The sequence below is a fragment of the Haliotis rubra genome, unplaced genomic scaffold (assembly GCF_003918875.1).
Source record: "Haliotis rubra isolate DU_JTF1 unplaced genomic scaffold, ASM391887v1 Scf1336, whole genome shotgun sequence".
Classification (NCBI taxonomy): domain Eukaryota; kingdom Metazoa; phylum Mollusca; class Gastropoda; order Lepetellida; family Haliotidae; genus Haliotis; species Haliotis rubra.
This window is the reverse complement of record NW_025765266.1, coordinates 163,600-215,056: the sequence shown is the minus strand read 5'-3', so window position 1 is coordinate 215,056 and position 51,457 is coordinate 163,600. Positions and strand designations below refer to the sequence as shown.

The window sequence follows — 51,457 nt, the reverse complement described above, 5'->3', positions numbered from 1 at the left end:
ATGATCTCTTGCATCATCTAGGGTTGTTTACCCCGTTAAGTATCTTCCAGAACTCTATCTAAATATAGTGCACATCTAAACATAGTGCACGCCTAAATATAGTGCACACCACTGTTCCCTTCTTGTATGCCATGTATTACATTTCAACATTGTATCACATGAATGATGACTTCCACATAAGATAACAGAAAGTAATAGGCCCCTTCTTGGTTGGGACAATATGTGTAATACAAGACACCTTAACAGAAAAGTCTAATTCCATTGAAGGAAACAAAGGCACCAATGGAATACAATTTACTGTGTTGCCAAGGCATTTGCTATACGTCAAAGATGGTTCGAATAATAAATGTAACAGAAAGTCCCACGCCCGGCTATATTACTTTAACTGGACTTTTCTGGTACTTTTGCAGTGAAGCCAAAGTTGTCCTGCATGAAGAGCCTGGACATGGTTGCAAGAGTGACTCTTTGGCCTCTGAAGAGGTGGCTTCCCACTGAACCTTCATTCCCTGCAACTGAGGCCAGACCGCAACCCCTGCCATACAGCTGGGGAGTCGATACTCCAACACTGAAAGGAGTCAAGCTCATCCTCAAGACAAACCAAAGAATAGCAGTGATGCATGGTAGAACCTTTCTTACCCAGCACGACAAACCATTTGAACGGTGACTCAAGGAGCCCTGCAGCTTTCCTCAAATGTCGGGAATAACCCTTTTACATTCCATGAAAATGATGGTTTCATGGCCTGCATCTGGGCCCTGGCTCCAGCCACTCCTCGGCTGGTTTCCAGTCTCCCTGTAATCTTCAGCCGTACTGAAACGCTAGCCTAAGGCAGGCGGGAAGTAACCCCAGAAATGCAACATTTGAGAACCTTTTCCCAATGCGGACAAAAGCAAAGGAAACCCGATAAACCGTACAAATGTCTTCGCTATTTCACCTTGATCACAAGTAAGATGTACTTGTTGTGCCCACTGTAAATCAATATTGTAGAATTTTTGAGATATCTCTACAATGAAAATCCAAAGAATCAATAATGACGTATCTGTTCAAAAAGTATTTTACGACACTTTTTTCAAAATACTAGTAAGCCATGTCAAGTAGCATGCTGGTGAACTTTGTTGTGAAGGCATTAGCCATATACCGAAGCTCTGAGGCCCGTCCCTCGGTATATGGTCTCTGATTGGAAGTCACTGAAGTGAAATATTTTGTCCTCATTTCACACTGTTTACACAAAGTTGGGAATGGAGAGGTTAATTTTTTCAGCTAACCCAACTCATTTTAGACCGTGTGATCAGCAGTAGTACTGAGTAACATATATATTTCTTCAACTAGAACAGTTTTAGAGAATAACACGGTCAATAAACACGGGCGGAAGAACGCCGTTCACATTTTCTTGTTACATGCAACACTACAAAAGCCCGGCCAAAACTGGATACGGTCAAAGGGAGGCAACCATGTTCGTAGAAGAGTTACCCCCCTTGCATTAACTCCACACAGTGTCTCGATTGAAACTTCACACATCATCGACCATCCAAGGGAGCTAACTGTGTATATAAAATCGACAGTTATGTCCCTTGGCCAAAGGGAGGTCACTCTTTGATGAAAAGAGGAATCACAGTCCCTTTGACAATCGACCCCCTTAAATCCATTTTTCAGCTGGAACTAAAGACAATCCCAGGGTAGTTACCATTTCAGTTTCAGCTAGTTTATGATAACATACTCAATGTACAGATGTAAATCTTGTTCTTCTTTCATCCGAATCTTTTTCTTCTGAATATGAACTTGGCATAATACAAAAAACAAAACCACACCCCAAAAACCACTGCGAAAGACCGTGAGTCAAAGGGAGGTAATCGTCTCGTACAAGAGTTAACTCCCCTGCCTGAACTCCATACAGCGCCGCTCATAAAACTTCACACACTGCGCTCAATCGAAGGGAGCTAACCGCGTATAACAAAATTTAAGTTATCTCCCTTGGCAATGAGAAAGGGGGGTAAGTCTGTTTAGCAAACGATATATAGTTACTTCCCTTTGACCATCATCGCGCTGCATTATAAGTTTTATTAGTGAAGAATGCAGATATTGGCATAAACAGGGTGGGGTGGAAACCGAAGGTGTATGTTGGTCATGAAATTATACAAAATGTTTCCTCAGCCTATATTTTGCAACCCATTTTGTCAACTGCAAAACTGTGAATTGAGTGCTCGCAAGTAGTCTGGCGTGACTTTATGGTCAAAGGGAGGTAATCGTTTTCTCCCTGAGTTAACTCCCCTGCTTGAACTCCACACAGTGTCTTGCTTAAAACTTCACACACTGCCGCCATAGCAAGGGAGCTAACTGAGTATATCAAATAAGGAGGTATGTCCCTTACCAAGAAGGGAGGTAAGTCTGTTTGTCAAAGGGAAACCAGGATTTATAATTACTTCCCTTTGACCGTCTACGGCATGGCTGTACGAATCCAGTCAGTTCTCTCCTTGTAGGTAACAGCTAGAACACTCTTGGTGGACTCGAATCAGAATGAATGCGCGGGTCCGCGGCTCATGAAACTACGTTTGTGTTCCTTAATTGGGATATATATTGCTTACAGCGAAACATGGAGATGTGTGGATAAAGTTTTTGTCAGAGTTGTCTCCCTTTTACCGAATAGATGTTTCAACACCACCGTTTGATGAGGGGATGGTTGGTATGGAACAGTACCCAGCGGTTGGAGTTACGAGAAATCTATCCTACAATGCAGTACAACTGGAGTCAAACACCCGTCCTGAACCAGGTTAGTTACGTCAAAAGTACCAAAAACGACCCCAAATTAGGTAGAACCTAAATCTCGCAATTTTGTAAAACTACCAAATCATCATTCACAGTATTATTTCGTGTATGCTTTCAAATCTAAAAATGTTGGATTATTCTAAGATTGAATAAGAAAACTGTTGTACCATCAATTCCCCAATGGTCGTTCTATATGTTCCCTGTATACAGATTCGCTTGGAGAAAACACCAATAAGATCATTTAAAAAGGTAGGGGAACTTTTCTTTATGTTAAAATAGTTTTGATAACCAGTGTTTAGCAGGGTGGTAGTTTCCACACTGATAACCCGTATATCCTCAGTGCTAGGGCAGTGTTTTATAAAGAAAATAGTGATACTTGTTTCTGCTTGGTGTAAGATGAAGATGTAACTAGCTAACAGTGCATAATAAACTAAAATAATTTAGCTGATAGTATAGCCCCAGCAAGAGTTTGACAGGCAGAATTTATTGGGAAAAGTATGTAAAATCTTTGCCATTAATTTAATTTTTTTTTAGCACATGATATTTATATACTGAGATTTGGCCACACTAATGTTGTTTTGTTTCAATGCTAGCCATGTAGATAGGGGTATTCGTGGCTGTCTTCTTAAGTTTACATCTGTCAGTCCAGAGCCTATAATAACTAATTATGCAATTGCAAAACAGGGTTCCTGTCGAGCCTCAAATAAACCAAAAGCGTATTGATATCATATGTATATTGACATGGTATTATTACATTATTAAATAATAATCCATGCATTGTCAAAATGGAATTCATACTTGTTTTTCTCAAATCAAACTATAACCATTTGGGGTAACTCAACATATGGGGCAAGGGGATCCCAACAGGTTTTCAACTTTCCATTTGTCACTCTGTGTTGAAGACATGAATGCATACCTTTTCTTGTGTTCAAATCGCCATAGACCATGGGTAACTAGTCAGTGTTCAGAAAGGCTTAGACATTGTATCAATCTTTATTTCTGCAGACCTACAGATGGTTGTCAGGTTCTTCCCTAGGAATCCCATGGAACACATAACTGTTGCTGGAAGGACTAACAGTGTGGTAAAGTCAACACAGTTTAATGCTTCACATTTGGGTAGTACTACCATCTGCCATGGTCTTCTACCATCTGCTATACAGGGCTGAGATTATTCAGAAATCCATAACTACCAAAAGGCACCAGTACACCACCAGACCTATCTATGTGCCAAATTTGGTGAGGAAATATTGAACAGTTTTAAAGTTCTGCTCGAAAAAGAGCACTACTTCCAAAACCAAATAGAAGTCAAACTTGAGTCATGGAAATGCATGGAAAAAAATATTTTATTCAGAAATCTTAAACTATCAAAAGGCACCACCAGTACACACTAGACCTATATGTGAGACGTTTGGTGAAGTGATAGTGTCGGTTTTAAGTTCTGCCCTGGAAAGGAGCACCAACACCATTGCAGTGGGAAGTCAAATTTGTTGCCATGGAAGCATAAAAAAGATATTTTATTCAGAATTCCAAAACCACCAAAAGGCACCAGTACACCAGCAGACCTATCTATATGCCAAGTTTGGTGAAGAAATAGTAAACAATTTGTAAGTTCTGCTCTGGAAAAGAGCACCAACACCAATTTCAGTTGAGGTCAAACTTCTTGCCATGGAAATGGAAAAAAATTTTTATTCAGAAATTCCCAAGCTATCAAAAGGCACCACCAGACCATCAGATGTGTGAGAAGTTTGAGTGAAAAAATAGTGTATGATTTTTAAAGTTCTGCTCCAGGAAAGGAGCACCAACATGCATTGCAGACAAACTTGTTGCCATGCACAGGCGAAAACATATTTTATTTAATACCCAAAACTACCAAAGGTACCAGTACACCACCAGATGAATCCAATGAAGTTTGATGAAATAGTAAAGCTTTTTTAAGTTCTCGTTTAATGTGTATGGTACTGGACGGATGCCAGAATCTTAATGTCAGTGAACTGTGTCTGAGGGGATAACACACTGATAATGTCCTCTTGAAGTGATTTCCTTTGCAGCGTGTTTGTGACAGGATGAAATGTTTGTACATATTTAGAGTTTTTATTCTTTAGTTTTAACTAAATTAAATATTCACTTTGGTGTATCTTAAACAGCATATACTTCCTCTTCAGCTTTTCTAAACCCTCTCTCAGCTACTGCATGCTTTCTGCCTAAGCCACAATCACCTAGAGGACTTTCTAGCCTACTCAAGCTTATTGTCCCAATCGTGAAACCTTTTCTACTGTCAGCTGGTTCACAAAAGCACAAAAGCACTTGTGGATATTGGATAGTGCATATTTGGATTTTGACATTTATTTTGGAGCTCATGGGATCATTTCTGAAGGTTAGTCTCTTTCAATACTTTTGTAGTATGTAAATTCATGTGGTGTGTATAGATATTGTGTGTTTCACGCTTTGATAATTTGGCTGCTTTGTCATATTGTAAATATTGAGTAATTTATGATAACTAATTGTGCTGCAGAATGTTAATGCATTATCAGTGTATCGGTAATTATTTATGAAAGGTAAATAGTGTGTAAACGTATGTGTAAAATTTATGAATGTATGAATGTATAATGTGTGAAAGTATGAATGAAGCAAGGTTTTACCATTATATATATATTAAATGTTTCTCATTACTCAACAATAATTAGCCTGCACAGTGTGTATATATGTTTATTTTTATTCATGCAGATGTTTATTTATTCATGCAGGGGCTTTTAAAAGTTCAAAGCCCAACCAAGAAGCGACACAAATGTGGCTGCTTTTATTTTTCTACTTTCTACATATTATCTGTCAACCTTAAGCAAATTGACAGATATGTTCCAGCCTCATGATCACCATTTTTGTGACTTTTTATCTTGATACCCCTAAAAAAATGCAAAATAAGCAAAAGAAAGTCCACTAGAATCAAAGTTAGATATAGTAAAGTGCATAAATATGCAATTTGAAACTACAGTCGCTTGTTAAAGCGACTCACCCTTCATGTTTACTGAAAGAGCTTGTTTTGGAGACAATTACCCTCTTTCAGATGATGTAATCATAAGGATATCACTTATTCCAATGTTTTCACTTATTCATACATGATGCCAAGGGTTCAAACTAAATACTGAATGGTCACACAAGTGTCAGCTCTCAATATATTTTATACAGTGCCAGCTTGAACATTTGGACACAATGTTTTTGAAAGATCAAAATGGGGTTATCCTTATAAAAACAGCCCCGTCGAAATATAAATCAAGCAATCCAAACCTTTGAAGGTTAATTACTATACTAAACACATTTTATGTATTATCTGAGAACATACCATTATGCAAGAGGTACCAAATGACAGATCGTTCTTCATTTTCTGCAATTTTTAAAGAGTGAGTGAGTTAATATTTAACGTCACATCGGCAATATCTCAGCCATATCGTGATGATAAATTTTTAGAGAAATATTATACCCCAAGTCCCCAATGTGAATAATATCTCGTTAACAACATTACCCACATATTTTAAATTTTGTATATGGCTTTGCTGATGATTCCTTCAAAATAAAATGGAAGCTTTTCAAACATTGAGCATCGAGAATATATTTAGGCTGAATACATTTTGAACACCCCTCATAGCTGTATTATTGATCGTGCAGCTGTCAGTGTACCCAGGTCCACACACTTGGTGGGTTGTAGACATGGTAAGAAATGTATCATGCTGTTTGTTTCCCAATATGATATGATATGCATATGCATATGTATGTATGAGATAAAGTATATATGGAATATGCCATCATTATAATGTTGAGGAAATGTATACGAAATAGATTAGCAATTATAATATTTTGTAAATAATTAAAGATGATATTAAAGATTGATTTATCTATCAGCATAAATTTATGTTTTGTCTGAAGAATGTTTGAATTGTTTCAGGGTTTTAAATGAATTATCAGGAAATACAGGGCCATAATGCAAACATCACTGTGTCTGTTCACGTATTGAAACAGTTCTATTTTCATGTTACTTATTAGGAATTGCAGTAATAGTATGACTTAGATAGGTATCCATGATCAGTTCTTAGAAACTAAAGGGATTACTATGTGTCAGAACCCATATCATCCCTGGTGTGGTCTGGCAGACAATGACAGTGTGATAATGGCCTCCCAGATTGTAACACAGATTTCATTATGGCGTGATGATGTAAAGTGGGTAGTATTCTTACAATTATGAAGAATGGCAACTGTTGTTTTGATGTAAGTGAAAAGTGACAAACATACTTCATGAATGACCTTCACGGTGATCTTGATCATAAATGTATCTTGCTGACAACCTTCTAAATTTATGCCCTTTATTTCTGGTGTCCCTTGCTGTGATATTGCTGGAACCAGAGACCATTGCTAAAAGCAGCATAAAACCCAACTCACTCACTCACTATGCCCTTCATGAAGGAAGGCACATATTAGTTTCTTTAAAATACAGCAAATCCTTTTCAAATTTCATCTGCTATTATAATCTTGACACCACATTTCTTCAAAGGTAAGGGGGGAAAACCTTTAGAATCAATGTAGTCTTGAAATGTACTCAATTTCTAAATGGTTCATTGTCTATAGAAACTATGAGGATAACATCAGAACATGTTTGTGTGTACAGGCTTCATTAACATGGCCACCTATTAAAATTGTTGTATAATGGAAGAATTGATTGAAACATTCTCATGGTCAACATCACAGGGGGATTGATGACAATGCCAGCCAAGTTACACCATGTCACAAACTGTATCATCAGCTTGACATGAAATATGGAGGCCTAGTCTGCATACACAATTTTGAGTTCCATATACATAAAACTGTACAGGTAATCTGTTTCAAAGGAATTTAGGAGAATGTTGTGTGAAGGTTATACATGAGAAATGTTTAATTATTGTTTTCTTTATGATCATGGCCAATTGGATGTGGTGCCATCTTTGCCAATCTGGTTCCATTGATGCTAAACATCTTCTTTTGTGAAGATTTCATGTTGTGACAGACTAATTGTGGATGATGCCATTTCCTAAATATATGTACCCAAGTACACACACATCTCAGTAGTCATAGAAGAACAAGAACAAACAAGTTGTAGGCTTTATTTAAGCATGTCAAGCAATCCTCACCTAAAGAACACAATCAAAATGTTATTTAAGCATGTCAATCATTATTTTTGTTCATAGGAGGACAAAGTCTTGAATACGATGATTAAAGAAAAACAATTTAACCAACACCTACAAAAGCAGATAAGCAAACAAAATATTAAGCAATAAACAAATTTTTAACCTACACATGACCAAATGAAGAAACTTCCAACAACCTTAATTATTGCATTAACTGGTACCATATAATAAAATCTTTGTTAAATGAAGCTTTTTTACTCAGAAACTTCAGTTCGGCACAAAAAATTTAGGCATGAATTGAGGAAATGAAATGAGGAAAATTCCTATGCTGCTTAACAGTCATACCATGAATAGAAAAGAGGTGTACAAGTACAAGCAAATGTAATTCTAAGCTATTATTACATTTATTCAATAATCATATTCCAAATATGATTCTTTTCACATTAAATCATCTGTTGAGGAGAAAGGGTTAAACTGAGATGTCAAACTCATCTGCAAAATCAAATAAACTGATTAAAATAAAACTGAAATATTACATGAACACAAATAAGATTCATCACAAAAATTCACAGGTCAAATGAAACCTGATCTTTTAAAACTAGAAATTGATGTTATATATATATATACTTCACCTATTTACAAACTTCCTGTTCCTTTACATTTCAACAGGTGCAGAACAGTTCATGAATAAGTCATGTTAACTACTGTAGTAGTTTGTGTTGTGTACCCTGCTATGTGATGAAGATCTTGATTTTTTTAGTTTGCACAGTATCTGACCAATCCAGGATGCAAGAATGCATTTGTGATATGACTTATGTCACGATCATCTATGTACATATCATTGGGCCCGTTTTGGGCTGTTAAAGTGCTATCACACTGAATTAAAAATACTTTTTACAAAATCTTATATACATATCATACATGACATAAACAACTAAAAGACTACTCTCAAATGTTTCATTGGTTCATGTTTCTACTTACCAAACATAAACAACAATACATCCATATACTGTTTATTCACCATAATGATGAATAAGCTATGCAGAACAAAACATTTTGAATGCATAACAATAAATGAAGACAGAGGGCAGATGTTAACATCTGCCATACAAAATAAAATATTCAAACTGTCAGCTACGAAACAACATACATGTAACTGTGAATCAAACAAAAGCATTATTTAAAAAAATGGCATGAATGACAATTTGTGTGTGAGAGAACTGAACACATACAATTAATGTTATCCGTTACCCTGAACTGTTCTTTATCAGGACAGATCACATCATTAATCATTTTGTGTATGTGCAGCCAACTATCCAAAATTATTGGCAATAATACATGAAACAAGAATGATTGGCACATAAATGATAATTTTACAATAACTATTGAAAATTCTCTATTCTGATTGGTCAGTCATAGTTTCTTATCTCTCAGTCAGTGTTAGAATTTGAATTAATGCTATATACAAGAAAACATACATGGAAATAGCTTGGATTCGAAAGTCAATTTAGTGACTTCAGTCTCCAGGTAACATATAACATTGAAAATGCAAGATATGTTGTAACGACATGTACTATCAAGAATGGACACAAGATATAAGAAACTCAAACTTACTGCATATGTATACTGCCTTTAAATCTGATATTGTTCCGGAATTGTATTTGATCGCACTCTCTTCGTTACATCTGCGCAGAGTCTTAACAAAATTCAGATGCGGCTCCACCAATTTAAAAATAGTTTCGTACAGAAGATCTAAAGACAATGACATTGTTGCTATGTGCGATTATTGTAAAAATGTACCAGAAGATGAGTATCATGTGTTAATGAAATGTCCTTTATATGCAGCGGTAAGAACTCACTACATACCAAGTATCTATATTATGAACCCAAATAAACAAAAATTTGTACATCTTCTAAATACTAAGAACCATAATATAATACTCCGTCTAGCAATTTTTGTAAACAAAATCATGTCCATGCGCTCTGTAAAAATTTAATCTCAGTTGTCATTTTGGACTATTGGCCTCATGGCCACATCTATGATATAAACCTGTCTGTCTGTCTGTGATATGTATCTCCAATCACATCACATGAATAACCCTTTATCCTCAACGTGACACAAGAAATTGCATTAAGATTGTAACTGTGTAACTGATAAATATTGTACTATGTACTAAACTGAACAATCAATGAATGATATGAATGAATGTTGTCTCAAATGATCAAGTATCATCCATTTCTATGTTGAAGATATATTTCAAAGCCAATCAAATCATTCTTTAAAATTTAACACTCATGATTTTCAAGCCAACCACCAGCTTTGTTGCAAAGACACTGTTCAGGTAAATGTTCTGCTAAAATGAATATTAAACAAACAGTTAATTTGCAAACATCCATCAACAATCCATGTAGAAATTGAAAACTGCATACAAAGGCAAAATATTGCAAATCAGATTGTTGCTGATCAAATCCTGATTACTGGTGCAGGTACAACATCAAACATCAATAACAACTAATTCTATGTATGATCCTTACAACAAGCATAATAACATTATCTGTATTAAAAATCCCTGCATGCTCATATAGAGAAATGTGCTGCAACATTTATCACTATGTAGCGGAAACACATCGTTACATAGGATTGATAGGGCATATCTCTGTTCACTATGTGATTATCTGTACACCTTATTTATACCAGATAATTAGATCAAGTAAAGAATAAGAAATGTACGATCTGATACCAAAGTGTGTAAAACATGTTATAAATTAATACTGGTTAATCTTGGCAAGGCAAAATGCTATAGCAAATAGGTGTTTTTACATCAAAGAATATATAAGATCTATAAGTCTGTTAACATAAAAATATGCATTCCAAAATATATGTTATTATGCAATGTGTAATAGAAAGCAGTTTATTAAATACAAACAACTAGGACATATGTCCTTTCCATCAGCGAACTCAAAATCATTTGAATTTATCATAAACATATTAACAATAACAACTAACTCAAGAAAATATATGTCAGAATGATTAAATTGATACATAACATCATACATAAACTTCTTTCATCAAATAATATTTTTTTATTAATGTCTTCAAAACAATTTGGTTTTAACCCACAACACAATGAAAATAATAAAAATAATTCACAGCTACTTCTCTATATAAAGAAATGAAAGAAAATATACATCTGAGCAGTTATAAAATCAGCAAATTCAATAATGAAGATCTCAAACTTATCAAAGTATTTCAAGTCCATAATATCAAGTGTACACTTGACTAAACAACGCCTTCATATACACAATTTCAACACAAGCATTTTGACAATGACAGATGCTGAGGCACTGTTGAAAGTCTAACAAAGTTGGTTGACCTTCCAGAAGATTGACAAATTCATAAATATTTACACCATATAAGTACATGTTTGACAATCCACTATTGACGTATGTTGAGGCACTATTGAAACTCCTTCCTGCGTTTTTCAAGTTCCCGGAGGACTGACAGCCAGGTGTCGGGGATGTGCTTCCCCAGGATGACTGCTGGGAAGGAGAAGATATCTTCATCGGTCAGTGTTTCATCAGGTTCCTTACTGTACAGTGGAGCATCTCTGTCCCCTTGCAGGATGTCTCGCAGGCTGTGGAATGTGAAGTTACATAAATCAAAATAAAATGTTTGTTGCAAATATTTATCACACCTTAGAGGTATTGGATACAGTTCAGAGTAACTATGACGAAGTTAAAATGAATAGATCATAGTTCTTCAAAGGAATATCTTTTTCCATCTTTAGTATTTGGTCAATTCCAATTTGAATCTCTATCCCCACGCAAGATGTTTTGTAGGCTGAGGACACTATATCGTACAAGAGTGATTGAAAGAACATGTGAGAGATCTATTTGTGATGAACAATGAATAATTCATGATAAATTAATTTATTATGGTATGGCATGTAATTTCTGTTTAGTCAATGCAGTTACCTTATTATACATGTTTATATCCACACCTTAATAATCTGTGCAAAGAGATGTCTGGATGTGCCATATGTGGGATATATCCCAACCTTACAATGACATGTATATAACATATCATTATCATTTAATTTCCATCACAATTTCACATTTTACACTGAATGGAATCAGTGTTGGTAGAGATTCCAGGGTGATTATTCCTTGGCATTGGAGCTTTGAATTTCAAAGCTTTTCTATCTAATTATATACTCTATATATTTATATATTTCAATAAAATAATTTGTACTGAACAAACAATGGTCAATATTGATATCCTTTTCAAATTCAACTACATGAAGAAGCCAGTTAAACTGGTTCAGTTTCCATTGAAGGGAAACTTTCATGTGCCTCACAATTATCAACCATATGCTCATTAAAAGCAAAACGTCACCAGCCTAAGATACTCAGACAGCACATAATCAGTCACAACATTCTGAAAAGACATCCAACCAACATACATTCATACAAGACATCATCCATCTTACATTCAAACAAGACATATCATTAACATTAAACACATTATCTGAAGGAACATGATCGGTCCTAGGCGCCACAATTTGCTATGCAGAATTCTGCCCTCTGAGTATGCCAGAAATGTGTAACTTTGAGTTGGAATCTTGGTCCATCTTGATTATTTTTGTCGGCACCCTATCTGTGCTCAATGGTTTCACTAAAGAGCTAAACATCTGAGGTTCAGGCTTTTCTCCTGCTGACATGCTGGGATACAACTGGATTATTGCTCTAAGTCGTATTGGAAAGAAACATTCACTCTCATTCATAAGAAGGCATCATCATGTTAACACATGAAGAAGGGCAATCAAGATAAACTTATCAAGCTAACACAATATGATGGAAGACACAAAAGACTAACACACATTAAGACAACACAACAGCCTAACATACATTCAGAAGACACATCAGCCTAACATACATTAAGAAGAAGACATATTTGGGATAATACATTCTGAAGAGAACACATTTGGCAGACACACATTAAGAAGAAGACACACCAGGTCAATCTTTATTCAGAAGAAGACAAACCAGGATAATAAACTTTCAGAAGAAGACACACCAGGCTAGCACAAATTCAGGACATGAAACATATTTAACACCGCTCACCTAATGCTCTTCAGGTCTATGGCATCCTGATCATTTGGGTCAACTGGTTGAGCTACTCTCAGCAGAAAGCAGTCAAATATTTGCTGCAGAAGGTACTCCAGCTTTTCTAGGTTCTTGTTCTGACAAAACTGTTTAAGTTCAGCTCTGGCACCATCAGGGAGACCTTCTTTCAGTTCATTGTCAAAATCATCAAAGGCATCCTAAATGAGATATACATGACTATGAAAAAGCAGGCCCCAGTTCAAAGAAATAGTATTTCTGAACATACTGAAATCTCTGACAATTGTAATAAACAGAAATAGCCTAGTTTCAGCAATCATTCCCAGGTGACTTCAAAAAGAATTCTAATTTACACTTTATTTATTTAAGAAAAACACAAAGGCTAGTCTGGGAGAAGTTTGCAAAGGTGACTATTTGTATAAAAAAATAAGATGGTTTCTAACCTGTCCATGTTGAGCTAAGATAACTGATTTCTCAAAACTTAGCAGCAGCCACAATGACTGTATATGCTTGAATCTGCAAAACTGTCTTGCCTGAAATAAATGAGAAAATATTGACAAAGTGTGACTGACAGGGGCGAACCTTTTTATCTTCGAATGTTCATTCCAATGTTTTCTGAAGGTCAACAGAAAATATTTCTCCCACATGATGGATAACAATCTGATATTTGGTCCCTGCTCATAAAGAGCAGTCCCATATCTAAATCTTTATTAAGTTTATTCTAAAATATGAGAGCAATGAGTTACATAGAAGCATGTCTGCTTGTGAACTAGCAGTCTTGACTATCATCATATGTTGCAGACATGGGGCCACCTTTTGAATATTTATATATATGTAAGGTTAACTTAAAGTGATAAATAACTTCAATCACAAACCTTCTGGCTAGTTATTGTCTGTTTCATTTTGAGCACATCTGTCATGAAAGTCTGCAGTGACTTGTCTGGTTCTCCTCCCAAAGACTTGAGGAAGCTGGTGGTGATGTCCAAGTTGTTGATAGAGTCACAGACATCTGGCAGTCTGGACTTAAGTTCAGACACAATTTGGAGCTTCACTGCTGGTGAGAGAGATTCCTGAAACAAGGTTGATGCATGTCCAGCTCATTAATGGAATAATCTGGCCCATGTCCAGAAAAGGTCAAGATTGTGTAGATCGTGCGCATTGGACTTTTATTAACAGGTTTATAAAACTGACATACAAAAATAAAACAATAGTTATCACTTTAAATAATTTTCAGAATACTTTCTCTATCACACCATTGCCATAAACCCTGTGTTTCTGACAGCAATCACTAAATCCAAATTTGAAAATTTTAACTATAAATTGTATATTTATATACTTATCCTATTTCACGGTATGCACTTCTCTCTCTTGATTCGACACTGAGAGGAACGATGTCAACTTTTTCTCCCTAGGCCTCTCTTGTCCATCCTCCCAATCACTCCATGCTACCCTCATTATAAGACAGCTTCCTAGTTGTCATGCAAAGCATGCAGCATCCTCCACTAGCTACCCACGTGACCACCTCTGAATAATTATTCTCATTTTTGGAGCCACTGGATAATCTACAAAGCGGGGCGGTAGTGCATGAGATAGGATAAGTATATATAAATTAAATTTATAGTTAAATTTTTACAATGTTTAAACTTATCCTATATCACGGTATGCGCAGTAAGAGTTCCGCCCGAGAAACCCCCGCTTGACATGTTTGCTATTTATGATCATTATTTCTAGGGGTTAGGATTTAGGATAAGGGTTAAGATTTAGCATTATGTCAGGGATAGGGTCAGGGTCTGGGTAGGCTTTCCAGAAAATACATCTTTTCTTAGGTATAGAGTTATTTAAAAAAACAGGGGTTGCGGGCAAAAATCTTTCCGTATGCACTTATCCCACTGTCGGATGGTGGAATGCAGATACCCTATGTCTTCACAGTGTGAACAGTAGAACTGTGTAGACTGGTAACAACCGTAGATAGCTGATGCACAAGGGAGGCCCATTACGACTCGCGCAACTCCTATGCTTGTGATGAGTTCCCCAGAACTCCTTGGCTTACAAAGCATGTCGTCTCCCAAAGGAGATGGGTGCTCCCAAGCGATGTGGTGTTCGGCCGCAACCTCCGAAGAACAGAAGGACGCAGCTCAGCGAGAAAGATGTCACTTTGCCATGATTTTCAAGGTACCCCCATAAATTAAAGTCATAGACAATAATCGGGACAGCCCCTGTTTCGAGAAGACCCCACACACACACCGACCAGGGGTGAGTGAAAGAGAAGCACAACTTGGAAAACTCAGTTTTAACGTTCAGTTCCAGTCAACATCAAATTGACCCTCACTCCTTTACATAAGCTTGGTCAAAGGATGAGCCTGGCAAGTTCGGAGCCGGAACGCAACGAAATCCACTGGAATTCGGAAATGACACTTCACTGACGTAATTGCTTCAAAAAGTAGAGGTCAGGAAATGTGAAATGTCTAACCCTTCCACATCGTGATACCTAATCGTGCTCAAGATTCATCCAACCACCGAGGCGGCGGTATCTCCATGCCTTAGTGTAAAACTAAGTGAAGTAGTTCTAACCTATAAGCAAGCAAAACATAAGGCAGACAATCAGTTCAGACTTATATTCAGGAAAATACTGGGAAGCAGCAACTGCATGGTACCATCCCCTATCTGCGTTGTTGGGCCGAGGACAGCTGTTGTGCGAGAACAAGGGGTCCAAACTGGTACACACCTTGGACGTCCTTAACTGAGAGGTCTCGAAGGTTGTGGAGGAAAAGACCGAGTCAGATCGCCAAAAGCACCCTTCCATAATGGCATGGTGAGAACAGTTACTATGCAGAGCAATAGCCATCTGATTCTTCGCTACAAAATCCCAGCGGAGACTGAGGAAAACTTTGCCATGCTTCTTCCATTTGAACTGGACTCTGTTAACATCCAAAGCGTGGAGTTCAGGAATCTGAGCAGCTGCAGCCAAAGCCACAAGGAAGAAAGTTTTGAAGGAAATCTTCTCAAAATCCTTCTGATCTAGGGGTTCATAGAACATCGAGGCCAAATGACCTAGCACCACAGATAAATCCCATGCAGGAGGTCTAAATTTCGTAGACTGATCAGCCAACTTGAAGGACCGGGAGCAAATACTGAAGCTCAGGAACCGTAGAGATCTTAGAGCCTGTGGTGGTAGCCAAGACCGAGTTGATCACAGCAAGGTAAGTGGCCAAAGTGGTACCCTTAAGCTTCCTAGACGACCGCAAATGCTGAAGAAATTCAGTGACGATTTGAGGTGACGAAGAAATTGGAGATGTCGGACTGGATCAGCAGAGAAGAATGCTGAAGTTCCGTCGCCCAATGCCGAATGGCGAGAAGAACCGCCAAGAACTCTAGCTCATTGATGTGCAAGTCCCGTTCTATGGATGACCACAGCCAGGCCTTCTGATGATGAAGAAAGTGAGTCCCCAAACCTTTGAGCGATGCAACGGCAAACAAGTGGTGCGTTAGAAGGAACGGCATCAAACAAACTCCGGCGCAAACGTTCTGTTCTACAAGCCACCACTGAAGAAGAGGACGTAAGGATTCGGGAAGACATCTCAACTCCTTGGGATTCTCTGATACGAGATACAGACGCAAGAAGCGATGCAACAGGCATAGTTGCAATTATCCCCGCCGTGTCAATGCCTGTGCCGATGTCAAGAGGCCCAAAAGTTGCTAATGGAACTAGATGTTGTATTTTCACCCATCTGTCTTGGGGGATGAAAATCAGGCCCTGATGCGTGTCGAAAGTTGCCCTGATGAACTGATGTGTCTGGGTCGGTGATAGTTCCAACTTTGCAACGTTTAACAGCCAACCCAGCTGCTTGAGAAGCTTCATGCTGAACTCCAACTGATGTAAAAGAATGACTGCCTGAATGCAGTCCTCTATGTAACTTTCGAACACGACCCCGTGGAGAGGTAAAAAACCTGGTGATCGGCTTGGTGATCCTGGTATATAGCGATGGGGCCGGAGAAGAATGGGCACATGGAGATATGCATCCTGTAGGTCTAGGCTGACAAGAAAATCTCCTTTCTTCAGGATGGTGCGAAGGAGGAAGGTCGATACCATCCTGAAGTGAGGTGGATGCTGGAGATAGTGGGCATTGAAAATTTTCATTAGTCCTAGTTTTGTTGAGTTTTTCTTGGGAACCAGAACGATGGGGGAATAGAACCCGGAGTGTTGGGCTTCCAGACCGAGAGACTGGATTACACACTTTTCTATGAGAGAGTACCTATCTTGAAACTGGATCTGGTCCGCTGGGTAACTGTGATGTACCGGATGCACTGTCAGAGGAGGGTGTCTGATGACTGGAAGCCTTTGGAGAGTAGGTTGGTCACAAAAGGATCGTCTGGGATGGTCCAATTGGGAGCGAACCTCCCTAACCTCCGCGCCTGAGAGTCTGTAATGATCTGAAATTGGTCCAGTATAAGGGATATACAGCCCCTAATGTAAGCATCTTGGTTGGAGAATGAGTGCTCTACTGATGCTGCAACTGCATCCACCATCTTGAGATGATGCAGTTGATCGAGGGTAAGGCGTGACGAACAGCTGTGTCCATGTGAAACAGTTCTCTGTCCTCAACTAAAAAGGCTGAACAAGTCCTTTACCCGCAATGTGTTTAGACATCTTCATCCCACGAAGAGGCAGTAGACAACGACTGGAACCCATGGGAATGAGCCACCCGCTAAAGAGTCTAGACAAAGGCAGATCGTCCCTAATCCTCTTAAGGCTTTTAAAGGCATGATCCAAGTATGTAGCTAAATGAGCAACCTGCGGTCGTGGTGGAAGTGTAATAAACGCCATGTCCTGTTGTCTCAAGGAGAAGGAATGCGCTAAGTCCTCTGGGTTCCGTGACAAAGGGAGATGGAGTTTCTCCACTATCCATGCTAAGACTTGAGGTTCGGGATCAACAAAATCCAGACTTCCCTCTGAGGAAGCAATATCCAAAGCGTGCCAGAGACAGAGGATCCGCTGGAAGACCAGGACTGGCCGCAACAGATGTCTGGAGGGGACGAACCGGGTGAAGACGCATACAAATGGAAGGCTGCAGGAGGGACGTGTATCATAACGGGAACTATGATCCCTGGATCTAGAACGATAGGCAGCACTCGATCATGTAGGAGATCTAGGTTGCCGGGTTGAGTCGCAGAACTAGAAGTCCCATGATCATGAGAAGAAGCGAAGCCCGATGAAGAGTCTTTGAGGGGAGAACGGATCTAAATGAAGTAGCGAAAGCGATGCGTTTAGTACGAATCGCTGACGATTCGAGTGGCGCCTCGGTGGTGAACTAGACCTAACAGGTCTTTCCGGTGAACAAATCCCAAGAATAATTGAAGATTGGTCCAAACAACTTCGGTCAAGCTGTGTCCGTGCTGAGGTCATGTGACTGTAAGAGCCAACAAAGTTCGGGAAGTACTCAGAGACATATGATCGGAGAAGGGCGTTCTGGCTGAATACTGATTCGAGGAATGCCGTTTTTCGTGAAAGTCAATTCAACACATGATGTTTCAGTGAATCCTGATGCAAAGTATGCTGTTTTTTGACTGAACATTATTTTGACAAAGTCCATTTTGGTGAGACCTGTTTGGAAGACGCGACCGTTCTGGGTGAATGTTGAAGACTAGACTGCCATTTCCGGCCGAAGGCCGGTTTGGAGAGCTGATTCATAGAGTGCCGGTCTGATGAAAACTGGTTCGACGAACTTGCAGGCTTTGGTGAAGTGGATGATCGAGGTATCGGGACACAGGAGACAACACTTCTATTCACCGAATGGGAAGTAGTTGGTGACACAACGACTTCCAACCGTTTTGGCGAGCTAGACCAATTCACTTCTGGACGAATGACGAGATCTTGAACGGCCACGGCTTAATGTGATCTTGACAGTCAGGTGTAGAAACCAGCTGATTCTTGTCCGTCGAAACTGATAACCCAGGTTCCCTTGATAACTGATCCGGGAGCTTGAGACACGGGAGCGTGAGTCGAAAGGTCCGCTGTAGTGAAGTATCCTGGAGGGTGGTAGCATCGCTTCGACAACCACAACACGGGATGTGGTCAAGACGAGGGACTCGGGCTGGGATGTTGAGAGCCAAGGAGTTTCCAAAGTCCTCCTCGATAAATAAGAGTAGGACGCTTTAAACTTGATTTTTTGTTGGGACTGGGTCCATCTTAACGATGCTGCATAACATGCTCTATCAGCAACACGCCGAAAGTTTACCAGCCCTGGTGTAGTCCTCGAAAGGGCCCTCAAAGGTAAGATTCTTGCATTCTTGCAATGAGTTTCCCATTTGCATTGTCCCCCACAATCGACACATAAAGAATGTGGATCACCCAAGCGACAAGAAGAAGAATGATGATTCAGAGGTGGTTTACTTTAGTGGAGCATGCGTCATGCTTCGCATGACAACTAGGAAGCTGTCTTATAATGAGGGTAGCATGGAGTGCTTGGGCAGATGGACAAGAGAGGCCTAGGGAGAAAAAGTTTACATCGTTCCACTCAGTGTCGAATCAAGAGAGAGAAGTGCATACCGTGAGATAGGATAAGTTTTAAAAATTTTCAGATTCTCACTGTCAGCTATACTTAAGTAGTTGCAGCAGCACTATCACCTTACAGCACTTTTTGGCATCTGATGGTTAGGTGTCCAAACCACTTCTGACAACATGAATTGATACATTGATGACATATCTGGAAAGGATATGGGATATCCAAGCTCCCTGGCACTGACTTGTCAGATGTATGATGTTCTTCATCATAATCTTGATATGATTCCATATGGCAGTAGGGAATCTCCGAATGGTAATCAAGTAGAAAGGGTGTGTCGAAACACACAACATAATCCTCATGGGTAGAATATGAGTTGCCATCGAATGGTGTCCAAGATTCATTGAGAATGTTTGCATGAGGAAGTTGCGATGAAAAGTGGTTCCACAGATAGGATTGTATAGTAGTTGCCTGGGAACCCTAATGGTAAATGTTCTATGCAGTGTTTTCGTGACTGAATGGAAGGTATTGTAATGAACAGATAATTGTGTTGGGAACATATGCTGGCCTTGAGGGGCTTTAACTGCTGGTGAATGGTCTGTATGGTCCATACAGGAGCCAGTAAGTAGCCAAGCAGACACTAACATAAAGTGTCCACGCATTTGACATTTATTACAGGGAAGCAGACAATGCCATAGGAATAACATCAGACACCAGTCACCAGCAAATACGTAATGTGTCCCGAATACAGTCCCTAATAGAGCCAATAAGTTATGCAGACTAACTATTAACTATGTAAACAGAAACAATCTAGAAACAATGTGACTACATAATCAAGGAGTAGGGGGGAACAACTATGTTGGGTGGTGTTCAGTTTAGCACCCACAGCAAAGAAGTGAGGTTTCCCTGTCTTTGCACAGAGAAGATTATGTTAATACTAAGTTGATCTGGAAGAAATCAATATTTCAATACTAACATTCAATTTTGTGGCAAAGTGTTTGTAAATCAACATGTAAACACTAAACAAATTTTATTACATTCCTGAATGTTGTTCATATATAAATATCAGGATGAACTTCATGGACTTCACCCAAACTAAAGTAAATTTTAGTTGCTGTTGCTGAAACTATGCATGGAATAATAATACTGGCATGTGAAAAATGAGAAAATTAATAACAATCATCTTATAAATGAAATAAAGTAATAATAAACAAAATATGAAATTCTAGTACTTAATATTGTTTTAAATAAGCACTTTTCAAAATCCACACTGAAAGTCCTTTCAAGGTTTGTGAGAACCATGCTACATTGATATCACATTTAGCACAGATATGGCCTTGGTTAGAATATCACATATCTGTCAACTCTCATGCATATGACGTGAGTCGCACACATTTCCAACTAATCTCATGGTCTCACGCCATGCTCCCATTTTCTCATGCGGGTAGTTATATTCAAACATTTTGAAAAATATTACTGTGAAAATGGTACTGAGATACTAGTACTCAGAGATATCCTAGTTGTGCCTAATTTTTGAAAAAAGTAGTTTTCCAGATACTGAACTAAAAGAAAAAATAGGTGTTGGAAAAGTAATATTTTGATAAGCTAAGGACAGCATTCATGACACAAAAATCTATGGCTGATCAAAACTAAATAAAAAAGTAAGTACCTGATCTATTCTGTCTCGCAGTATCTTGAAGACAACAGAATTGGTTGTGTCAGCTCTGTACACCATTGTGTCAATCTGAAATTCATATATTTTATATGTGAAACTTCAAAAATGTTCACATCACTTTTAATAAAATGATTTCAATGCAATTTTTCACATTTTGTAATCTAAATTTGTAACCATAACTCACTGGTATGACATGCGACTTCTGCTCCACTCTGGACTTGGCCTGTAGTATGACCTCTTTGAGCTGATACTCAAATCCTTCAAAGTCATACTCAATGGTGGTACCTTTCCCCAGCTCAAAGGAGTAGTTACAGTTGGCCAGGACAAGGGGCAGCAGGTCACGGTCAGGGTGGTAGCTGACCAGATGGTTGCTGTGAAGTTTCCTCATGCTGACCTCAGGCAGGCGCTCATACCTGCAACATACAGGGTCATGCTTAGCCATTACAAGTATGGTCATTCCTTGCCATAACATGAGTCATGGGGTCCATGGATCACTCCCTGCATTATATATAACATGGAATGAAGGCCAAGTAATATAGCATTTTTCTTGTGCATGGCATAAAGAGCTAGGATTAGGGGAATACAGGGATGAGACAAACGCTGTGCAGTTTCATTGCAAAATATATATACAACTAGCTAACAATGTCTATAATTCAAAGAATACTACCTCTATTATATCATAGCCACTGCTATTCTTTTACATACTGCCATTATAACTGTTCTGCCATTGACTGTTGTACTGTGTAGTATCATTACTTTGTACTAAATAATTTGTATTAAGGCTTATTATTCAGTTACTTGTATAACATTTCTTTGTTTCATGTCACATAACAAAGAATAGATGGAAAAAAATTCAGGTTGTAATATGTACTCATAGGAAAGAAGTGATGATTCCCATTGTGTACAAAGGTTATTGCACTGCACACAGATCACTTTACAACTAGATGTTGGCCAAATTACTAGTACATAAATTGTGACTTCGAAGTCACTAAGGTATGGTATTCAAACAAATTATAATGGTTTTATAACTCTATTTCAGTGTTTCTTGGAAACTCACTTTTGTTTTGTCTTGTTACAGTAACTCTCCATGAATTCATTATGCTTCCTGAAGAGGAACTCTAGCATCATGTAGGAGCAGATGCCAGGCCCCTGAGTGGACGGCAGAAGGACGGCCAGGGGAGAGTTCTCATCAATCCTCATGTTCTTGTAGGCATCAGGCAGGTGTATCAGACCATCATGGACTGTCCAACATCCTGAAATTAAGGCACACCTGTATCATATTTAGTGTGTCGCTTGAAATATTTTACATAAATATATAACCTAAAAAGTAGTTCAGATGAATGCTTATTTAAAGAAGTGTTGTCAACAGATCTGCATAAATTGTATTATCTGTCATCGTGTTCACATGTAAGACATTTACACATCTACATCTTTTGATAGTGTCATAGAAGGAAATCTTACCGTAACTGTGAAGTCCTTCCTTGACACATTCCCAGGCTGCTATGAAATCTGAGAGAGTTTCCAACACATCAATAGAGTTGTTTCCTGGAAGACAAAGTGAATAAGTTGATTTGACACTCACCTACTGTGTGATCCTTAATGAGGTCTCAATGCATGGTTATCATTTCTCTTGTTTATAAGGATAATAATGATATGAATACCGTCTCCTGCAGCATCAGCAATAGTCATATTTTTTGCCTCCACTCTATCAAGGCGCCGCCTGTATTTTGCCATAAGGAACTGTTGCAGCCGTAGAATATTTGGGATGCGATGTAGTGCTTGTAGGAACGGATGCTGAAACACAGAATATGTACAAAAGATTTTGGATTGGGAGGCCAGTGTGAGATACGTTAAATATTCAAGTCATATTAACAGGGATTTACAGGAAGCAAATTCCTGCGTCCCATACGCATAAAAATTGACAATGAATACAACAGAATTTATTAGCGCATCCACAGGGATGCAGAAAATGTCCAAATACTTTTGTAAAAATTCCAATCAAGTAACAATTAGTTTGCTACTAGCTGAGTTTGCAATTTCATTACTGTAACAATTAAACTGTTGATCATGAAACACAATACAATAACAGTATTAGTAATAATAGATACAGTGTCTGTGAGCCCCATTTTGTTGTCCAGGACCCGTGAAAATTACAAGCATGAGTCCCAGGGACCCTCAAATACAGGACTCAAGGTAAATCCCTGTATTACAGTATGGCAGCATAACGTAGGAGGAAAGATTAAAGTGTAGCAGATCATATAGATTCATAGACAATATTTTCGAACAAACTATGTGCACTGGTATGTTAATTACAGACCAAGGACCATAACTTGTGTAAATCTAAGATTCCAGCCATCCATTAGAAGGATATCTGAACACAATGCAGGTCTCATTTCTGCTATCAATTTCTTTTTCACTCTTAGTAACATACCTGTTGTCTGAAAAGGCCAAGAACTTCCATCTTGGATTTCTTGCCCTTGATGTTCTCTACTTTCAGATGAAACTCTCTCAGGAAATGCTCCAGTGTGATACGTGACCGGTACCTCCAGACAGCTGGGAACTCGTGGAGACATTCAACTTCCTGGGTGTGGATGTGTCTACCTCATACAGAATAGACATCAACTTGTCCTGACCTATGAAAGATATACAAATAGGTTAAAAAAACAACAATAATAATTCCATCAATAATTCATCAGGTATTAAATACTTCTACCTATTGCTCATATACCTATTGCTATTACATAATTAACCTCTATTTCATACAAAGAAAAGTTAGTGTAAATACAACATATTCAAATGTTTCAGCATATCATGCTTGATTCTAGCACATAGCCCAGAAGGACATATGTATCCTTGATTTCTCTGTAAACGTTTTGGAAGTGAAAAGCCTTTTTCTGGAAGTGTGGACATTCAGTGTTTCAGAAAACATTCCAAGGCTTTCACAAAGAGCAAGTGTCACTCTGTTCAAAGAGACTGACAAAAACATGATTGGAGCTAAAGGTCTTAATGGATTGTTTTCGAAGCACAAAGTCTTATCACATCTGGGGAACCTTATATCAAGCATATCTTCTTTACTGCCATTGAATATTTACTTCCTTGCTCATACTACTTTTGTCACAGATGAAAGTCATGCCACAAAAAAAATATGAAAATTGATAAAAATAATCCGGACATATTAGAACTACTTCAAGGTGAACTATTTCTGATGCATGTGAACAGGATTTTATACGCAATGACAAAACAAAAAAAGTATCTGAAACTATTATTTTATCCATTTTGTATTCTTACATGATTTTAACCTTAATCAGGGTTATGCATGTAGCATTTTGGTGTTTTATCAAATACATCAATGCAACAATTGACATGTAACTGTTGGGGTTTCTTGCACACTAGCTATTACCCCCAACCAGTATGCTGACATTTAGCACTCACACCTGTGATGACTTTTATGACTTATAAATTAAAAGTCAAAATATGTCAGTCATGACACATACATCCATTTGACTGTCAACTAAGGTTTGCTTCAAGGCATCAGTAGTAGCAATATTAAAGTGGTTGCAGTGAATCATGTAAAGGTATGTGGTAAGCGAAACCTGTGGAACTGGGTAAACAGAAGTTTTAAGGATTGTCAGACACAATATTGATATCAATATTATTGAATGAAATACTATACACTATATACAGTGAGACCTCGGATATCCGGACACATTCGTTTTTACGTAAATTGTCCGGATAATTGAATATCCGGATATCTGGATTTTTGGTTTTCATACACCTCAAGGAAAATCCAAAATATTTATGATCATCAGCGTTTATTATACATGTATAGACATTCAAAAACAGCATCACAACATAACTGGCTTGAATATCGACACACTGCACTTTTATTGCTTTGACTGAATAGACAACATCGTATCACTTCGCGTGAACAAACAACAGAAGACGACTTTGTCAGTAGAGACGTCAAATTTGCAATTAAACATCACTAGACAAGATTATTTACCTTTAAGTTATAAGTTGTTTTTGCTGGGCTTTGTATTATTTGCAGGGATTAAGATTACTGTGCGTATTTGTCTCGTACACAAAGCCGGAAATAGCAATCAGCTGTGCACACGTTTCCCGGCGAACAAGTTCAAACATGCACAATAATATAACGGGACGAATTCTGACGCAGTCATCAGTAAAATATAATACAGAATACCGGTAGATCAAAGCTTCGTGCGGATAGGTGAGTCAATTTTGTGTTGATTTAGCCGGTTTGTTTGTAAAATGTACCGTCCGGAAACGGAAACTGAATATCCGTTATAGACAGTCACTTTTATAACGTAAGAGAATGTTTTTTTCTAAAAATTGACCGGAAGGCGAGGTTTCCGGATATCTGGGGTCCGGGTATCCGAGGTCTCACTGTAATGTACTATAATAAATATTACAGTTTATAAATATAAGACCAGATAGGTAATGTACACTTTCCATTACCAGATAGTGTAACAACAGGATTAATTTGTATAATTCAATACAGATTTATTGATATTCTATTTCCAATGACTATTCATGGCAAGAAATAGGCAAGTTGGTGGTCTGGCTTATGTACCAGACATACTATTAATTTTTACATAAATTTCAAGGATCAAATGGAGATCTGGTCTTGAACATGAGACAGTCATATTTGGTACAAAAATGATTTTGTGCAATCCATCATTTTACCACAAACAGACTGATGGATTCCATAAAACTGATAGACATAATTCATTGAACATGAGACAGTACCTATTCTCTTGTCCTTCATGATTCTCTCATTGCATGTATTCAGGCAGTTGTCAAGATCCTGTGAAGAAAATGAATACAAACATTTAGATTTAATTTTCTTGCAGCTGTGTGTCACCAACAACCCATGTTACATAAATGAGGTTTGTGAGAGCACAACTGGGTAATGCGACTTGAACTGTAACACCTGGTACCTGTAACACTGGGCCAATGAAAGATTTTGCAAACTGTTCCTCCCAGGTTTCTCTGATCTGCTTGTTGTCCAGTGCTTGTGGCTCCATTCGTCTGTATGCTTCTGTGATTCAAACAGACAGATATTTTTATTGAAACCTGTTGATATTTGTTAAACATATACTTTTGGATATTGAACTATAACTGAATAAAATACTAACACAGTGGAAAGAATTGTCAAAGATGAAAATATGGAATGTTAATAAGCATAAATTACAAACTTTGGAAGACATAACATAAGTATAAGACTGCTGCATAACGGTAGTGGTCTTGCTGAAAGCTTACCTGATTGAGAAATCTGATGGCAGATGAAGTGTAGGAGGAGGAAGACATCATCTACACTTTTTCCTGTGGCCATGTGGATGATCTGAAGGTCCTTCTGGAGGTGTTCCAAGAAAAACTGTCTGACATCCTGCTGTAGAGGGGGATAGACTAGAGCTGCTGTGGCCTGCAATAGATCAAGGTAAATGCATCTGTCAGTGGCAGACTTTCATAAATTCAACACACTTTTAGTATTTCTACTTGTAACATGTTACATATGTGACACATTTTAATATGAAGGTGAAACTTACAAATGAAATATATGCAACAGGCAATAACATGTTTGGAACAAATTTGGTGTCCAAATGCTTGAAATATATTGAAATCGCTGGTGTACATGGTAATCAACCAACAACTTGCCTGTTGGTTGGTCTCTACTCCCAGAAGTAATGCAGCATGAGTGAAGAAACGCAGTACAGCACAGGCAGCTCCTCCCAGTCTGCGTTCACCTGCATAGGCATTGGTTCTGTCTGCTGCTCTTCCCAAGAACATGACCAGGACGGGTCTGGTCACTATAATAAAGAAATAACTACTGGCAACCAACTAACTTGCATGTATCCTCATGGCAAGATTTCCAGGTTTACTATGAGCAGACATGGATACAAATCATTCACAAAGATTTCTCACTACCCCATAATGTTCATGTCAGTCTTCACAAACCCACACAACATCAGAGCCATATTTGTGACCATAAATACTTACCCAGTAACCTGTGTATTTCCAGCTGCTGCTTGGTGAGATAATCCACCAATCTTGGTTTTACAGATGTTGCAGGTTGCTTCAGTATAAGGTCTACCACACTGCAAAATGTCATAAGATAACACAGTAATAAACAGGATTTATAACACATAGATCTTTAAGAAATAGCAATATTGATCATGATGTCTTTTTTCTAAAACTCTGTGTACATACAGTCATGCATATGACCTTTCAGTCCAAAGTATGAGGTTTTTAAGAAGGTCCTTAGATATGTGGAACACTAAACTTGAAGGCTTCAACTGTCATTTAAAGTTGGGTTATTAGCATTAGTCTCTCAAACAAAATTTAAATCCAGGATCTTTTAGTCTCAGGACATAATTTAGCAGTCTAAATATCACAGATTTTCCAGGACTATGACTTTTCATAACCGAGACAAAAAAATATAATCTGCAATGACTTTGAAAACCTTCAATAACAAGTATAACTTATTTTGTACATAATGCAAGGATTTTCAAGCTACATGTATTTTGCTGCTACTCAAGGCTCTCCAAGTCTGATGCTTAAACTCAAGGCCTTTCATGAGGGAGCTTGATATCAATGATATTTTAAGCCAGTATTAACCATGTCTCATATGTATAAATATCTGATGAAATTTAGAACTTTAACAAATCTGCAAACATACCTGCAACTTTAAAGCGATCTTCACATGGCAAACTAAAGTTTGACAGCACATGTTGAAATTTTAAAAGTTCTCAAACTCGCGTTTTCACACGGCAAACACAAACTTTCGTGTCATTTGAGCATCACGTCCCTATCGGTGCGGTCACGTGTCAATTTCATTGATTACGATTGGTTGTTTCAGAACAACACAGGTTTGACAACACTTCAGACGTCAAACTTGAGTTTGACAACACCACCGAAAGTTTGATGGAAAATTTGGTGAGAATAGAGACCGATCCTATTTCTTTACAACAGTTTGGCAACTCTGAAATTGGTCATGGTGGCGAGTTGTTGGAATGTTCACACTCTCAAACTCGAGTTTGCCGTGTGAAGGCCGCTTTAAACATGAATAGTCGGATAATCTTACATTTACATGTGATCAATGTTTGGAATTATGGCATGTAACATTAATGTTTAATTGATCCTGCAGTTACATGAGTTATGATAATTCTCTAATTATCCTTGACCATATGTATTTGTAAATGGTGCCTACCTCTCCAATAGCATATGGGTGTCCATTTTGACATTCTGGAAAGAAATCAAAACAAAGAGGCTACATTACAAACTTTTCCATACTAAACTTGGACAATTTGGGACTTATTGTGTAACATTCTAACATACTACCTCTATTACCTCATTGCCATAATTACTGTAATATGGCTAACATCACACCATCCAAACCACTTCTTCGGTAAACTGTACTTTGTGAAAAGCCTTTGTGCTAGACAGTAAACATCACTTCTTTCCAATCACTACATCCACTTAATGCAGACAGAGTGCCATAAGTGGTGACATAATAGAGCTAGTATTCTTTGAATTATACTTAACTATTGTTCGCTAATTCCTTTGAATACAAAATGTCTGTTACATCAGTCAGAATACTCCAGAGTGTTTGGTGGGGTCTAACATTTAGTAATCTGGGACAGCTTGTTTGTGTATGAAATTCTCCCTTCTCTAGTAATATCTCAATAGTCCAGTGGTCATCTGCCAAAGGAATTCCCGCCAAATCAACAATCTCCATGTCTGCATATGGTGGTATAAGTGCAACTTGTATCCTGTTCAAACAACCTTGAGTGTCAAATTGTTAGTTTGGAGTTGTCCCTATTAAATTTTGGGGCTGCTCTGAAGTTGAAATCTGGTACATGATGATAATATTAATAATGCCAGAAGACAAAGCCAAATGGACAACCCTGTCCCTTTCATTACCTAGTCCTTCTGCCATGCATGCTTTCTAGAGGACTAGGTAGATGCCTTCTCTAAAGATTCCGTGTTCAAAGATCAAAGATAATGATGTATCACTTCTAATGATGCTTAGAATGATGAAGTACATGACTAAAGACATAGATGTAATCTGTAAATCATGATGTTGTAGTGCAGCAGTTTGCTTGATAGAGAATACATCAAGTACACATATGTGGGTCCCAGACTGTTATGGTAGTTCTGTGGCCCTGGAGGGGTAGATATGGATTCCATGCTCTAAAATGTGTTACCAGATCTTACATCTGTATATCCAGATCAGAATAAACATATTTTCTATTTGCCTTTTGAAAGTTAGAAATAAATTTAGTGTTTTAAACAAATAAAACATATGAGAGTGTAGATTGATAAAAATCAGGTGTTGCAGCTCGCACACCCATGAAAGAAGTGACATTTCCCACACAAATGCTTCTGCACAAAGTACAGGTACCTACCTCGGATAGCTGACAGGATAAAGTGGTCATCTGATGAAAATGTTTTGGATTTTTTTCATGTGATTTTAGCAGGGTATAAATAGCTATGATATCATACTGGAAGGATAGTTAAAGAGATTATTGTATTTTGATAAAGAAATAGGAGATTGGATGTAATGCAACAGTATATAATTTAACATTATGTATGGTAATATAAATGTAACCTTTGTTTACAAATTAACCTTTGCATAAGATGAAAGCAAATGATTTTAACTTCTGTTACAGAAAGTTATAACGTGTAATAAACAGTTCTTCTCCAACAACTAACAAACAAGGATGAATCAAAGTATACTTACGGTAGAACACAATGGTTCCTTCTCTTGTCAGACTTTGTCTGATGGCATCTATGTCATCCTGTGGCATTGTGGGAAGGAACATGTTCTGTGGGAAAGTGAACAATCACTGCTACACAGGTCTTTATGATAATGAGCAATACATCAATGGTGTTAACCGTTCTATGGCATACCAATAAATATATGGAAATAAATCAAACTGTACTACAAGTAGGGGAAATATATATGGAATAAATATCAGTATTTCCTTTATACCAATCACTAAGTCAACTTGACAAAGTAAAAGGGCTTCACTCTTACCATCATTTTGTGTGGTGCCAGAATGAGGTCTGTGAGAGGTTTGATGAAGTTTGTCACCTTGTTGAAGTGAGTTAGAGTGACATATGCATGGACTAGAAGACACATCACACTCTGGTCTCTCATGTTGTGACCTCGTCGAACAGTCAAACAGGATCCTGGACCACCAAGCTGATTTCTCAGCAACCTCATGGCTATGTCCTATCACCATACAAAATAAATAAATAATCTCATTAGTGTTTATCATTATTTCATATTTCAAATTTGACATTAATTGTTTATAAACTTTAGAGGTATACCATCATATATATTAAAGGATAAACCACAAGTGATGTCAATTTATCAATGATGAGAAAATAACTTTTATATCAAACTTTTTATAATGACACTTCATGGCTTACCTTTTGAGTAACCTTTTCTTTTGTTGTTTCAATAAATGTTGCAATGCCTTCCACAGATTGTTCCTGCAACATTAATGATTAATATTGATATGGCAGAAAACACCTACAGCTTGTTCAGCTTGGCCTGATCAAGTGAATACTAGTGCATTGCATGACCCGTGTCACAACTGGTTGGGTCTATTATTGTGAAGGGTGCACCTTTGTCAGTTGATTGTCAACATTTCTGAACAGCCAAGACAAGGTTGCCGTTTGACATCTCAAGCGTCAAGAAATGCGTCAGCAATGTCCTAACTTTCTTTAAAAAGAAGCTACAGATGGTTTAATGTTTCCGAGGAGCACCTTTAGAATACAGCACCACAACTTCTCGTTAAGACAATCTCTGCGTAGAGTCACATGTCATTAAGACAAGCAACCAGTTTGGAAGAACCTGTGGGGCCTTGAACCAGCGTCCTTAGGATTGTTAGCTCGACAGCTAACCAACTGAGCCTACGTCCACACTGTTGCACAATGTGCAAATTTATCGAGGAGTCATTCCTGTGATGTCGCTGGAAATGAATGGAAGAGTCAAATGGAGTCACGGACAATTACGAAGGTTGCAGGTAGGCGTGATGTCTTGTTATTTTAATCTATGGACAATTGGCGAATGGACCCGATGCCATTTGGCACACTTTCGTCCCATTCCATAATTTACAAGATAAGCGTGTGGTATGAAATGAGCAGATATGCCTCCATCTGAAAAGGGTTTGTTGGCGTTAAGCGTCAGTCATCAATATCCCCCATAATGGCAAAATACTCTTCATGATTATGTCTCACGAGTTATGATATATGTCAAATATTTAGGTGTGTATATAGAAAAGTGGAAGGAGAGTATTGAAAGGTTCTTAAAGTTCTGTTCCAGAAAGGAGCACTATCACCAATTTCAGTCTATGTCAAACTTGTTGCAATGGAAAGCGCCAACAATATTTTATTCAGAATTCCAAAACTACCAAAAGGCACCAGTACATCACCAGATGTACGTACATATAAGTTTGGTGAAGAAACGATGAGCGGTTTTAGAGTTCTGCTCGAGGAAAAGAGCACTACCACTAATTTCAGTTTAGTCAAACTTATTTGCCATGGAAATGCCAAAATATTTTATTCAGAAATCCAAAACTACCAAAGGCATCAGTAGACAACCAGCTCTAAGTGCTGAGTTTGGTGAAAAATATTAAAGCGGTTTTAGAGTTAGGTTCGGAAAAGACAAATGTGCAAGGATGCTGCGCCTTGCATACGGACAGAGTCCATTTTAATACCCCAGCAAAACATGTAGCGGGGGATAAAAATACATGTGAACTAGTCTTGTGAAAAATTATTGCACTTTTTATTAGAGCTGCTTCAGAAACAAACACTACCATCATTTCTAGTCTAAATATGTTGAGATGGAAACTTGTGAAATAGCTTTTTTTGGTGTAAAATCCCAAACTCCTACGACAGACATATGTCCACACAGAGTCCATTTTAAATGCCCAGCACTTGTCATGGGGATAGGGGTGTAACAATGGTTGACATGAGTCTCATCATGGCAAAAGTGAATTAAGTTGAGTAAAATAACATGTTATATTACAGAAACTGAAAATACTACACAAAACTTATGCCTAATTTTGTCCTCAGAAAGATGTTAGAAATGTTCACATTAATATTTTAAGTCAGTTGGCAGTGATACAGTTCAGAGGAAAACATCACCAGCCTGTGTTATATCCTACCTGTGTTTGAGGGTTGATGTTCCTCATGAGTCACCTCCTGTGTATGGCCAGGAGGAACAACATCTCGTTGTCCTGTAATGTCAGTCATACATTGCTAATTATATCAGAGGTACAGATAAGCTGCGTATCTGCGTAAAGTGCATAAATATTTATGTGAAAACTCAATTAAATTACTAAGTCTATTGTGTACAAATGCGGCTTGAATATTTGTAAATACTCCATAAATGTTATCTTACATGCGTACACAAATGTCAAATCTTTGCTTAGCGTACCGGTGGATTAGATAGAATAACTGAGGTATATTGAGAGATTCAATTTCAGGACATGAACTTTTAGCAACTTGCAGTCTTTCTTATCGTTTCTCATATTACAGATCAAATTTAAATAACAAACACTAATATTTAAACTTTATTATGTTTTTAAAATTAATGGAAAATGGCAAAATACCCAATCGAGGTGAGTACAATTTATTTGGTTACTCAAAGGAAAATTTGGATACCCAATTGCGAAGAAGAAAAGGAATTACATAACTCAATGACCCAAAAGTTATCTGTAGCTCTGTATATGCATCTATCCTGAAGTAATCATGTGTACTTATCTTTCTTGGAGGAGAGAGACATCATTGCAAAAGCCAAAACACAGGTCAAATGTAATTTTATTCTAAATACACAATAGCAATGCATATAAAGTAAAGATCTATGCAGCACTATTGTGGCAAATAAGTAAGTCATAAGTTGGCTTTTGTGCATACACATCCAAAGCCAGTCACCACTAAAACTTTCAATGCTCCAGAACATCTAAAATTAGTCTAAACATTTCAAATTTGAGTAGAATTAACCAAATTAATGATAAGCAAAAGTATATTTCTATGGTGTTGTTATCTTTCACTTGGAGGTTGGAAACAGTTAATAAGCTTATTAAAAGATATGGTTTGAGGTCGACCTTGAATACAAAATGAGATCAATTTTTAGTTCAGCCATGTTCCAAAGGAAATCAGTGAGAAAAAGGCAACATTTAGGACAGAGTTATACTCAGGAAATATATACAGTACAGATAGACATTATGATTGCAAACACAATTACCTTGACCAGTTGTTTCAGGTGCTTGATGTCTTCACCCAGAAGAGTCCTGGCCAAAGTTTCTCTTATCTTTTGGTATTCAAGACAGACAACATACCGATCAGGACACTCCTTTACCTGCAATTATGAAATACTGCATTCAAACATTGAAATCAAAACCTTTAATCATTGACTTTGTACTAAGTTAAATTGCTTTTTTCTTACTTGTACATAGATATTCATTAAAATCTCCAAAACTTAACCAAACCTGAAGAGGGTTTTCAATTCTTCGAAGGAGTCGTCCTTGGGGTACATATTATGCATTTTCCAGGCTGAAAATGTCCTGTGACAGTTGTATCAATGTTTTGAATAAAAATATTGTACAATAAATAAAACTTTTAAAATTATTATCGGCCCCCACCTCGTGGAGTTACCTCCCGTTAGCATGCGCACCAACTGGGTAAGCACACCAGGCCCGTATCATCATTCCTTCTGCTGAATAAATCCAGTGAACAGAATTGCGGGAGGCGGGGAGGGAGGCCCTACCCAGGACGACTCTCTTGAAGAATTGAAAACCTCTTCAGGTTTGGTTAATTCTTCTTCATAGAGATCGTCCTTGGGGTACATAATATGCATAAACACAGACTCCCAGAGACCCGGAGGCCAGGGAGGAGGGAATTCTGTCCAAGCACATACAAATAGCTATCGATTAATTAAATAATGTAACAGGCGCCATAATCACTCACCTGTCAAATGTCCCAGTTTAGCTTCCGCGAGAGGCATTATGGGAGGGGAACTGACAGGGAGAAATTGCACTCAAAGGCGACCTTCCGCAGGTTAGCATAAGAATCGCACATTAGTGGTGTGAAATGTAAACAAAACCCCACCCACCTTGTGTCGATTAGAGAGCACCATAGGGGGAATGTAAAACGCTCACTACCGACCTATATACTCCGTGAGAGGATCGAAATGAGGTTAAGCGCCCAGCAGCCGGATATGCCAATAAAAACACAGTACTGAACAGCAGCGTCAACAAAACCAATGAACCAAGACTCACTTTCGGTCAGGGTGGCAGGACACTGTCCACTGGAGAGAACAGAACGGCCAAAGCTGCGCACGATTATGGGAATGTGTATCGAGCTGATAGTGCCCGAATCGCTCGCGTGCTAGGCGGCTCCAAATAAGCGGCAGAGCAGATCTCTTCAATGTTGAGTGCGATGCAAAAGCTTTTGATGCGGCTACTGCCTGACCGAGTGAGCCTTCAACCCCTCAGGGGAGGCTTGCCCTTAGCCTGATCACGCCAGCACAAATAGTGAAACTAGCCAGCGGAGACAAAGTCTGCTTGCTCGCCCGGCACACCAGCCTTCCGCCCCGTAACAACAAAACAGCTGGGTACCCGTGCGGATTCCTGTGTTTGTTTGATATAGACCTTGAGAGTCTTACGGACATCCACTGGGTGAGTGCTTTCGTTGCGAGGTCCCGATGTGGAAGGCTGGGTAGAGTGGGAAGTTCGATAGGAGCTGTCACATGGAAAGCGTGATCGACCCTCGAGGCGGTAAAAAGTATCCGGGAGGCCGAATACTGACCACGATCAGTGTGAAACACAGTCAGCGTCGGGTCGGACTGACATAGCATGTAAATCGCCCGACCCTCGCCCAGATGTTACACGCCACCAGAAATACAGCCTTCCAAGTTAACAACTGAATGGAAATAGCCAATAGGTGTGAGAAAGTGGGACGGACAGCCAATCGAGCACAATTGACAAATCCAAAGGTGGGCTGGTTAAGCCTGACAGCAGGTCGAACCCGATCCGCGCCAGCTAAAAGAGCTGTCACGAGAGGTGCTGCCCCAGAAGGCACCATCGACAGGGGTGTGAAAAGTGGAAATAGCGGTGGAGTAGCCACGAGATGGTCGAAGCATGCCAGGCCTTCTTCCAAAGCGGGCTTGCAAAACTCCAATACTCAGACTAAATCCGCCAGAAAAGGATCTGCAATCCCCTATCTGAACACCGGGCGCGCATAAGCGGGACCACCTATCCTCATACTGAACATTTGTCGAATCCCGCCTCGAAGCCAGAATTGTGTCTGCAACTGCTGCGGGAATTCCGTGCTTCAAGGCTAGACCTGACAGAGAGCCAAGCCACCCACTGGAATCTTTGGATTGGGGTGGGGCTCCATTCTGAGTGAGAATGTCCAGTTGCAAAGGTAATAGAACAGGAGGCTGAGCCAGAAACCTGAGAATTACGAAACCAGCTCTGTGACGGCCAAAGCGGTGCCAGTAGCACAAGCAGCCGAGCTGGCTGGGTGGACAGCTAGCTAATGAAAGGACCACGGGGAATGAGTGGTAACGGCGGAGGCGCCCAGAGCACTTTGTCCGTCCAATCCAGCAGGAAGGCGTCGGCAGCCAAGCGCCCTCGGGTCGGTGATGCCGAGCAAAACACGGTGTCTGATTAAGTCCCCGGGGGCGCAAACAGATCCACCTGGAGCGACCATTACAACAGGGGAGATAACTCCGAATATCTGCCCGGTCGAAGCATCCACTCGTGCGGGGCCAGGATCCAGCGAGAGAGGCGTCTGCTCGCCACGTTCTCCAGCCCGGGGAGATAAACAGGGAGTACCTGACAATCGCTGGTCGCACCAGAGGAGAAAGTCCCATGTCTCCCGGAGGAGGCCTTTCGGGACACCCGTATGCCTTGCTTCAGGATGTGACGACATGGCCGCCTGGTTGTCCAACTGAAGATGAACCACCTGGCCCTGGACATGCTCTCGGGCTTCGAAAACAAACCGCGCAGCTCTCAGTTCCAACACGTTGATGTGAAGGTGGGCCCGGCTTTGGACCAGAGTCCGGACACCGACAGACTGCCCAGAACACCCCAGCCCGTGAGGGGCGCGAGATCGGTCTGAACTGTAAGAGCTGGCGTCGGGGATTTCCAAGGGGACTCCCCCTGGTGAGATTTCCCCGACATTGGTCCACCACTGAAGGTGAGGTGACAACCACCGGGAACTGTGAGACTCGGCTCAGGTCCTACAAGTGAGCCCACAGACTTCGCCAAAGCTTGCTGTATAGAGGCATCCTTTACAGCGCCCGCCACACTACAGAGATCGCCGCCCGCCATATGGCCCAGTAGACAGAGCCAAGTCTGTGCTGGTGCCTGGGGCTGGGAGAGGAGCGAAGACACCATCACCCGTACTCTGGTGACCCGGTCGGGCGACAAGGAAACAAGAGCCTTGTGTGTTTTGAACCTAAGCCCGAGAAAAACCAAGTCCTGGGTGGGTACCAGGTCGGATTTCTTGAGGTTGATGATCCACCCCAGTGAGAACTAGAATGTCTATCACTGTGTGAGTAGAATCTAGGCTCGCTGGCTGTGAGCAACCAGTCGCCGAGGTAAGGGTAACAACCCCTTCCTTGCGGCCGGCGAGGTAGGTAGCGGGACTAACATGAGCTTGGTGAACACCCTGGGGGCAGTGGATATGCGAAGGGGAGCACCATGAATTGGTAACTCATCCCGCCGTGAAGAGAACCGAAGGTACTGCTTGAACGATGGATGTATAGGCACATGTAGATCGCATCCTTTAGGTCGATTGGCGTGGAGCCAATCGCCGAGGCTGAACAGAGGAGATCACCGGCGCAGTGTCCTCCATCTTGAAGGATGGAACCTCTAGCATGCGATTCAACCCCTTGAGGTTGAGAATGGACGGCACGGTACCAGCGTCTTTCTTCGAACGAGGAAGCACACGTGGAGTAAAATCCTGCCTGTTCCTCGCCCGGTGGAATGCGCTCGATGGCGGACTTGTCCAGCAAAGCCTGGACTTAATCAAAGCAGGTATGTCCGCCAGAGGCGGCGTATGCGGTGAAGTCGGGCGGACCTCCTTCCCACAGTGGTAAATGGCCGACACTGGCGGTGGACAGCACCAAGTGTTGTTTGTAGCCTTCTCCCCTCCGGCAGGAATAGAGAGGCGGCCTCCAACTGGGGCGTGCTGGGTAAGAAGCGTGAGTGGTCCCAGGTAGCGGAGCTCACTGGGAGGGACACTGCGGTTTGGTCTACAGCCTGATGGGTTAACGGGAGGTCGGGCAGACCTCCCAGCCACCGGGAGCTGGGAGCCAGTTGAAGAGGACTGCTCTTTGCCCTACCGCCCTGGCGGAACAATTCCTCCGCCCTACCCCTGCCCTAGCGGCTGAAGCCAGCCAGCAGACTCGGGGTGTAGGCTGCACCCGGCGGAGGAAGTCCCGGGAGCCCGGGAGCTTCGAGGCGAGAAGCCGGCGGGTGCTCCAACAAGGCCTGCCAGAGTCCTTGAAGGAGGTAGCTGCAGCGGCAGCCTCCCCGTATGACCTGCTGGGCCCCAGGAAACAGCGTCGCTCCCAGGCGGTAGGGAAGGACCAGCAAGGTCTGCTGTGTAGCTGCTGAGTACTGAGGCGTCGACAGCCACAGCTTGCATCCCCATGACTGCGCACATCATCACCGTCGAGCCGACGAGGCAAAGGAGTGTAGCCGCCCAGTGTGCCTGGACTTGGATAATTGAAGGAGCAGAGCGACATGGCGAAAGGCGTCTCCAGCGTGCCCTCCGCCTCCAGGGCCGACCTCTGTATCGAGAAGAGGTAGGCCTCATGGACCACTACCGCACCCACTGCATAGCATTCCGGCAGACCTCCTCGTGAGGTCCGCACGCATGCCGCAGGGGGAGCCAGCGAGAGCAAAAGGTGGTGTCAAATGCCCTTGCCTGGCAGCCAGAGCTGCTCTGGAGGAAAGCGAGCCTCCCCACAGCGACCCGAAGTGAAAACACATTCGCCGACCATTGGTACCCCAGCTGGTACCTCCGGACAAGCTCCGGCAAGTCAGAAGCGGAGGCGAGACCCAGACAGGAGGGATCGACCACGCCCTGCACCAAGGGCCAGGGGAGGGACACACGGTTTGGTCTACAGCCTGATGGAGTTAGCAGGGAGGTCGGGGCAGAGCCTCCCAGCGCCCAAAAGGCTGGGAGCAAGTCAAGAGGGCCGCACCATGGATGGCAGAATCACGCAGGACGCAGCGTCCTGTGTAGACTGCGAGGGCAAAGCGCCTGCGCCTGGCAGAGGCGGAACTCCCAGTCGAGTCAGCGGCTGGCAGGCACCACGGCCTGGGGAAGGAACTTCGGCAATGCGTTGCCCGGACCTCCCGTAAAGCCGGCGAAAAGCGGAAGGCACCTTCCTGCTCCTCAACCTCCCAGTGTCCATGGACTCGTCGCCTGAGCCGAGTCGAGGAAAGAAGGACCCGAACCCGACCCAGTGGGCTAGCCTAGCACTAGGCACAGAGGAGAGGGAAGAACAGACAGAAGCCGCAGCGTCAGCACCTGCCATCACGCAGACGAACCCCGGTCCGAGGAGGCTGGAGGCAGACCAGGCAGAACTGGTGCCTCCGGCTCTCTCATGGGGGCGGGGCGGCGCGAGGACGGAACCCCAGGAATCCTCAGCGGACCCTGCGCCAGCTCCGAGGAGGGGACTGGGGCGAAGCCTCCCCTCCTCGGGGGCAGCCGAGGCGTCTGGACCCGAAGCCAGAGGCAGCGGATCGACAGACCCCTCAGGCCGAGGGATCGAGCCAGGAGTCGGCCGATCCCACCTCCCCAGACTCTCTCAAGCCCCTGCTCCGAGTGGCGAACTCTGGCGGAGACCTCCCAACCCGACTTCGTGAACAAGGGACTTCACGAGTCCATGTGCTGCTGAAATAACTGAGTAATCAGAGACATATCAAATCCGCTACTAGGAGCAGGTGAAGCTGACTGATCTGTGACTTTCTGCCTTTACTTCTAGGCTTTTGCTTTTCGGCCAGGGGGACCTGGGTCAATTTCCCTCCGCCCCCGCATCTCCCTATAGAATAGGAAGTCGGCCACCCGTCCTCTCTTCTGGGCCGGGGAGAAACCCATACAGATCTCACAAGTTTCCGATATATGGTCCGGTTTTCTCAAGGCACCACGATACACTTATCATGGCGGTCGGCCGGGGGATACTTGCCCGCAGACCGAACATGAAAGAAAACGCCTTGAAAGCACGCAAGCATGTAGCTAACAGCGGACCAGCAGCATAAACACATGTAGAAAAACATTGAAAATACGTGAATGCTAACGACCCATCGGAAGAAATAGTTGGTTCAATACGCAATATTAAAACCCGTGGAGCGTAAACTTCCACGCCATGGAAGAGCAACATGTGCGAACCACGGGGAAAGTTAGCGTAAAATAGTAATACAAAGTCACAATTATGAAACAACCCGACCCGCCAAAGCTTTACTGTTCCTTATCAAGGACAAAATAAAGACCATACATACAGGTGGTGGCGTCTCAGACATTATTCTCTTTAGTTCAGAAGAGTACAGCTGCTGCTTTCGACACATACACGTCTTTACAAGGCAGTGACAGCAGAAGGAATGATGATACGGGCCTAGGTGCTTACCCGGTTGGTGCGCATGCGCGTGGAGTAACTCCCGCGAGATGGGGGCCATATAATAAATAAAAGTTTTATTTATTGTACAATATTTTATTCAAAACATTGATACAACTGTCACAGGACATTTTTCAGCTTGGAAAATGCATAATATGTACCTCAAGGACGATCTCTATGAAGAAGAATGCAGATTACTGAAGATTGAGCAATTTCAACTGTATACATGCACATACCATATTTACAAAATGACATGCACCAAAAGTATCACAATTATTTGAAATTGAAAGTCATTTGTAAGTTGCAGAATTTCTGCACTCAATCAAGCAATAGTTTTTGAGGTATAAGATACATGGCTGCTATATGTCTGAATCTGAATACTCAATTTTTATATATTTTACATGACATAATATGTAGTTTTAGACTAACTGAATTTGGATTAAAAGACTGGTGGAAGATCATCATTATCTGGAAACCAGTCTTTAGGCTACTATGACTAACCACCACACTGAGTAATTTGAATGGTTATAAATTTTGATATTACTTGTGTCCAAATCCATCCATATTTCATTGATTTATGGAAATGGAATATTGAGCCAGTAATATGTATAATAAGCTGAGCTGTGACTTATATGTTAACAGATTCAAGAGGCTATCAACCTAAATGCATATTTACTCATTACTACATCTTTCAGGCAATTGAAGATGTAGGGCGTAAAAAATATGGTCATTGCTGCCATCCTGAAAAGACTGAGTGACTGAGTTTAGTTTCGCCGCTTTTAGCAATATTCCAGCAATATCCGCGGTGGGGGACACCAGAAATGGAAACCCAACACATTGTGCCCATGTGGGGGAATCGAACCGCAGGTCTTGGCAGCGAGCCACCCTGAAAAAGAACAGCGTTAAATTATAAATACAATTTTAAAGTAAGCATTCACCTGATCTGTAACATCCAGTGCCAACCATGGCACCTTGCCAGTATCACAGATAGCATGGTAGCTATCAGTCCGAACTCCCGACATATCTGCTTCCACCAAGAACTTCCTGAAACACACCATAAAATATATTTCTATACCAGTAATAAACTTGATATTGTAAAGCCTTACTATTTCTGTCTCATTGATATTTAGAGACATGTATCTTAATCTTGATAACACCTGACCCAAACAGCCCATTTTATAATGAACCCTCCCACAAGTGTGTAGCAGGCTCTGGGTAGAAGCCCTGTGTCTTCCCAAACTAGTCTTTCTCTTAGTGATTGTAAACAAAGTTCAAAACTAATAATCTCTGGAAAGCCAATAATGGTGCTGTGTATCATCATCAAAGAAGCATTGTGTTATTCATATGATGGCATGATTGTGTGACCTGTATTCTGGAGGCAAAGTCCTGATATTGAGCACAATGAGAGATCCTCATGATTTCATGACATCCAGTGCATGGAAGTTACTAATCCTTAAAGCTTGCTGCTGTAGCTTGGGATGGTAAGAAGATCGTCATTTACAAGCTCTGATCCTGGAGAGGTTTGTAGTCCTCTGAAGCCAAAGCCTAAAACCAGAACCCAGACTGGTGATCCCTACTGTTTAAATTTATCAGCTAGTTTGTACAATCAGATAAAAGCCTGAAGTTCAGAAACCATGGAGACATTGATGCCAGTCTTGGGAGATATTTGAGTACTGATGGCAGCCAAGTAGGTGAGAACGGTGGATCCCTTCAGCTTCATTGTTATCAATCCTCAGGTGCTGAAGTTTTTTGTGGGAGATGAAAAACTCAAGATCAAACTACAGCTTTTGAACACATTTGGTGTTTTATAATGCGCTTAAATCTTCAGTAGAGCGTGTCTGTTTAAGATGGGATGCTTGGACGTTAGTGTGGCTAAACAAGAAAGTCTTTTCTTTAGGGTAATGATTCTGTATAGAGTGGTGAACCATCAAAAAGGGGGCACTAAAAACCTGATGAAGATTGTTGGTGGCCCTGACCTTTTGGGATTATCCAAAGGGAGAAGACTGACTGAGTGTGGTTTTACGGCTGCTTTTAGCAATATTCCAGCAACATCACGGCGGGGGACACCAGAAATGGGCTTCACACATTGTGCCCATGTGGGGATTCGAACCGGGTCTTAGGCGTGGCGCCAAGGGAGAAGAGCTGTTGATAGGCATATGCTCACAGATCATGAGGTGGCATGAGCACTAAAGTTCCATGCTTCTGACTTTTGTCAGCCATTCCAACAGATGAGGCAAAAACTATTCTTGGTCAGCAGTTGGACAGGAGCAGTGGCTGTGTGTGGCCATGGATACAATTGTCTTTGTATACTTTGAAGATGATATCTGTGACAGTTTTCATTATTCAGGTAAATAGCCTTAGGGTCATGAAATGCTAAAGAGCAGGATCAGCCACTGGTATTGCAAAGCGTTGAAAAGAGAGAAAGTGCCTGTATTTACAATGAATGAGGACATAGAGACACTTGTTGGTCTCAAGGTTCAAGTCTACCATGATGTTACCTTGGATGATTATTCAAGTGGTTAAAACATTTTCTCATCATGCTGAAGACCTGGGTTTGATTCAAACATAGGTACAATGGGTGAAGCCCAATTTTGGTGTCCCCACCATGATATTGTTGGAATATTGCTGAAAGTTGTATAAAGTCAGATCCATGTTCTCATCTGATAATGGTGATTGTCTGATGCTGCTCAATCACTGTAACAGAGTAGATTCTTGTTCCTATGACCTTCATGTTAACTTAGAGGTCAATGTTTGCTCCTCTGCTTTTAGGAAGGACCCCTCTTTTATCTCATTTGTTAAAGGTTGATCTCATTATGTGTTAAGGAGGAAGCTGAACGTTTCCAAATGAGTGTGATAACCCCTAACTCCTTAACCTGCTCCAGAATGCTGAGTCACAAAAGAAACCAGTCGGGAGCATGGTTGAATGATGATGTCTGAGTGATATAAGGAATTAATCAGATTCCTCCTCTACTATCAGCACTGGCCAAAACAAAACTGGATCTAGATGTTGCATCCATGATGGTCTCACTGCTAGTAAAAGTCCCTTGTCGATGGCATCTTGGAAGTAGAGGATGGCAGTTGTGGCTAAGTTTGACCATCAGTTTCTAGTCTCTCTGACACTTCTTAAGATACATCTTAAACTCCTCCTAGGTGGGCTTTGGATTCTCTACGACACCATGTACAAGCATAACATAACTGAATAGCTTATTGTTTAAATACAAATATTGCATTTGATGGTAACTTGACCCTAAACTAATAGTTGAAATCTGCATTCAGGAATGGCAAGAAGAATATAGGAAACCTTTTGTAAATATCAAAGCAGAGACTACTTCTCATCTTTTCATCTAAACAAGGTAAATAAACTTTATCATTAACATGTGTCTAGTTACATACTTACTTAGGCCATTCTGTGTCTTGGACACTCAGCAGCTGTGATGTCCTTTCCAACAGTTTGTTGAAATTCCCTGTTGAAGTTTTCTTGTGTCTTGCAACAAACATTGCATGCAGATATTTGGCTGTCACTGATAGACCATATCTACACTGAGCAATGTTAAACATCTTAGCCATATCCAAGCCTGATGACAGAATGTAGGTTCTCCCATCGACAGGTGGGAACAAGCAGCACTCATCTCTTCTGATGGTCTAATTGTCTGGGACCCTTGCTCATGGTACAAGTCCTGGAATAATTTACACATTTCAAACAAGGCATTTTGATGCAAATGTATCATACTAGATACTACAGGATATAACTTGAAGATGATCTTGAATACTTATTCTAATGCCCCAAAATAATTCCAGTGAAAAGCTACATATCATTCCAAAGCTTTAGCTATCACACATTTGTTGATTTTTCATAGAAGATTCATAAAAAGAATTCACATTAAATATTTGGTTCTAAAGGTTGTGTGTATCTCATGGTTTCATGTGCTAACCACTATATTCACCAGACATCTGCTTGTGCATCCTTTCCCCAGCTTGGATTAGACGGCCCAACACTGCGGAAAGTGATGTAGCTTCAGAAAATTCTCTTTATGACATCACTCTCTGGAGGCTCAAGTTCCACCTAAAACACAGCTTGGACACCACTGACATGAGAAAGCTGTTGCAGCACTCTGTAGATACCTTTGCGGTATTCTTTAGAAGACTTCCCTGTACAACACAATTGTTCAAGTTACAAATGCATGGGGAACATCAGACACACATTGCCTATCATATCATTATGTCAATATCTGTCCTAGTTGAATGATGTACCTCATCACATTTTTCACTTTTAGTTATCTGGTCATTGAAAGACATGTATTATCTTTCTTTTCTAAAAGGACAAAATACATACTCAACCAGAGAGGCATTCATTTTGTAAGCTGACTGTTCAGCAGCAACCCATTTTTCATGTTTTGATTTGCCTAACCCAGCACATCTTTTTCAGAGAATACTTTATGCTAACTGCATTTGTTACAAGAAGACAAAGTCATCAATATCCCCCTGCAATGGCAAAATACTCTTTATGAATATGTCTACTAATTATGATTATGTCAATGTTTTGGAGTGTATACAGCAAAGTGGAAGGAGAGTATTGAAAGGTTTTAAGATCTGCTCCAGAAAGGAGCAATACCACCAAATTCAGTTGAAGCCTAACTTGTTGCCATGGAAAATGCAACAATTAGATGACATCCTCATAGTCACAGCCTAATTCATGTTTCAATGGAAACCACAAAAATACAATTCATATCTGGCTCTAAACCCCCAAACTCACATCTAGGGAGCATGCTTGATAATGTGTACCAAGTTTGATGAAGCTTGTATGTCTAATTTAGAGATCTGCTCCAGACAAGATAACATCCTCACAGCCACAGCTTAGTCATGTTTCCATGGAAACCACACAAAATAAACTTCATATCTGGGTCTTACCCTAAAAGGCACATCTTGGATCATGCTTGATATGTGTACCAAGTTTGATGAAGCTAGCATGTATAGTTTGGAAGATCTGTTCCGGACAAGATGACATCCTCATAGTCACAGCCTAAGTCATGTTTCCATGGATACAGCCCAAAATAAAATTCATATCTGGGCCTAACCCCTAAAAGGCACATCTAGGGGAAAATGGTTGATATGTGTACAAAGTTTGGTTAAGATATCACCAATAGTTTTAGGAGATATGCTTAGGACAAAGTGTGATTTTGGACGTGGACGGATGGATGAAACTCATTTCTATATCCATCAATTATGGCCTATAAAAGAAAAAAATAATCAGCTTAGTAAGGTAAACGTTATAGAAGCTAGTCCTTTGTATAACATCTTGTTGTGACAACTCACTTTGCTGTGATTGGCCACCGCCAGGTTGAAATTCTCTTTGGGAATGTATTATTACAAATAGGACAACGCGAAATCCCTTTGTAGCTTGGATATCATTGAAACATCGTAGGCAGATGTCATGTTGGCAGGGTAGTTGCAATTGGTGGTGCTTCAAAGTCAGTTTCACAGTGCCTGCAAGTATCCACTTTTCTGAAAAAAAATAAACCAGCACAACACATTCAACAGGAAGTCAAAACATATAAGAAGTCCTTTATGTCACGTACTATGTTAAACTGAACCTTCAGAAGCAAACAAGGATGTTACCTTTAATTTCAAACTCGTACTTCACAGAATGTTGAAATGATGGGTAATAAGCTTAATTGAATGCTCTTTTATATTTCTGATACCTAAGAGTTTAGCAAATGCATTAAGTACATATCAAAACCCAAGTATTTTCCTGTACTTAATGCTTCTATCATTATCATCATGATCATCATCAAAATCTTTATTACATATGAAGGCCACAGCCCCATATACATATTGATATACATATTCTATCAAAACACTCTGATCCAAAGTACCTACCCACTGATTTTCTTCTTCTACAACTGATTTGTTGACTGTTTTCAAGAACCTTCCACTTTTTTCAAGGGACTTCAGTTTTGTCAGATCAGTTTGGTCATCAAGCATCTGCATACAAGGTTGATTGAATGAACATTTCAACAGATGTCAATACCAAAGTCATTTCCATCACAATGACCTGCAAGTATCTGATCATACATACCAGTGGTTGATAAAATGGCTGAAGGAAAGATATACTTTTAATTTCAGAGTTACTCTACAGCGAGATCTATCTTATTTTACTCTGCCATACACGTTGATGATCACTGGTGAGAATAATAATTACCCTCTCCAGGGTGAGGTATTATGTATCCCATGTCCAGCTGAACCTTTTATGTTTCCAGTGAAAATTTTCCAGAAAAGCCAGTTTCGCATGGTTTCGCACCTCGTGATCCAACTGCATCTTAGAAAAATAGCTCTGATATATTGTAATTACTTCATCTGAGTAGCCAGCCCCGTACCGCCAGAAAATATCTGGACACAAATTTGTATTTTTACAAAGTCTAGTGTTTTAAAAGACAAGTATAATAACTTTAATTACCTGGTATTGATCCATGGCCCGAGATACCACATTACTGCGGCAGCGTAGGTCTGTAGTCTGTAGTGGCCCGATAGGATTCTACCTTCCCATTCAGGAGATACATTTTGATTAATGACCCATCCAGTCTGATCGGCCTTGTCTTCGTGTTCAGTTTCCATCCCATTTGGCTCCAGAGTCACGTTCCATGCCATCTAACATCCAAAGTCTGAAGTAAAGTAGGAGTAATAGTAATTGCATTTCATTAATAGACACAGTCTGTACTTGTAAAATAGAAGCATTTCTAATTCAAAATCCTATATATGAACTCGTAGCTTGCATATTATGTAGAAACTAAATAATCTTGAGAGACTCACAAGCTATACTGCTATATCATGGCGTCAAAAGTAACTACTTCATAACCAGTGAACGTAGTGTTCAACATGTTATCATTGTCAGGGTATTATTACACATAACCATGAAAACCAGATTACAAATCGATATCACAGGCAATGTAATGTATGCTATCAAATATATGATATATTCATATACATAAGATTCTGAATCAAATAAAAGGAACCATCATTGAAGCACACACCATTTCCATCATCTGTGAGCAGTGGGTTTCCCTATCCTCCTTCAGCTCAGTCAGCTGTTTAATGGGCTAACTTCCGCCATATCTGGATCAGCTCAGGAAGACCTGTAGCCTCTCTTTGGCCTTGAGAGTGGATAACATGGATGGTAGACTACAGCTCATTATCACCCCCCGGAACGTCGAGGAGTCTCTTCTCTCTGTGGGGCTGCACTCTCAAGGGGTATGACTGGTGAATCACAAAGATACATGAACCACAATTTTTCTGACTGAATTTTTCCGTGCAGGCTACACCTATATTGAACATTTGGCGCAAAATGACCCTTACTGAATGAACTTTTTGCCTCAGACTCATCTTGTTTCCCCTGGGATATTCTGTATGGACAAAATCTCTTCAGGTATGCTTTTATAACACCATTCTTATCTTCCTTTTCACAACAGAAATTAGGACCTCGCCATAAAGAGTTTTGCTGATAATGTTCTCAACATAACTCATAGTTTCAGGCGAATCTGAAAGGAATAAAAAATAAAATATGTTTCAAAACAATCATTTTCCTTTGAGACATTATTGAAGTATACATTATCATACTAACTGATCAATCATTTAAAGTTTGTTCAAATCATGTAATTCTGCTTAATGACACATGCAAATTTAACCAAACCTGAAGAGGTTTTCAATTCTTCGAAGAGAGTCGTCCTTGGGGTACATATTATGCATTTTCCAAGCTGAAAATGTCCTGTGACAGTTGTATCAATGTTTTTGAATAAAATATGCTCTGCCCCCAATACCTCGTGGAGTTACCTCCGTTCTTATGCGCACCAACTGGGTAAACACCTAGGCCCCTATCATCATTCCTTCTGCTGAATAAATCAGTGAACAGAATTGGCGGGGGCCGGAGGAGGCCCTACCCCAGGATCTAATTCACTTGAAGAATTGAAAACCCTCTTCAGGTTTGGTTAATTCTTCTTCATAGAGATCTTCCTTGGGGGTACATCATTATGCATAAACACAGACTCCCAAGACCTACAAGGGCCAGGGAGGAGGGAATTCTGTCCAAGCACATACAAATAGCTATCGTTAATTAAATAATGTAACAGGCATGCATAATCACCTGGCCTGCATCACATGTCCCAGTTTGAGCTTCCTTGAGAGGCATTATAGCAGGGAACTGACCAAGGAGAATTGCACTCAAGGAAAGAGCTAATTCCTCTCAGGTTAAGCATAAGAATTCGCACATGGTGCAGAAATGTAAACAAAACCCCACCCACCTTGTTTCGATTAGGAGAGCACCACCGTATGGAGAATAATACTACCGACCTATATACTCCACTGTGAGAGGGATCGAAATGAGTTAAAAGCCCAGCAGCCGAGATATGTCAATAAAACACAGTATTGAACAGCAAGTCAACATAACCAATGAACCAAGACTCACTCGGTCAGGGTGGCAGGACACTATCCACTAGAGAGAACAGAACGGGCCAAAGCCTCGCCGCGATTACAGGAGGAATGTATCGAGCTGATTGTGCTGAATAAGCGTGCTGGAAGCCGGCTCAATAGCGGCGGCAGAGCAGATCTCTTCAATGAGGGAGCCCGATGCAAAAGCGCTGATCGCGGTTACTGCCCCAATCATCGAGTGAGCCTTCATCTTCTCAGGGGAGGCCAGCTCTTGCCCTTAGCCTGCTGATATGCAGCACAAATAGTCGAAACTAGCGGGCGAGATAAAGTCTACGTCGGCACACGGCACCAGCCTTCCCGCGATGCTCCAACAACAGAACAGCTGGAGTGCCCGTGACGGATTCCCTGTGTTTGTTTTGATAAAGACCTTGAGAGTTTTAATACTAATATCCAACGGGTGAGTGCTTTCGTTACAGAGGTCCCCGATGTGAAGCGCTGGGTAAAATGGGAAGCTCGGTAGGAGCTGTCACATGGAAAGCGCGGATCGCACCTTCGGTAGCGTCCGAACTGGAGGCGAATACCGACACGAGATCAGTGTGAAACACAGTCCAGCGCCGGGTGTTCGGACAAATATAACATGTAAACCGCCGACCCTACGCCCAGATGTTACCGCCACCAGAAATACAGCCTTCCAAGCTAACAACCGGAATGGAAATAGCCGATAGAGGTGTGAAAAATTGGACCGGACAGCCAACGTGAGCACAATTGACAAATCCCAGGTGGGATGGCCCTCTGACAGCAGGTCAACCCGATCCGCTTGTAGCCAAAAAAAAAGAGTTGCACGAGAGGGTGCCCCAGAAGGCACCATGCGACGGGGAGTGTGAAAGGAAGTGGAAATAGCGGTGGAGTAGCCACAGATGAATTCCCCGAAGCAGCCAGGCCTTCCAAGCGGGCTTGCAAAGAAACTCAATGCCTGGATGAAATCGCAGAAAGGGATCTTACCCAATCCCCTATCTATGAACACCAGCCGTGCATGGCGGACCCACCTATCCTCCTGCTGAATGTTTAGCCGAGATCCGCCTCGGAGATCCAGAATTGTCTGCAACTGCTGCCATTCAGCGTGCTTCAAGAGCCTGACAAGCCAACCACTGAATCGCTTGGATTAGAGCTCGGACTACGAGTGAGAATGTCCGATTCGCCAAAGGTAATAGAGCCAGAAACCTGAAATTACGGAGGCTTAACCAGCTCTGTGGCGGCTTGTGATTGCCAAGAAGTAGCACAAGCAGCCGAGAGCTGGCTGGGTGGATAATGAGAGGACAATAGAATATGTAATTGAAGTAGCAGTGGAGGCCCAGAGCGCTGCCCATCCAATCCAGCAGGAAGTGGCAATATTAGCGCCCTGGTCCCGATGAGCAGAACAGGTATCTGATTAAGTCCCGCCCGGACGCAAACAGATCCACCTGTAGCGACCATTACGCAACTGGGGAGATAACTCTGAATATCGCAGCCTTCGAGCATCCCTCATAAAGACCAGGATCCCGTGAGAGCATCTGCTGCTTCTCCAGCCGGGAGATGGCTTAGGGAGTTACCTGACAATACGCACTGAGTAGCACCAGAATCCCATATCTCCCGGAGGCGGCTGGGGACACCGTGCCGCCTTGCTTCGGATGTATACGACATGGCATCTGGATGTCCAGCGAAGGCGAACCACCTGGCCCTGGGCATGCTCACCGAGGCGGCGAAAACCAACGCGTGCCTATGGTTCCGCTTGCGTTGATGAAGGTGGGCCCGACTTCCGGACCAAGTCCGGACACCCGACAGACTGCCCAGAACACCCCCAGCCGTGTGAGGGGCGCATTTAGTCTGAACTGTAAGAAGAGCGCTGGCGTCGGGATTCAGAACCCCCTGGTGAGATTCCGACATTGGTCCACCACTGTGAAGGTGAGGTAACAACCGCCGGGGACTGTGAGACTCAGCTCCAGGTCTCCGGTGAGCCACAGACTTCGCCAAGCACTTATAGGCATCACTCCAGCCGACGCCACACTGCAAGAAGAGATGAAGTGGAAGTAGCCATATGGCCCCAGTAGGCCAGACCAGAAGTCCGTGCGCGGGTGCCTGGGGCTGGGAGGAGGAGCGAAGACACCATCTCCCGCACTCTAGAGGCGGTACGGTGAACAGAAACAAAAGAGCCTTGTGTGTTTGGAACCTACCTTGAGAAAAACCAAGTCCTGGGTGGGTTACCAGGTCAGTTTCTTGAGGTTGATGATCCACCCCAGTTAAGCTAGAGATGTCTATCACCGTGTGGTAGATTCATTTCGCTGGCTGTGTTAGATGCGCCCTGGCAACGTCGTCGAGGGTATTGGGGTAACAGCGCCTTCATGCAGTGGCCCGAGGTGCCGGGACTAACATGAGCTTGGTGAACCCCTGGGGCAGAGAGAGAGGATATATGCCCGTGAATTGAGTAATTCATCGATGCGTAAGAGAACCCGGTACTGCTTGAGCGATGGATGTATAGGTGTAAAATGTAGATCACGCGCGTAGCACTACAGAATTAGATTGGCCGTGAAGGCCAATTGCAGGGCTGAATGAAGGAGATCACCGGCGCCCAGTGTCTCTCCATCTTGAAGGATGGAACCTCTAGCATCGCGATTCAACCCCTTGAGGTTGAGAATGGAATGAGGAACCATCCCTCTTTCTTGAACGAGTCGCGATGAATGCAAAATCCATACATTCCTTGCCTGTGGAGTCGCTTCGATGTGGACTTGTCAACCAAAGCCTGGACACCCCGTCATAATATGTCCGCCCTTGCCTGACATGGCGGCACCGGTCGCAGTATGCCGGTGAAATCACAAGGCGGACCTTGCTTCCACAGTGGTAAATGGCCGACACTGGCGGACAGCACCCAAATGTTGTTTGTAGCCTTCTCTCAACTCCGGCGGGAATAGAGGCCTCCCACCTGGGGCGTTGGGTAAGAGGCATGGAGTGGTCGAGTAGGCTGACTGGGAGGGACACCCGGCCAGTCTACAGCCTGATGGGTTAGGGAGGAGTCGAGGGCAGACCGCAGCGCCCAGCGAAAAGGCTACAGGGGAGCTGAGTCGAAGAGGACTGCCCTTACCCTTGGCCGGGCGATTCCTCCGCCTACCTGCCAGCGGCCGAGGGCAG

The 51,457-nt window shown here is 41.2% G+C and overlaps 2 protein-coding genes across 2 annotated transcripts; both read right to left on the bottom strand.

Moving 5' to 3' along the window:
* Positions 1-8,670: 8,670 nt before the first annotated feature.
* On the bottom strand, positions 8,671-26,807 carry LOC124267766 (E3 ubiquitin-protein ligase RNF213-like). Its single transcript, XM_046702753.1, has 13 exons — positions 26,778-26,807; positions 26,491-26,653; positions 26,169-26,269; positions 23,642-23,791; positions 22,872-23,004; positions 22,672-22,755; positions 22,268-22,463; positions 21,395-21,623; positions 21,205-21,279; positions 13,911-14,105; positions 13,479-13,568; positions 13,036-13,235; positions 8,671-11,546 (listed from the first exon to the last, which is right to left on the bottom strand). Exons 1-13 carry the CDS (start codon positions 26,805-26,807, stop codon positions 11,369-11,371), a joined length of 1,824 nt encoding a protein of 607 aa, XP_046558709.1. The 3' UTR covers positions 8,671-11,368.
* Positions 26,522-40,897, bottom strand: LOC124267763 (E3 ubiquitin-protein ligase rnf213-beta-like). Its single transcript, XM_046702752.1, has 10 exons — positions 40,816-40,897; positions 33,491-33,604; positions 32,409-32,480; positions 30,667-30,729; positions 30,269-30,466; positions 29,972-30,056; positions 28,439-28,473; positions 27,229-27,326; positions 26,887-27,038; positions 26,522-26,653 (listed from the first exon to the last, which is right to left on the bottom strand). Exons 3-9 carry the CDS (start codon positions 32,433-32,435, stop codon positions 26,972-26,974), a joined length of 573 nt encoding a protein of 190 aa, XP_046558708.1. The 5' UTR covers positions 32,436-32,480; positions 33,491-33,604; positions 40,816-40,897; the 3' UTR covers positions 26,522-26,653; positions 26,887-26,971.
* Between the last annotated feature and the right edge of the window lie 10,560 nt (positions 40,898-51,457).

What these genes read in the sequence shown, in the direction of transcription:
- LOC124267766 (XM_046702753.1), bottom strand. Translation starts at nt 26,807, where the DNA reads ATGTTATTGCCTGTTGCATATATTTCATTT. An exon ending in TCATTGGCCCAGTGTTACAG is followed by an intron (nt 23,792 to 26,168) that starts GTACCAGGTGTT and finishes ATCCACACCCAG; the next exon opens with GAAGTTGAATGTCTCCACGA. An exon ending in TGCGAGACAGAATAGATCAG is followed by an intron (nt 14,106 to 21,204) that starts GTACTTACTTTT and finishes ACCTTGTTTCAG; the next exon opens with GAATCTCTCTCACCAGCAGT.
- LOC124267763 (XM_046702752.1), bottom strand. Translation starts at nt 32,435, where the DNA reads ATGAGGAACATCAACCCTCAAACACAG. An exon ending in AAGAAAAGGTTACTCAAAAG is followed by an intron (nt 30,467 to 30,666) that starts GTAAGCCATGAA and finishes GTATGGTGATAG; the next exon opens with GACATAGCCATGAGGTTGCT. An exon ending in GGAAATACACAGGTTACTGG is followed by an intron (nt 27,039 to 27,228) that starts GTAAGTATTTAT and finishes TCTTTATTATAG; the next exon opens with TGACCAGACCCGTCCTGGTC.